We start from the raw sequence: 64,790 nt of genomic DNA, 5'->3' as shown, positions 1-64,790 counted from the left end.
TTTATGTAGTAAAAGGGTAATTGAGTTTAAAATTCAGTTGAAAAATCCTCATAATAGTGGTTCATCTACATTTTAAAGTGTAATTTTTTAATTTTGATATTATAGTGTTATTAATTAAATCCTTTTCAGAAAAATTTATATTTGTGATATCTTCTAAATGTGGAAATACAAAATATTTTATAGAAGTCATAAACATTTGATCAAAAGGAATAATTATAGAAATAAGAGATAATGAAATGTCTCAAATATAATTATTTCCCACTTGCAACAACCAATCAACCCATTATATATAAGCTGATTCAAGAAGCATATTAATATGTAGTTGCATTTCTAAAAGTGTTCCACAATCTATTAATTCTAACAGATATTGCTACAATTTCAGCTCTATGGCCATGTGGGATTATAGGCAATTTTATTCTAAAAGCCCCAAAAGTAATAATAACAATACAACTGTTGTTTTGTTTAAAATATCTCAAATGATGATCAACTATTGTAAATGCATATGTATGAACCATATTAATTTCATCCTAAATAAGTAATTGAATAGCTTTAATTTTTTTTCCAACTCACTATTATGTTTCATTTATTGGAAGTGAATTTTAAATGTTATATGAGATGTGCGACCATTGTAAAGCAAAGTGCTTGTTATACCAGTTTATACAGTTTTAATATTAATTAATATTTGATCATGTATTATTGTATTTAGCACAAAAATTCCACTAGTGCAACTCAAACCATCAATAAATATAAAGAAAATTTATTTCAGTGGAATATTCATCTATTAAATATTTGAATATAGTTAACTAGTTATTGCTAAAATTAAAAAACTTATTATTAAATATCTGTTATAATTGTATTGTCTGTAAATTAAGTTGTTTAGTGCATGGTTTTCAACAAGCATAGGCAATTGATAATTTTTATTTTTTTTCATATACTTTCATTTTGGAGTTTATATTTATTAAAGCTAATTCAAAATAAAAAATTGAGTCAAGTTTTCTAAAAGTTATTCATGGCTATTAAGTCAGGTGAAGTCCAAACTAAGGCATGTGATTTAGTCCTTAACTCAAAGTTATTTATTACAAGAGCGACTTTGGTATAGAATTATTTGAGATATCTACTAGCCCTCTAAGGGAAGTTTGAAGGTAGCTTTATTAAAATTTTATTAACATGGGTGGTTTGAATAATTTTATGGTTATAGATATAATCTGGCAAACCAGATTAATAGTGCAATGGTTAAGTGAATCAAAGACTATAGAGTTTATTCAAGTACCCGAAACATTGAAAGCATTGATGAAGGACTTCAACAAGCAAAAGTCGAAGTAGAGACATGAAAAGTATATATGGATTTCATTGTGTTGAACATAGCAAGATTTGACATGATTTTTAGGATAGATTAATTCAATTGGTTTGTGATAACTTTGCATGGAAAATATAGGAGCTTGGTGGTATTGATGAATGCTTGAGGAAAACAATCCATGGTGGAAGCCCAAGATCTAAAGGTAAAGCAATATAAGGCAATATAAGGCTAAAGACTCATGTTTAAACCTCATATCCACCAAAGGACAACTCATTAAAGGAATCATGGCAACATTTTTATGCTTATTTTAAGTGGGGAGTAAAAAAAAAGATAGAAACAGAAAAAATACCTTTAGTGATTCAATAGGTGTTAAACCAATTCTAAAATACCATATTAGAGAAGTTATTGACAGGATTACCCCCCGCACGATTGATAAAATATAAAATCGAGTTAGTCAAGAGTGCTAAGGCGGTGGTTCATCCCCCCTATCTGTTAAATGAAAAAGAACTTAAGGAGATCAAGTGCTAACTTGAGGAGTTGGTGGATAAAGGGTATATTAGATTGAACAAATCACCATATAGGGCACCAATTTTATTTATGAAAAAGAAAGATAGATCTATGCACATGTGCATAGATTATTGGTTATTCAACAAATATACAAAGAAGAATAAATACCATTTACCAAGGATTGAGGATTTATTCAATAGGTTGAGAAAGGTGAAATACTTCTCGAAATTTACCTAAGGTCAGAATATTACTAAATCATGGTAGTAGAGGAAGATGCCGAGAAAACAACCTATCAAATGAGGTATAGAAGCTTTGAGTTTTTAGTGATGCCCTTTGGGCTGTGCAATATACTAGCAAGATTCTCGATATTAATGAATCAAATTTTTGTACCCTACCTTAATCACTTCGTGGTTGTATATATTGATGACATGTTAATTTAAAGGAGTATGCCAAACACTTGACTAAAGTGTTCAAGAAACTAAGGGAATATAAATTGTATGCTAAAAAAAGTAAATGTGACTTTGCTAAAAAAGAAATAAAGTTTCTTGAGCATGTGTTAAGCAAGGATATTTTTAAAGTGGACTTTAAGAAGGTCCAAGCGATCCAAAAATAGGAATGACTATTGAATGTACACGAGTTAAAGGCATTCTTAGAGCTATGTAACTACCATCAAAAGTTTATTAAACACTATTTGAATGTAACTCTACCTTTAACGGACTAAATGGGAAAAAGAAAGATAGTATGAATAGCAAAATGCAATGTGGCATTTGTCCATTTCAAAAGGAAATTGAGGAAGACTTCTATATTGGTGTTACCAAAATTTGGTAAGGACTACAAGGTAGAAATGGACACTTCAAACTTTGCATTAAGTGCAGTTTTAAAACAAGATAACCATCTAGTGGTATTCTTCTCGAAGAAATTAGACAATACTCAGCAAAAGTGGCTTGCCTATAACAAAAAGTATTTATAATGGTCAAAGAGCTCAAGGAGTGGCAACACTACCTTAGGAAGCACTTCAAAGTTTATATAGATAATGTAGTAATAAAACACTTTTTGTCATACCCTAACTTACGAGGAAAATAGGATTGGTGGGCCAATGCTTCAGTCGAATTCGAATACGAAATTCTATATAACTTAGGAAGAGAAATATTGTAGCAAACACTCTAAGTCAAAAAGCAAGTTTAAAGTTGGTGATATCTAGTGCAACAATAACCTTTTGGGATAATGTGCGAATAGTCTGTAAAGACGATGGTCTAGCACAAAAAGTCTTGCTAAGGAACTATGAGGCGTGGGAGGCTCATCAGAGAGGCGAGCTACCTACAGAAGAGAAAATGGATTATATAAAACACAATGAACTCATTTATTATAAACAAGCAAGGGTGTATGTTCCACAAGGGGAACTAAAGAAAGTAGCCTTAGAAGAGTGTTATAATAGACTTCTTACAAGATATGGTAGAGTGCCCAAGATGATGGGCTTATTGAAAAGGAAGTATCATTAGCCAAACATGACTAAGGACATTTAAGATTATATAAAGAGATGTTTAATATTTTAGCAAATAAAAGCCATGACTAAGGCTAATGAAGGTTTGTAACAAAGTCTCCTAAATCGTGAAAATGTTTTATGATGGACTTCATCATGGGATTCCCCCTTAAGTGAGGGGTTTAATATGATATTCGTGTTGGTGGATTGATTTTCTAAAATGGCACATTTCATACCCACCACAATGGAAGTGGATGTAGAAGGTGTGGCGAAACTATTCTTTAATTAAATGGTTTGAGTGTGGGGAAGGCTAGAAAAAATTATTTCAGATTAAGATAAGATTTTCACCAATAAGTTCTAGAGAACTCTCTTAGAACAGTATTGCACTAAGCTAAAATTTAGCACAACTTATCATTCACAAAAAGGTATTGGGTATTGAGTCAAGTATGATGGCAATGACACTTCTTAATAGATGAATAAATGGACTGGGTGAATAGGCAATTAGGGGATTATTTACAGTCTTATGTCTTTAAAGACCAAACTAATTGGGTAAGTCATTTAGGACTTATGGAAATATGCTATAACAATTCACCACATTTGAGTATCGGGGTGAGTCCATACGAAATCATCAATGGGTGAGCTATTGAAGATCTCATGAAACTTGGTGTAGTTGAGTATTATAGAGAGTTACCCATAGTGAAGGTGTTCACGATGGAAAGATTCAACATTTAGAATTTAGTAAGGGATTCTTTGGAACGAGTTTAACAAAGGCAAACCAAATATGCAAAATAGAAGCGCCAAGACGTAAAGTTCTAACTTGGGGAGAAAGTGTGGTTAAACACCAAGAACCTAAGATTAATAAGTGGGATCAACTGGAAATTGACCCAATGGTAAAATATATGTATTTCTAAAAATAAATTGATTTTGAGTTCCTTAAGTGAGTTCACAAAACTTTATGTGATTAAGGCTTGAATTGGTAAGGTGGCTTACCACCTCTAACTTCCCCAAAAGCTGGGAAAGATGCATCTTGTGTTCCAGGATCGAGTCTGAGACCGAGTCCAAGATTGAGTTTGAGACCAAGTCTAAAGTCAAGTTTGAAATCAAGTCCAAGATTGAGTCTGAGACCAAGTCTGAATACTTGGGGTAAAGGCATAAAACAATTGTTTCCCAGCTGGAAAAGGTTGTAAAAGTATAGTAGGGATAGTGAAGTCTATGAACTAGTCTTGAAGGAACTCTTCAATAGTGTTTCCAAACTGACTTAAGGTTGAAATTGGGGGTTAGAGGCCTTAGTGAAAGTGAGCATGGACTCAAATGGTGCCATAGAGGCCATCCAAGGAAATGCTTAAAAATAGCTCCCACTCCTAGAAAACAAACCAATTGTGGTGCTCTTGGCTCAAGTGCAATGATGCCTCACTTGAGTACTATGTGACTCATTGGTCCTTGCTCCTTCCCAGAGGTTTGGGCTTTCCTTTCGGGATGGAAGTGGGGGAGTACAGGTATCTATACCAAGCTATTATGCCATAGTATTTCTTCCTAGTCGAAGTAAGAGATGCATCTAAGATTTGGGATTTAAAGGGTGTAAACTTTTGAATTTGGACTTTCTAAGAAGTCACCCAGCCCAGTACTATTTAAACCTAAGGACGCTTAACCCCAAATATCCCAAGACCCTTAACCGATTAGAAAAGGGGGTGCACTTTTGTTGATAGGCCATTTCCCTCTATATTTGAACCCCATGGATCGTCTTTCAAGTTGTTCTTTTTAATTGCTTACAGAGGGTCCCATGATAAAATTTTGGTGTATTAAGGGATGTTAGGAACTTGGAGGCTTGGTGTGCTTGACTGCTTATGCATATGGAGAGTGTAGTTGAATTTTAAGTCTAATGTAACTCAAGGAGGGGGATTGGGAGAGAATTTGAGAATTTGTAGATAGATGGCTGACACTCTATTGCTTGTGCAGTGAGTAGCTAAAACTAAGTAGGATCAAGTAAAAGCTAAAACAATAGGTAAGAACCTTGGCAATAGAATTTAATTAAGGCCAGGGTAGTGGTGGTCAAATAAATAATATGGCAAATTAGAAAGGAAAATTTTATGGTTTATATGACCCCTTCATTTTTTTTTCAAGAGCACTATCAAGTCAGCACTAATTCATCTAGTATTTACTTTCCTATGTTGCCATTTATAATTGTGTTATATGGTATAACTAATTTTTATTCTTTATGGCAATAGATGTATATATACATATGCACGGGATGAGGTAAACATAATTATATGTGTAAATTATCTCAAGCTTGGAGCTTCAATCATTGGGGTCAAGCTTTTGACCTCATCCTTGATATAGATTGGTTGTAGCATAATAATGCTAAGTATAAATTTGATCTCCTTTTTGTTTTATACTTTTTTATTTTTCTTCTATTCCTCTTATTTTAGTTCCATTTCATTCCTTTGTTTTTACATTTTCTTCCACCACTTTTGTTTCCCTATTACTTCCTATTTGCTTTGTTTTACTTCTTTATTCTATTTTTATATCCCCCTAATAGTTTTTGTGTTGTAGCAGTAATTTTGACATATTATTTAGGGTCAAGATTGCAACACATCATCCTTTATAACTAAGGATACTCGTCCAATCAAGGTTCATATTCAACATTAGTCACAGAAGGAGATTAGAATTTTATACACTAATGTCAAAGAGATATTGGAAAAAAGTGTCATTTGAAAGTCTCAAGATTAGAAAGTACATATCCGAGATAGTCATTTTAATAATAATTGATGTAAAATTGAATACTCCTTTTAGACTTTGTCACAAAATAAGATTCACACACCCAATTCACCAAGTTAGATTTTGTTTCTAAATACTGATATAGTGCCAATAAAGATGTTCCCAAAATTGTTTTTGGTACACTATTTAGTTTGTATAAGTTTTTGATAATGTTGTTCAGTTTAGATAATATTTTGATGACTTTTTGATGGATGATAAATGAGGTTCTTTGTGAAATGTTAAAAGTGATTACTTACTTCATCAATAATGTTTTGATTCACTTAGAAGGCATGTAGAAGGAGCACATTTATAATGTTCATAAGGTGTTAAATTAGTTGCAAAAAGTTAGTTTAAAGTGAAGTAATCAAAATGTGTGTTTAGGTCCAAGAACACAACTTATCTTAACATATACTAGTAAACATGGCAATCAGTGCTATCTAAGAGCTATATTTAGTGTAAGTGTGCTCTTGTTTGTCAAGAAGCTCATCCTCCTTTTTACCTCACTCTACATGCAATGATTTTTCTTTCTCTTTCCCCAAAAGCAATTTGATTGATGGATTGATTTAAATACACCCTTCTTTTATAATGATATATCCCAAGAGATACACCTTACCCTTCAAGATTCTAAGAAGATTTTGAGGAGTTGGCCATCCTAGCCATCAATCCAGCACTTACCTCTTCCCCCACATACTCCATGCTCACTCATTGTTTCTAGACAATACACCAATATATCACACAAGCATGTGAGCATAGCAAGTCACTACTATCTAGACATTACTATTAGTCTGAGTGTGCTCTTTTATGTCAGGAGGCTCATCCACTACCTCACTTTCTATTCAAGGATCTCTCTCTTTCCCCAAAAACAATCTAATTGATTCAAAAATACATCCCCAAGATATACCAAGAGCATGCCTTTTCATTAAGATACCCTTCAAGATTTTAAATAGATCCTTTTTCAACTTAGTCTCTAGGAGTTGGCCATTCTAGTGCCTCTATACCATTCAAAAAATCAAAGTTCATTCTAAATCAGATGAATCTATTATTAATCTTGCTAGATTATAAAGGTGGAATACAAAATTTAAGTTCACCATTTTCATATTTTAGGAAATTATTCATTTCTATATGTGATTCCATAAATTTCCCCTTTTCTCTAGTTGCACATATTAGAACTAATAAAGTATCATACATTTCAGCAGTACAAGAATCTATAAAGCCACTTCCTTTCACTAAACCTCCATCATTATTCCCAAGCACTTTGTCGAGATCATAATACTGATCATCTGAATACTCTTTTTCATTATCTCCCCTGCACCTAACATGGATCCATTGCCTAATAAAACTAATTTCTATGCAATAGAATTTAAAATTTCGACACACATCACCCTACAAAAGTAAATGTTACTCATTAAACAGAATAAATTTTACACTTACAATAGCATAAGAGGTGAAAAGCATGAATCCTAAAAATAATTTCAAAGCTGTATTCATATTTATTAGTGTGTGATATTACCGATAAGAGCATAATTATTTATCACAACTCAGTAACAATAGTGTAAATGATAGGTCCAATGCTTCTTATGGTAGCACAAGTGGCAGTGAACAACCTAGCAATAATATATATAATGGTATATTCTTTTTTATATGCAACCACAAGTTTAGGGTTCTTGAGGTAGTGGGCGCTTTTGCCCCAATGGGAGCTTGATGTAGGGAGCTTGCTAGAATCGTCCAACCGTTGATCCATTCTAGTGCTTGCTCTAGAAACCTAGAAAAATGGGCGAGAATTAGGTCAGTGATGCGAATGTGATGAATGTGGATTCTGGAAGCGCTGCAGGCGATTCTCTGGCCATCGCAGCATCAGCAGCAGCGGATGGATGCGATCGCAGCGAGTCCAAGCGATGCGAAGCTCTTCTCCAAGGTGAAGGGATTCTACGATCTGGGAAAGCAGGAGCTGGAGAAGGCTGTCCGGCACGAGGAATTTGGCTTGCCGCAGGATGCGATCTCTCACTACAAGAACGCGCGCCAGGTGTTCATAGAGGGCAGCTCTGCGCCCTCGGCTGTGGATTCTAACAGCAAGTAAGTTAGTGGAGAATTTTATAGCGAGATTTCTCTTGTTTGTCGTCAGGTATGCTAGTGAGATTGCGAGCTACAAGGGGAAAATGCGCAAGTGGCAGGAGGATTGCACCGAGAGACTGCGTGTTTTGGAGAACCGATCGAAAGTTTCTAGTCAAGTAAGATTTTTGTGTTGGAAGTTTAGAACTCTTTGTGACTAACTTTCTACGTCCTCAGCCCGTCATTCAAAGTCAGGTATTTTGTGATTATTTCTTCTCGTCTTTCGTTTTTGCGAACCTCGGAATTTTACAGCCACGGCCCAAAGAAAATGTTCGTTGTAACTCGGCGCCGGATCGTTCCAATGGAAGGACGGCTTCTATCAAAGGGATTGATCCTAAGCTTGCTGCAATCATCGAAAATGAGATTGTCGATCGCAGTCCATCTGTAAGGTGGAATGATATTGGTGAGTTTGTCGTGTTTTTTTTTTCTTGCGTGAATCTTGGTACCTGTTGCAGCTGGACTTGCAAAAGCTAAGCAAGCTTTGATGGAGATGGTCATTCTTCCTACGAAAAGGAGTGATCTTTTCACGGACCTTCGGAGACCAGCTCGAGGTCTGAAATAAAAGCCGCGATGTTTTTAGTCTGACGCGCACTTTAACTAACAGGATTGCTTCTTTTTGGTCCTCCGGGGAATGGAAAGACAATGCTAGCCAAGGCAGTGGCATCTGAGTCTACTGCGACATTCTTTAGCATCAGTGCTTCGTCATTAACTTCAAAATGGGTAAGACTTTCGATCAACAGTTTGTAAGGATCTTAAACTTAGTTTCTGCGCAGGTTGGCGAGGCGGAAAAACTCGTTCGAGCATTGTTCACGATTGCGCGCTCCAGACAACCAGCATTTATCTTCATCGACGAGGTATTGTGGTGCTGCAAACACGACTCGTTTGACTTGGAAGCTTTTCCAGATAGACAGCATTTTGTCAGCGAGATCGGCGAATGAACACGATGCTAGCCGCAGGCTCAAATCAGAATTTTTGAGCCACCTTGACGGGCTCCCCTCGAACAAGGACGATCGAATCGTTGTGATGGGTAAAGCGCGCGGTAAAACTTATAATTTGCCGCTGAGCTGAGAGTTTGTTTTGTCACAGGTGCTACCAACAGGCCAGAGGAAATAGACGATGCAGTACGGAGACGTCTCGTAAGTAAGCTAGCCACAACTTTTTTCTTAGTTCTTTGTCTTGGTTTTTCTCTGCAGGTGAAGAGAATATACGTCCCACTACCGGACTCTGATGGCCGCAGGTCACTCCTACAAAATCTTCTCAAAGGACAGGCCTTCAGCATGTCAAGTGGGAAAGTTTTACCCTTTTATTTTTTTTTCCTCGCGCTGAATCCTTCGTTTTTCACAGGCTCTGACTTGGAAAAGCTCGTGAAAGACACAGATGGTAATGTCGTTGTTTCTGGTAATGTCGTTCTTTCTTAGTGTGGGAATGGCAGGGTATTCTGGTAGCGATCTTCGTGCGCTATGCGAGGAAGCAGCGATGATACCAATTCGCGAGCTTGGTCCACTGGTGGAAACGATTCGTGCGAGCCAGGTTTGTTTCTTCTTCTTCGTCTACTTGTTGGGAGTGACACTGCGATTGTCAGGTTCGTGGCCTCAATCTGGGAGATTTTAGAGAAGCGCTCAAAGCGATCCGGCCGAGCGTGTCGAGAGAACAACTGCAGCATTTCGAGCAATGGAATCGCGACTTTGGCTCCACCTAGAGATAAAAGAAAGAAAAGGTTCTCTCATTGTAAATAGCTGCGATTACTTGAAATCCACTTTGACGCATAAAGCTATACGAAATTCTCACAAATTCCTTGCCTGTTTTTCTCGTGGTAGATCGAATTCGAGCACAGGAACAAAAAGTTGGCGCACGAAACCCCGTCTCTTACATGTTCTTTCATTAGGAACGTTCTCACGTCCTTCGGCGCTTAGTGGTGGTACTGGTAGTGGCCTTCGTGCTTGGACGTCTCTTTCGCGAGGTCTGCAACAACAAAGCAGAATAAGAGATGAAAAGAGAAAGACGCTCTCCTTACATTGTCGAGCTCAAAGAGTTCGTCCGCAAGCTCCTCCTCGGCGGCCCTCTTTTTTTCTTGCTTGATCTCTTCCTCTATATCATCAAAGTAGCTCGTCTCTCTGCGAAAGAACAAAAAAGATTACTAGAGTCCAACTTGTCTTCTCGCCATAGCCTTACCGATATGCCTCTGAAGCAAACGGCACAAACGCGTGGAAACTGTTGCCAGGAACTGCGCCAACCTGTGGATCAAAGCATACCACCGTTAACTTGACGTGATATAACCAGCCAAAGTTCATACTCTGCGGAAGCTCTTGAAGTTGATTCCGCTCACTTCAGGCCTTTCGTTTTGCGGCTGTTGGACAACCAGTCCCACGACGTATCTGACTTCGCCATACTCCTTGTCAATCGCTTCACCGTAGTCTTCCTTCTCCTTCACACTTTTTGCTGTAAATGTCGTCTTACTTCTCGCTAGTGGGGCAGTATCGCGTTCCAACGATTCCAGCTTACTTGGTTCGCCTGTTTCAAAGTAAAAATGTTAGCCAGTGCACATTCTTCGATCACGTTTCTACCGTTTCCTTCGTCCTTCATACTTTCGCTTGTGGCTGCTTTGGGCGATGAACCAACGCATTTTTGAGCTGTGGGAGATTCAGCCGATGACTCGAGTGCTGCAGGTAGCAAATAGTAGTCGGCCTTAAAACACAACATATCTTACCAACAGTCTTGCCCTTCGCCTTCGTACGCGATACTGGAGGAGATGTTTCGCGTTTGATGACCTCGGGTTGTTTTACCCGTTCCTTGATGTTCTGTAAGGTTCGAGAAGTGAGCTCTCTTTTTGAAATAGAAAAATAACGATTACTTTGGGAGGAGTCTCGGCCACGGAGTCGGAATCATCGTCAGAGTCCTGGAGATCAACAGTCGCGTCCGTAGATTGGCTTTCTGCAGGGCCTGAAAACGAAGATATATTAAACTGTACTACAGCAATGCAAGTGCATACTTTGCTGGACGTAAAAAGCAGAGATGTCTTTGCATCCACTCAAGATGCCAAGTACCAAGCTTTTTTCTCTAATTCTTTGAAGATGTTGAAAGCTTGTGAAGTCTTCCTCCGCTTCAACGAAATGAGGAACAATGAGGATTTGTTGCTGCTTTGAATTCTGATAAAAACAACATCAATAATAATACAAAACTGATTCGTCCAAGTTTAGGTACCTGAACTTTTTTCTTGGAAATAAGCTGTAATGTTCCTCCGGCAGCAGTGACAATCGATGATAAGTTTTTGTTGCAATAATACTGAGACAACACATTATTAGCATAATTCTGGCTTACTCAACGTTCGGACCTTGTGAAGAGATGTAGCTAGAAAGGCTATGCCCTCGTAAGTCGACAAACGAGAACCAGGCTGTACAACTTTCACATCTGAGCCATCACCTTCATCTAGCTCAAACTTCAGAGTAGGAGTATAGCTAAAATCAAATGCATCAAATGAGTAGTTGTTAATATGACAATGCTTCACCTGGAGCACTTTGGAATCTCTTGTACGGGTCCACCGGAGCTCGCAACATTCTACAAGAAAGCAGATAGTTCTACCGAAAGAAATCAAACATCAGAAAAGAGAAGAAAAGAAGTACCTCCAGCCATTTCAATGACACGACCGGCTTTTGTTGGCTCACTGCCATCAAAACCATTTCTGTCACGGAGGAGCCATCCTCCACAAGCAAGTGAGTGCATTCCTCGTCCCATTTTTCCACACAGCGTGCCCCTTGAATGATCACACCAGACTTCAGCTCTACTTTCTTCAAGAAAATCTTACCAAAAGCAGTGTTTGCCTTTGAGATCACATTGCGAGCCTGGGACGCTGAAACGCAGAAGAAGAAATGCTCGTACGTGGCCCTGGAAACACCGAGGCAAAATCAGCAAAAGCAAAACCAAGAAAGAACTAGAGGACCTAAAGGTACTGCTACCCGTTCCAAACGTGATCTCATCCCCATCCTTTACAGGAGCTTCCTTGCCTTGCAGCTCCAGCACAGGCCTCGCTCGTCCTCCTCCAGCCCCCTTGTTGAGAAACGTCCCAAACTTGGACAAATCCCTCACGATCGCTTCGCATTTCGTCTCGCCAGGAGGCAATGGGAGCACCACGAACTCGGCGTGGACGCGCGACACGGTCTTGTCCGTGGCGATGCACACCGCGCAATCTGCCGGCACGAGAGAAATATTTCGATCTAGCGGACCAAGAAATCGATCGATTCTACCTTTCCTGCCGATCTTGTAAGCGCCGGGCGCCGTGAAACAGTAGCTCCGAGCATCTGCCGAGAGATCTGAGAGGAGAATCGCGAGAAAATAAACTCACCGGCAGAGGCATTCTTGAGGGCGCCAAGCTTCCAAACCATGGATGGATGAATGACAGCCCTAGTGACCTGGCCTCATAGTGACGTGGCCTCATACTGACGTGGCCTCATTATGACGTGGCGTCTATGCGACGTGGCGCCTTGGTGACTGATTAAACAATCATAAGAAGGAAGGATATATATGTACACAAACCACCAAAAAGAATGGAACACAAAAATTGGTGTTTATAAGCTACTTACACTATGCGTTGTTTCTTTGCTTCCATGCTTGCTCGCTTGTTCTTCTTTGTTCTTGGTCATCCTTGTTCCCCCTCTTTGTTCTTTCCAGTGAAATTTGCTCAGTGGAAGCAAAAGCAGCCGGATCGCGTCTCGGTCGGGGTCATGCCCGAGCCTTTTCTCGTATCGATGGCTTCCAGGAGCTGGACGACTTCGCTCATGTTGGGTCTTCTATCCGGATTCGCGTCCCAACACTTTCGCATGATATTCGCTAGAGGAGGCGGGCAGCAGCCAGGGATGTTTGGTCTCAAGTCCTGAAAAGAAAAACCAAAAGAAACTCCTTAAAACTAAGAGCAAAGATCCGTAGCGATACCTGGTGCACAACCGCATATGTCATGTCTGCAAAGCTGTAGTCCGCAAAAGGCATGTCACAGCAGTAAATCTCCCACAGGCAGATTCCAAAGCTGTAGACGTCGCACTTTCGGTTGTAAGGTTTGCCATCTAACACCTGGATGGACCCGGGAATCAGTACTTAAGAGACAGTGACACAAAGTGGAGAGAAAAAAAAAAAAAGTCTTGCGTACCTCAGGAGCCATGTATCCCACCGTGCCAGTTTCGCCGGTCATGTCTTTGGGATTCTGAGCCTCGACGCGGGCCACCCCAAAGTCGGCGATTTTAACTCGCCGCTTATTGTCAAGCAGCATATTCTCCGATTTCACGTCCCTGTGAACTATCTTCTTAGAGTGAAGATAGTCAAGCCTGCAAGTGTAACTCAAAGCAAACGAACAAATGAAAAGAGTAGAAGAAAAAAAAAGAAGCGGCGAAAAGAAACAAAAAGGTACAACGAAGGACGAAAAAACTCACCCTCTGGAAAGGTCCAAGGCTAGCTGGATCACGACCTTGAGCCGGAGCTTCTTTCGACAATGCTGGATGAGGAACTGCTTCAAAGTTCCACCCGCGAGGTACTCGACGACAACGCAACAAATGTTCGAAGATATACGAACGAATCCACCGGTGGACGCGACTTGGAGATCCGGCGATCCGACGCAAGCTCCAACAAACTGCCACTTCCCAGTCAGTCATCTTCTACTGGTAAACACCCACCAAAAAATAATTCCAAGAACAAAAGCGAAGAACATTCACCTTGGTCACATTGGGATGATCCAACTTTTGCCAGACAGCCACTTCTTGTTGAAAAGAAGCACGTAAGGTGTTAACAAGAGCTTGTGACATTGCTTGTTCTTCCCCCCAGTCTAGTAGCTTCACTGGAATCAAAAACCAAAAGAAACAAGGGAAGAACAAAACAAATTAGAGGACCAATGTTATCGGATGCAGTGGAACTAAATGCGCGAGAAAGGAAAGAAATCTTTTTTACCCGCGACATCCTGGCCATTGTAGACGCCACGGTGCACAACTCCATAAGTTCCATGAGCGATGATGTCGTTGAGCTGGAGCTTGGCAATATCGATCTCCCATTCCTCCCTGACTCTGGGCCTGGATTGATTCGACTGCTCGCCGGGCTTTCCAGCGGCCGGGACCTTTATGTGCTTCTCCAGAGTAGCATCCAGGTCGAGGTCGGCGAGATTGAGCAGATCCGCGCGGACAAAACCCTTGCTCTGATCGGCTCCATGCGCCTTCGATTCCTCCATCCGAAATCCTGAAAATCCGACCTACTGGCAATTCACGTGCGAAGATCTGTGCCGGATCATCGACCCTCGCAGGAAGAACGCCAAAACCCTAAGACACTGTGCAAGAAAATATTTGGAAGGGAAATAGTAGGAGTCAATGAATTAAAGAGCTCACACAAACTCTAGCCCTAATGACGTGGCGTCCTAGTGACGTGGAGTAAACGTGGCAGACTTTAGACCCTTTTTGCTTTATTGACAGATTTGTACAGTTAATCGTGCTTAAGAAAATTGGCACGCTCGCAAAATTGTCTCTGGCAGTCCAAAAAAATTTCGAAGAGAGAATTGGCTCACCTCTTCCACTGTGAGCGTCGCTCAGTGTCTTTCATCACTCCCAGTGTGATGGATGAAAAGCTTCATCACTTCGTAGAAAGAAACTACAATGCTCACCGAGGGACCGGCTCGGGCAACGCGAGGGCCGACGCCGGAGAAGAGTCCCCTCAGCCCTTCATCCCTGGAGTTGGAACTTGCATCAATCTCTTGAACAACGACGAATTGGAATGCGAAAAACTCACCTCCAGATCGTCATCAGGACTTTGGCAGTGTTAGAATCCATTCGCTTGGAGGGGTCCTTCACAGTTGCCAGAGAAGAAGGTAAGATACCAACGAGCGAGGAAGAACCAACGTTTACCAGTATTTGCCGCCTCGTCTTGACAACGTCTAAAGGACACGTCGCTGCTGCAGCAATGCTCCCGGCCAGAAATCCACCACAAACGTTCGCGGTTAGAACGCTTAGTGCGCTATCCGAGCCAAGTCTTTGACGGACGCTCTTCCTAATCTGCGAAAGCTTGCGTCAAACAAGAAAGAAAAAAAAGAAAGTAAAGAGCTCCTTACAGGCTCTAAAATGCTCCAGCAAATCGCTGAGAAGGGCACGTCTCGAGCTAGTTGTGCTCCAACGCCCGTCCACAAGCCTCTGACCCTTTGGACTAAAGAACCGAGGTGAGAATGCAAGGAAAACCAATGGTATTGTAAAAGCACTTACGTGAGCCACCCGGTCGTTCTGAAGCTCCAGACATTGTAGCCCACATCCCCGGAGGACTCACACCTTGGCGAACCTCCTTATGAGCCTAAAACACGTAAAAACTTTCAGCTCTGCTTGTAATCGGCACAACGAAAACAAAACTCGACATGAAAAGAAAGAGCAAACCTGCATTCGCGTCCGAGCTAATTCAATGGGACCACAGACAATGCATGCCAGGGACCTCGCCACAGTACCAGCTATAAGCGGCGTGTATGGCTCAATGTGAAGAGCGTTTCTCTTGGAAACATCCTCCAGCCACTCGTGAAAGACATCATACACCGGCAAGTAGATCCCAACCTGTTCACGAGAAATGAACTTAGAGACCATCTTAGACCGGCAGAAGAGCGAACACTCACGGTAGGAACCGCAATGGCGAGTGCTGCGTCCGTGCCACGCCAGAGACGTAAGAATCCTTCCTGTTTCATTCGATTAGTCAATGCAACGTAAAAACACACTCTCGAAATCGTGCCTGTCGAACGACTTTGTAGAAAACATCCCAAGTTCCCTTGTAGCGGAAACAATCCGGGGGACACTGTGGAACTTCGGCAGGACCACCTCGTGGGCAGACGGGAGGACACTTTCCATCAAGCACCTAGAGAAAAGCTGCCATAAGCTAGGAAAAAAAGAGAGAAAAAATCGATTGCTTACCTGGTGCTGGAGAGAGTCTGTGATGTGATTTTGATACTGGACTCCTGCTGCTTGTGCCTGGAGCCTAGTCTACAAGGCAAAATCACAAGCTTAGCCATGGAAAACTTAAGAAAAGAAAAAGAGTACCTTCGCTACATCCAAAGGATTCACAATGACAGCTGACAGGAAAGCTGCGCCGGCCGCGGAGATCGTTTTCTCTTTGAAATTCACTTTGGGAGCGCTAGATTTCCCATCCTCTTCTGCTTCAATGCCGCGATTTCCCGATGAGGATTCATGCTTCCCGGCCGCGGACGAGTTCACAGTGACCGCAGGAAACCAGATATTGCTCGCGGAATGCTGGGACACCATCAGAAGTTCATCGGCTTCCTGGAAAACGAGCAAGCGACGTGAGAAATTCCGCGCAACAAGATTTCTCGCAAGAACATCGATCAGAAGCTAGGGAATGGATCAAGATTGCAAAACAAAAGAGGCGGCTACCTCTGGCGCCCGAAGAACCCTATTGGAAGAAGCAAATTTTAGGGCGTAGACGAAACTGGCCTTGAGGGTTTTGGCAACAGGGACAAATCGCCGCCATTGGATCGGAAACGTGGACGACGGTGAGAGAGCCACGTCTCCAATTCGTTGGGTTCTAGAGAATATCCTTGTAAAAGCTAATGGACGTGTCAGTAGCAGAGCCAAAGGAACGAACACCGCAAGGAATATTTACAGCATCTCTTTGGTGGATTGTTTAGTCTCTTGTGAGAGCCAATGGCCTGTGCTCTATAAAGCCAAGAGCCATGCCTTTGGCTATGGCCGCCCGAACGAAAGAGATGTTGGAAGTGAGCGTTGGAGCTTGAGAGCTATCACCCGTTCCAAAAACTATCTTGTGTTTTCCATGGATCCTCCCAGTTTGTGGGAGCGCCATCACCCTCTCGGAGGGATTGTCTGGAACGATAAAAGGCCTGGAGTTGCAAAGAGTGTGAGAAAAACACTCGCATTTCTCAATCGAAAGAGAAAAAACTCACTTCAAGCAATCGTGAAGAGCTGCCGCTCTTCTCTGCTCGTCAGGGCCACCGATCACTGAGACGATTGAATCGAACTCCTTCCAGGCAAACTGGGAGACCATCGGTTGCCTCTCTCTGAAAATCATCGCAACTTCGCGCAAAAAGGGTCTTTCCAGCTCAAGCAGTGCCTGGAAGATCAAAGTAACCTCGATCATCGTCAAGAGCAAGAGAAAAGAAAAAGAACTTTTCATACCTGCGTCTTAAAGAAGTGACCAAAACTCGAGTACTTCTTTTGCAGCTGCTTGACAGAGCACCAAGCCAGAGACGATGCGACACCATTGCTGATCCCACAGACAAGCCCGATCAAAGCCGTGGTATCGAGATTCACGAGCTCGACTCTCTCACTCCGGCCACCCCAATCCCTACTCACGTCCTTCAAAATCCTGTAGAAGCCACTCTCCTCCAAGCCGTGCTCCACGATCCCGACTATAGACTCTGTGTATTCGTTTGCGTTGATAACCTCTCCCTCGAAGACGATCGCCGGAGCTACCTTGAGCCGATACATGACCGCTGCCTTGACTGGAAGAGAGATCCAGCTACTGCTCAGCGATTCCTCTTCCTGATCCTCGTCGACCAAGAGCCACTCCCCAGCCTCAACCTCGCTAAACTTGTGAAGATCGTCCACTTCGATCTGGTACTCGCTAAACTCCGACTTGAAGCTCTCGGCCACGCCCCTCTCGACGCCCCTGGCGAAGTAGAAGATGAGGAAGTCGGGTCGAGTGACTGGATTCGCCACCGCTGCCTGGACGAGGATCTCTGCCCTGGATCGGAGCTCCGGCCATGAAACGTGCTTGGGATTTCGATCCGACACCACCATCCATGCCGGTTTCCCATCGTACATCCCCACCAGATCGACGTGAGCTCGAGACGATGGCGATCCCAGAAAGCTCTTGTTGACGCCGCAGATCCCACTCACGTAGGGGTGCTGGAGAACTTGGATCAATGCCTCGAAATGCCCGAAATTCGAGCTGCCAAGACACCCAGCGCTCTCAAATCTCGGCTATAAATTAGCAACATTACCTGTCGGGAGGGCCGGATCTCTCCTCGAGCGCTCCCAGCTTCGACAAACTCCTGCGGCAATCCGCCATGATCTTCCCCACCGACAGCGCCTCGATCGCCGCCCTTGCGGCGCCGACGCGGGCGCGCAGCAGCTCATCGCCGAGATCCATCGAGAGAAAACGCAACACACTTACTCCATTGCAAGAACCCTAAATGCCAGGGCGAGCCAACCCTAAAAACTAAATAGCATAGCTTATATTGATTAGAGAACAGTATATATAGTAGTAGTAGTTACATAGTAGGTATTTAAAAAGTGGGGCTCTTCGCGGGCTTGGGATTCTTCCTCCTCTTGCCACTCCCTTTCTCGCACTGGCTCGTCACATCGTCCTCGTTGACCACGGCATTTAGAACCTCTGACTCGGGCGACGACCGGTCAGCGCTGGTCGCCACCTCGCTGACCGAGCAGCACACCGCCGGCTTGACCGCCGGCTTGACCTCTAGGCTGACCTCGCTGACTCCTGCGGTGACCTGCTCCACTGGGTTGACCAGGCTGACCACCACCGCCATCTTCTTGTTTCGCTTCTTCTTTGGCCTAGCCATCTTGGCGGCGCCGCCGAGGCCCTTGGAGTGGCCGACGTAGTGGAGATGCTGGTTGACCGTGAGCCGCCCCGTTGACTCGCGGTTGTAGGCGCACGAGGAGCGGCCGTCGTTGACCATGGTCAGCTCCTGGTCCCGGGGGCAGCGCGGCTCCACGATCGCCCGCAGCTTGCACTGCAGCGAGCAGAAGCGCTTGCTCGGATCCATGAGCGACCGCTGGCACACGCTGCAGTGGCTCACCGCGATCACCATCTTGGGCTGGTGCGTGCGCGCCTGGATGAACACAATGTGGCTGTGGTTGATGTAGAAGAACTGGATGTCGACCAGGTTGACAAAGGGCTGGATGTCCTCGACCTTGATCGAGTTCTCGTGCGACGCCTTTCGGACTTGCAGGCACGAGTGACCCCGGTGGGCTTGCGACTCCGACTCCGCCTTGCAGACCCCCACCTTGCACTGGACGCAGAAGTACTTCCTCGCGGAATGGCGCGGGCACTGGCAGCTCACAAAGTACTCGGAATGGATGAATGCGGTGAGCCATGGAGGACCTCGCCTGTCCACATTTGACCCAGCGGCGCTGACCTGGGCCGCATTGTCAACGGGCGCGGTCAATGCCAGCCATGGAGCGCTACATTTCTCTTCCTCAACGCCGCTACCACCATCGAAGCCGCCGCCACCACCCCCATTGCTAGAGAAACCCATGGTAGAAGGCAAGGAATTGGGGAAGAAGAATGGAGGTGAAAAAGCTAGCGCTCGACGAGAGAGTTTTACCTAGGGCGAAAATAACAAGTTAATCCGGCCCGTGCTTGTCGCGGTGCTGCCGCGCGGCCTTCACCATCACACCAAGGCTTTTGGTGCTATATTTGGCACTAAATTAGCTCCAAATAAGACTGATTATTTTAAGGCCGGGAGAATCCCCAATGAGGTGGCTTGCGATCCAAGTCTATATGTGTGCGTGGCCAAATCCGACGGATACGATCCCCAGGACCTGACACGTGGCACGCCCCCGCGCGTTGACTGTATGGACGGCGAGGATGGGCTCCAGCTCACGGGGCATTTTAGGGCTCTACCCTTTTTCTCCCCTGGCGCAGGGATTTTTTGTCCGATCACACAGAGTGGCGCGCTGGCGGCCCGTGATTCTTGGAAATGCAGGAGTCGATTGAGATTGCTTTGTCGCTTCTCAATCCGGCAGTGGCGTCGCGGGAGCTGATCTAGGTGTGTGATCTCTTGCTCTCGAACGCGCTGTAGCAGCGGAGGGGTTTTGGATCATGTTTCTTCGCGGCTGAGAGGCGGTATGACGAAGGAGAGGGGGCATGTTGTTCACAGTGGAGGATGCCGGAGCCTGCAATTTGTTCCTGGATTGTCGTCGCCCTCGCCGGCGGTGTATCGAGTCCCGAGAACTCCTCTCGCGAATGGACCGTTTAGAGGATTGATCATCTGTGTCACTGGTCTGTCCAAAGGTATGCTTTTCTAGCTAGGATCTTCTCCTTGGCTGATAAAATGTGGTGATTTTTCCCTCATAGAAGTTCGAGCTCAAGTCCAAGATGCCACCGAGAGAATGGGTGGAGTGTACAGTCCGGATCTACATCCTCAGTGTACACACCTGGTCGTCCAGATATCCACCATTTTCTTTGGTTTCTCGCTTTGTTTTTTCTAGCTCTTTCCTTGACTCCTCGCACAGCTTTGTTGGACGAAAGTTTGAGCATGCTTTGAAGCACGGGGTAAAACGTGGATTGTTCGTCGTGACTTTGGCATGGTTTATCAACTCAGCTAAGCTAAATGGTATGAATTTTATTTTTTTTCTTGCGGATGTGTCAGACAGTGTCGTTGTTTTTGCAGAACGTCTGGACGAATCTTTGTACGCTGTGTCAAAGAATTCCTTTTTCAACGCCGTGATTTCTCCGGAACAGGGACTTTTCGATGGCGAACACGCTTGCTTGCCCAGCAGATTCGAAGAAAGCAAATCCGGGGACATCTCAGTGAAGTCCCTGGCGGAGTCTCCAAATGCCGAGAGCAAGCGTGGTCTTCTCTTGAGAGGCTTCACGCTTTACCTGGATCCGTGTCTTTCTGAGGACGTGCAAGCGAAGGTAACAATCACAAGGAATCAATTGTCAGTCTCTCAGATGTGACTGTCTTGGAACAGGTGGTCGCTGGAGCAAGCAAAGAAGGTGCGACTTTTGCTGACAACTGGTACAGTGGTTCCGATGTTACGCATGTTGTCTGTGAAAGGGACTCTTTTCTAACTTATACGGGGTCAACATGTAATCTAGTCACTGTGGGTACAGCTTCGGTCCATTGTTCTGCCGAGCTCTCTAATGTCTTTTTCTTTTGTCAGCCATTATGGTTGTTGAAGAGTCTCAAAGAGCATGCGCTGCAGCGCATGGTGCAACTATCGACAGATCTAGCACGGCACTTGGCTTTTGTGGCTGATCTTTTGCAAAGTAAAAGCTCGTTGCAGGTTTGTTTTGCTGTCATCTTCTCTCCAAGTTTGAGTTTTTTTTTACTGAATTTCAGTGGTGTCTGGCAGAATGAAGACGCGGTTAAGTCTCTTCAAACAGAACGTGAGGAGCTCGTTAAGAACGCGAAAGAAGGCGTAAGGAGGCGCAGAGGACAACGTAAACAGGCAGGGAAGCTTTCTAGATGGATATCTCTAATGTGTTGTGTTACGTTTTCAGCCATGTCGGACATTGCCACGCCCAATCACTGGAGCCACACTTTTAGATGGCCTGTGCTGGTCTGTTACGGATTGTCCTTCAGCAGCAAAGGTTTACGCCGAAATTTCTCCCAGTGACGAGTTCTTCGATGCTCCTGATAATGGGAACACGTCGGGATCAGAGAGTGATTTGTTTGCACGTCCTCTCACTGAAAGGTAAGCCAATGCATCCTACGTTTTAGCCCGACTTTCTTACACTGGCTTGCTTTGCAGTGAAAGGCAGGAGATAATTTATAATGCAGTCTTTTTGACTGTCATGTTTCCAGTGGACCGCTTTGCCGAGATGGGACCGTCGTCGAGATCATTTTTCTGTGAGAACGGCTTCACCAGGCAACAAATAATGGAAAACATCTATCAGTTTTACCAGGTCTGGGCTTGTATTTCGTTTTAAGACTTTTCTACTTCCTCACATTCTGGATTCAAATCGATGCAGGAGCCTTTGTCGGAACAGGAGTTGAACGTAGCAATCAACACAGATTCGAAGCACGCTGATAAGCTTCGAGCCTTGTACGCTGCCAGAGGGAGCAGTAACGACGTCATGAAGCGTCACGAGTTTATTGGAGGCAGGAGATGCTTTGATGGCCTCAAGCGGCTAAGCCGGGAAAACACCGGACAGATTTACGAGCTACTGCTGGCATCTTGATCAAAAACACCAATAACACAAACCTGTATATATCAGAAAAGGTTTTGCTGGTAAGTGGAGATAATTTTTTCTTTGCTACTATGGGGACCAGCAGCATCACCTGGCTTGGGAATCAAGAATGGTACCTTCAAGTTTGTTTTCCTATTTGATCACTAAGATGAATCTCTTTTCTACAGGCCCGAATGGAGAAGAGACACTGGAAGAGGCTGGCGGCTGCCGGGCTCTCGCTGCTGCTACTCAGAGTCGCCTACGACGCCATCCTCTTCTTTTCGCCGCTGATAATCTCCACGATGCTGTGCGTGCTGTCGTTTAGACGACTGGGCTTGCTGCTCGAGGAGTGTAGGCCGCAGCTAGTGGAAAATCCCGAGGAGTCACAGGGCAGTGGCAGTGGCCGACTGGAAAAATCTGGGGGACTAGAAAAATCTTACAGGCACTTCCAGAAACTTGCTGTTCGTCCGGTGATAGTCGAGGAGGTGGTAGTGAAAGAACGCCAGGAAGGACGAGATTCCAGTGAAGACGAGGAGACGATGGTCGTGCAGGCAGGAAGAGATTCCAGTGGAGACGAGGTCGAGCAGGCAGTCCAGAGCTCCAGTGACGAAGAGGATGATGTCACTTCCGCGATGGATGATAGTGATTTTGGGAGGAACAGCAGCAGCAGCTCCGAGATTGATCGTTACATGAGCTTGTTCGTGGAGGAGAGCGATGATCCGGAGGTGGTGGAGGAGAGAGCCAGTTCTTCCGATGGTGTTGATGGACAAGAGAGCATCCCGAGAGCGGTTTTTCTTCCAGCTCGAAGAAAGCATTTTCTGAGTGACGTGCTTTTCTTGCCGGCCTTGTTTCGAGTCACTCGCAGGTTGCTTATGCGTGCCTTCTTTGCAACCTTTTAAGAGCTCCATTTGATAAAATGGACGAATATTCATTCTGGAGTTGAAAGTATTTGGCCCATGCAGGTCTCGAACCTGCGACCTTGGCGTTATTAGCACCACGCTCTGACCAGCTGAGCTAATAGGCCTTACATTTTTAATTAGTTATTAATTTACAGTTATAAAAGAAAATTGTAAACTATCTATAGACAAAATGTTTAGCGCTTCACAATAAAAGAATTTTGACACTAATTCCACAAAAAATATAAATTTCTTCGCAAGATGCTTGACCACGACAAGATCATGTTTTGCTTACAAGTTTAAACTCAAGTTTTATTTCCGGCGTCGTTTGTACCTGGAAAATAAAAGTTGAAGTTTTCCATAAAAGTTAAACAAACCGTACCTTGCTTTGCTTTTGAACGAGCGCTTGGACACACCAGGTTTTCTCTTGGGCCTCTTGTTCGTAGCATCACGTCTGGAAGCACCAGCCTCCGGTTTAGACGATCTCACCATTTCATCCTCAGGATCCTTTTTCTTCTTCTTCCTCTTCCTGTCATCAGAGCTCTTCTTGCTAGGGGTAAATCTCCCTTCCTGTCTCGCCTTCTCCGCAGCTTTCACAGCCTTTGCACGCCTGTAGCCGATGTCCACAAGAGATGTACCGGGGTTGTTCTTGTTCTTCTTTCCTCCTCCCTGTTGAAAGAAGTCCCCCGGATCTTAGTTAGCTCTAGATATTGAAAACTCTCTCTCCCTCTCACCTTTCTATGCTGGTTTTCGTCTTCATCAGCGCCTTCCTCTGCCGTCTCTCTGGCGGCTTCTAAGCGCCGGCGCTTCTTACGTGGTAAGGCTTTCTGTCAAGATAACACATGAGATGGCACGCTCGAAAGAATAGCCACGCGTATGTTACCTCTGTTTCGGCTTTCCGCTTCTCTTTCTTTTGAAGCTCCTCGCCTTCGTCAACACTAATAGCCTTCTTTTTCAGCGCTGGCCCCTTGGCTTCCTGTTAGAGCAGATTGTTATAATGGTTCAGTAACATACGATGCCGGAGATACCTTGGCAATGCGTGTTTTGTCTTGTTGAGACTGAAACCACGTCTTTTTGGGCCGCGCAAATATTTCTGCCTCGTAGTCCATCATGTTCTGTGCCTGATAAATGAAAGACACACAAGGTAAGAGTTACAAGTCCCTAGTGCACCACCTTGTTAGCTTCCATCTCCGCTTTCCTCAAAAACTTCTCTTCCCTGAAGCCAAAAAAGTCAGTCAGGTTCAGATCCACACAAACAAACCTTTCTTGTTGAAGTATCTGAACTAGATCTTCTTCCATCTTTTCAATGCGCTCACGCCACGATGCAATGGATGTAGCAGCGACAACCCGCTTCTGGAGTTTGGATCCAGCTCTTTTAGCCTGAAGGGACAGACAATACGTTCATAAGGTGAACATGTATACTTCATATCAACATACCACAGCCTTCAAAAGCAGACGGTCTTGTTCAGTCATCAAAGTGACTGAACGGCCATGTCTCCCAGCTCGAGCAGTTCGTCCTACTCGATGAACATAACTACGTGGATTTCAATAACAAATAGAAACAGAGAGATGTGCTTACGTTTTGATTTCCTTGGGACACTCTAAGTTTATCACCGATTCAACGCCTATAATGTCGAGTCCCTGAAAACAAACTTAAGCTCGTTGCACATAGTGAAAGCCATGTAATACTTACACGAGCAGCCACATCCGTAGCAATCAAAAAGTCTACCTCCTGCTTCCTAAATGCTTCTAATGCCTGGCATAAAAGTTCCCCAAGTCATATAAAAAGCTCGTAACGAAACACAGACCTCTAGCCGTTGAGCTTGTGTTAGATTCCCATGGAGCTCAGCTGATTTTAAACCCGACAGACCAAACAGTATTTTGAGGCGATGAGCCTCCACCTTCGTGCCACTGAAAAAACAGAAAAGGTTAAGACTTTACATTGGATAGAACACTAAGAACCTGAAAATGATTGTTTTCGACTTAAGTGACCGTGAGCACAGGGAAAGTACTATAGCCTCTTTATCTCCTTCATGCCCAGCCCGGATTCTGATCACTCTGCGCAAAAAACACAACAGTCAAGATAGATTCCTTCCAAACTTAATGGACGCACTCTTCGGTGAGCGTCGAAGGACGCTCAGTTGACGGATCGGCTGACAGCCTGACTGGACTTTTCAGTGAGAGCTTGATCAATTCAGATACTTCGTCCGTCATCGTAGCCGAAAAGAGCATTGTCTGTCGTCTGGAAGGACATAGTTTCACCTATGCATAGTCCACGCAATCAGATGCAAAACACACTATGTAAATGAAACTCTACCAGCTCGTGTATTTCTTCTCGAAAACCGAGTTCTAGCAAACGATCAGCTTCGTCCAGTACCAAAATTGCAAGTTCTTCGAGGCCAACGGATTGTGTATTTCGCAAATGATCAATCATACGACCCGGGGTGGCAACTACAATGTCTGGATGTGTTCGAAGAGCTACTTCTTGTACCTACAAAACCATTGCAGAATGCAAAGCTTATAAAAACAATCTTTCATACCTTGCTTGAAAGACCACCTACGACTAGAGAGCATCTAATATCTGTGAACTGTGCCAATTTTTCAATCATGCTATGGAGCCTGTACAGAAAGAGTTTGTTAAAAGACAAATGCGTAGCTACAACTCGTACTGTACTGCCAGCTCCCTCGTTGGAGTGATGATAAGAACCCGTATAGCCGGTATACGTCGGGGTCTAAACAGAAGCCTTTCCAGGATAGGCAAAGCAAATGCCGCCGTCTGCAGATAACGTGTAAGATTACAACAATAGATTACAACTTCATCTTCAAACCTTCCCCGAACCAGTCACAGCACTGCCGCAAATGTCTCTTCCGGCAAGAGCTAGTGGGATGCAAGCTGCCTAAACAAGAAAATCAAAAACGGAAAAAATGAAAAGTGAATCACAGCATTTTACCTGAATAGGAGTGGGCTGGCGGTAGCCAAGAGCGTCGCAAGCCCGTAAAAGAGGCCGTGAGACGTTGAGTTCTATGAAAGACGATGCGTTGAAGGAAGCACCATGGTTAGAAGAAAAAAACTGCGGCTTTTTGTTGGTATTCCCGGCTTTTGCAGGCTACAAAGAAAAAAAAGTAACGAAACAAATTAAGAACAAAATAAAAATAAAAATAAAAATCTTGTTAGCATGGTTTTCCTCTTTCCCATACCTTCTCTTTTTTCGAATCGAGACTTTTCTTTCGCTGACTGTGATCAAGTTGTTCTTTCTCATCTTCGTCAGTAGAGTCTTGTCCGCGATCTTCTTCCCGCTGCTCATCGTCATTTTCCTCTTCACCGTCCTGGTCCACATCCTCTTCTTCATCATCCTGCTCTATATCATCTTCGTCAATTTCCTCGTCTAGATCATCTCCCTCCTCTTCATCAGAATCTTGAGCACCTTCATCCTCCTCTACACCGCTTTCATCGCTAATATTCCCCTCACTGGCAATGTCTCTATTTCTCTTCCGAGCAACGCTTCTGCCTTTGGCCCATGCGCGTTCCAGAAGTTCCTCCTCTGCCTCGTCGCTGTCCTGATTCCTAGCAAGCTGCTTACCCGCATTGAGGCGCTGCTTGATCTTGTGATCGATGGACGTGGTGTTGCGCTCGCGATGCTCCTGCTCGCTAGCCTTTGCGTAGCCGGAGAATTCCCAGGGCGATTGCACCACGGCCACAGCACCGCCGCCGTCCAATCCATCCCAAGTGAAACCCTTGTTCATCACTGGAAATGGGTTTAGGGCTTAGGGAGCCCTAAGAACGACATTGAATTATCCAATGCACTATATATATTCAGGTTGCTCACTTACCACGGAAGAACATGCCAATGGCGTTGGAGATGCAGGCGCCGGTAGCGTCTCCGCCTAGAAAGCTCTCAATCAGCAAGAAGAGCTAGCAAACATTCAAGCGGACTCGAGATTGGAGGTGGCGTTGGAGATACAGCTGCTACCGCGTTCGTCTCCTCCTGGAAAGATCTCATTAGAAATCCAGAGCGAGCTCGTTCGCATTTCTAGAGCTCACTCACCAGGGAAGACGCTGCCACGACTGGAGATTCCTTTGGAAATGCAGGCAGTAGTATTGCAGTCTCGGCCTGGAAAAGTTTTCGATCCAGAAGAAGAGCTTGCAAAGTTTCAAGCGGGAACGCTTGAACGGGAATGCCTGCCACAACCGGAAACGCTGCTGGAGATACAGCCGCTATCGCGTTCGTCTCCGCCTGGAAAGATCTCAGAAGCAAGAAGAACGATTTCGATCACGATCAGTCATGCAATGGATTTTCAAGCGCGATCTCTCTGTCACCGCACAAGATACGAGGCACCAGTGGCGTCTCTGTCGAGCTCGATTTCTCCTGAAAGAAAGCGCACGGTCAGTAATCCAGACCTAGCGCGTGCTGCCTCACCGCGGAAGGGGTTTTTCCCACGCACTGCCCCATTGTTTTAGGGTTTATGAGTATTTCTTTTGTGATATATAACAATGTGCTATGATTTTAAACATGACCGTCCGATCTCTGGAAAGCATCAACGGCCCTAGGGCAACATGGAGGATGGGGTAGCTCTGTGGCGCGAGCGCGAGCGGCGCAAGCTCTTCTGGACCGACGTCAATGTCATTCGCGCCTTCTTCTCGTGGCTGCGCGGCTATGGCGGCGGGATATTCCAGGACCAAGTCCATGCTCTCTATCGCCACTGTGGGATCGTAGCGCTGTATCCAAGCCTCCTGGACGAGCTCCGCTACTTCTCGCTCTCCAGATCATCGGCCAGGGGTCACACCACTCTCGACAAGGCGCGTTACGATGTTTGGGAGTCAGTGGCCACCGGGACTTTCGAGTTTTTCGGCGCTTCTTTCGTTGCTCTGGCGCTGGATCTCTGCCGCTACTCCGATGTCGAGGATGCTGCTATCCAGGTCGAGTGGTATGGAACAGATTGCTTTTGGAACAGGCGGGTACTCGATCACTTGCTGAGCCACTTCCTCTATGTAAGAACTCCTTTCTTTCTTCGATCGATCTAAACCAAGCCTTGATCGTAGGGCCGCGTGAGGCAGAATGAGCGCATTAGCGTCGACCTGGACGCAATCACTCTAGGTAAGTATTTCCAGTGATGCTTTAAAAGCGAAGCTCTCCCTTTCTCGCTTGATCCAGAGCTTTGCGAGGTTCACCGCCAGTTGAAGCTTCATCACGATTCTGCGAGCTCCCCGCAACACGAGCTCGTCGAGGTTCCCCGCCACGATGTGTTCGACGTGACGGAGCCTCTCTGCCAGCTTTTCTATACGTGGCTCTCGGTGGCAAATAGTTCCGAGCGCTCTAAAGCCATGGAGGTGCTCAAGAACGTCCTCTGCGAAACGAGGATCGGTGATGCAGATGAGCAGCCGCCGATGAAGCTGCCCTTGCCACCGCAGCTCGCGGATCAGCTGCCAGTGGATCTGGCGATGACTTTCGCTCTCAACTCGAACAAGGAGAATCTCATGAAGCCACTCTCCTCGGCCGGTCTCCAGCAACTGGAGAGCTGGCTTTCGTTGCGGATGGGGACAGTACATCAAGCGGACAGTGTATTTGCCACTGCCACAGCAAGCCTGCCAGCATCGCTCATCCGGAAGCTCATTCAAGTTACTTAGAGCACCAAATCTGGTTTCTGTCAGCTTTCACTAACACGTTTGGATCTCAGGACATAAAGGCCGCGGGGAGCGAGGGTCTACAAGTTGGTCGTCCCTTGACGAGCAGCGGCTTCGACATGCTCCTCGCCAAAATGGAGCTCAACTCGTCGATTTTGGAGCTCAACTGTGAAACAGGGGTCATGGCCCGGCTCTTCCACTCGTGGCTGCGCTGCCGCGGGGGCCAGTTCAAGCACAAGCTCATGGTGGACCAGATCAACGAGGAATACGCCCGGATGGGATGGCCGCCATGCAAGAACTCGTCGCTCCTGCAAGAGGTGCGATCAACCTTGAGCAGCAATGGGCTTTTCTCCCTCGAGCAAGCTCGCACCCGGTGCGACATATGGCTGCGGAGTGTCCCTGAGTTTCTTCGAAGGCTCAAGTACGAGAGTAGCTTCGTCAACTTTGTGGCTGCGGTGAGCATGGAAGACATAGATCCCGGCGACTCGAGCTGTATAAGCATGGAGCTTGCTGAGCAAATACGCCGCAATGCAGTCGCTGGACGATACCACCTTTTCAAGCCGCTGCTTGCCGAGGACGAATCTGCTGCGAGTCTTGTGGTTATATATCTTGTGGAGGTGAGACTTCTTACGTCTCCTTGAATGTAGCTAGTAACGTCTTGCGTTGCAGGAGCTGTGGTACTGGAAGTGTGGTGATATCTATAGTGATTTTGTAGAGTTTGGCGTGGACAGTTACGACGATTGGTTGCCAGCTTATTCCAGTGCTGACTTTCCAAGCGTGAGGCTTCCAGGTCCAACCCCACAGTACTTCAGTTCTCTAAAGTTTCTAACAGGTGTTTTATCATGCATGTAGATGCAACTAGATACAGTGTGGAGCATCACTTGGCAAAGGCGACAGTAGCACTGTGCAGGGATGTGACGGATCCAGTACTTCGAACCCTGTCGACTTGGCAGAGGTACCATGATGTAAATAGTCTTGGAACAGCGGATCCCAAGGCTTTCCAGAGCTTGGTGTACTGCTCATACCTTCACAGAAGAAGCGGCTTGGTGGAGGCTAGCCAGCAAGACCTTGAGGTGTGTACACACGCAGCAAGCGATGAGGTAGTCGCTCTTGTGACAGGAGAACGCAAGGTCGGAACATTGGTGCACAGGCTCGTTTCGGTACTATGAGCGTTGTTAAATTCCTGTTGTTTGTGTTGATACTCATTTGTGGATGATAGGACTTGGGGAGAACCATCAAACCGCACGAGATCAACGACAAGCTCGCGTCTGTGAGTTGCTTTGTCTGGCTATGTTTTAGTGTGTCTTAATTCTTGTTTGCCAATGCATAGGACTTTTGGGAGCAAGCGAGGTTGACGGAAGTGTCCAACATGCCAGATAGTTGAACGTTACACAAAACGGGATCAAAGTCTACGACGTCCTCTCTGGATCGCGTTTCAAAAGGGTGGAGTCTAGTTTCCAGGACCGACAGCACGAAACATCTCCGTGACCTGCGGTGCGAGATAAGTGACAGGATTCTCCAGAGCAGTGCCTAAAAAATTCAAATTTTAATTTGTTTTATATTTAATATATTTTAGAATGATCAATATAGAAAATAACAATATTTTCTTACATTCAACCTATGATGCCGTGAAAAACCCTAAAAAATACAGTAAGTTGTTTCTAAAGGCAAAGTATCACATAACATCTTTGGTGATTTCAAGGTTTGAAGGTACGATCTGACCATGATCGAAGGTTGGATTTGGGCCGGTTCGTCACTTTCAGTCTCCGTTACGAGTGTTCCTATCTGACACGCTTGGAAACGTCTCCTCGAGCACTGGAGTCCTCAACGTTTGTTCTTCCAGAAATCTGAAAGACTTCTCGCTGGAATCAAATTCCTCTGACCCCTGCGGCTCCACTACTGCTCGAATCGACTTCGCCAAAGACTAAGAGATCCAAGGCCAACCAGCTGTGAGTAGCCCGAGTCCAAGAGACTACACTGCGATGAGAAATCCTGTCAATCGGAGTTTGCGAGAGCTTTGACTTCCTGGCTATCATCGCGCCCAGGGCGAAGCAAAACCCAGCCCCACGACGCTGCCAAGGATACAATTCTTAGACCTCGAGGGAACTCAAGGCTAGTATCGAACTTTTTAATGAAAAAAAAAAAGTTGTAATACCTAGAAACCAAAGGTTATAACTGTGATTGATTGGTTTAAAGACTCGATCTAGGATTAATATAGAAGATTCAACTAGTTAGTTTATGAGTTCAAATTGATTAGTAAAGGTTTGAAGTTTGAAATCTTATTCTAGACAATCTAACAAATATAAAAAGAGGCTAGGCATCAATATAAAGAGTATTTAGATTTATAAGCAACTTAATGGGCTTATCAACAAGAAGCATAGATTGCTAAAGATTGATGAGTGATACTACCAATTCTTAAAGCCTTCTATGATTTAGATTTTTATTTTGCCAATTCTGATATAGAGGAAGAAGAGAATATGATGAGTCTTAGCTTTTATTTCTCTTTAGCCATGGCATTTGTCATAAAGACTATGGAAGCAATTCTTGCCGAACCTAATGTAGATTAATTTGTTTTCAATTACAGCTCAAGATAGGATTTGATGGAGACACAAACTATAAATGTAATGCATCTGAATTTGAAGTCAAACTTTAAGCTTGTTGTGCTATAAAACATGGGTCTAGTATACACTTAAATTCCCCTACAAGCATTAGCTTTCTATAATTAATTCCTATATGCAAAATAGTGTCGGACAGTGTTTGGCATAATTTTGGCATACCAATGGCCTAATTTGAGGAGGTGGGTACCCCACCAATTAAAGTAGTATGGAATTTAGGCTTAGGCTTAAATCGAATACAAAATAAGGAATGATATAGCCTAATAATTTCCAAACTAGTGTCTCAAATAGTTGCTTGTGCTTCCAACTATTATCATTACCATACATTTGGAGCCCCCTCACCCCTTTAGAGGAACTCTTGCTTTGAGCTTTCACTCCAATCCCAAGAGTTAATCTCTATAACAAATTTAAAAACTTAATGAATATGGAATGGTGAATAGATTATGAATTAGGATGTGGGAACATCATCATATGGTCTAGGACACTCTCTACATTTTGTAGATATGCCTCATTAGAAGATTTAGGAACTTGCAATAAATAACACATAAACCAAAACAAGATTAACAAATGAGGCATGATAGTGAGGGTGTTTGGCAAATATGATAAACTAAATAAACTTTGGATTGAAAGAAATGTGTTACTTTATTGATTTGCAAGATTTATTATAAAGGTTTATAAAAACTACTTTTTATTATAATTTTCATACTCTATAAGCATATATAAAATTCCTAATAGGTTCCCAAGTTGGGTAAACTTTCCACTTAACTGAATATTCTTTGATTCAACTATCACATGTTTTGCAAGATAAAAGAATTGCTTCAACCTCATACTCAAATTCACTATCATAAACTTGTGGTGCTAGACAAACTTCTATAGAGTAGTTAGAATTCTCATGATATAGGGCTAATAAACTAACATGAAACATATCATGTAAACTTGTCTCTTTTAGAAGATTTGACTAATAAAATATATCATCTATTTGCTTGAGTACCTAATAGGGACTAGCATATTTTAGTAAAAACTAAAGATCCTTTAATATTCAAATTTCATAAAGATAACCAAACTTGGTCTCCCACTTGATACAGTACATCCCAATAATGCTTATCTTTATCATATTGTTACCTATTTTGAGCTTTGCCCATTGCCTTAGTAACCTTAGACCAATCTTGGCATAATTACTCTACATAAGTTTAAGGACTCAATGATTTGTTAAGGAACTTTATGAGCATTCCCTTGTAACATCTCCTATAGAGAAAAATTAATAGCATTGTGAAATATGTTATTATTACAGATTTTTGCTTTGTTCAAATGCTCAATTTAGTTACATTGGTCTACCATGACATAGTACCATAAATAATCCTTAACCTGTGCCATTTAGTTCACCCATTTGTTTGAGAATGATAAATTGTACTAAACTTCAACTTGATAACAATTAAAACAATATACCCCAAAACTTCTCCATAAATCTCAAATTTTTATTTGAGATAATCTCTTTGGGAGGTTCATAAACTTGGTGGCTTAATGTGAGGAAGTGGGTACCCCACCAACTAGAGTAGCATGGAACTTGAGATTAGGCCTAAGTTGAATGCAAAACAAAGAGTGATATAGCTTAACATATATTCTTGCTCTAACATAATCTTTTAAATGCAAGGCTTTATTGCTTTAGGTATTTGATGATGCACCATTGTTGTCACTATTATCATCCCTATCCATGCATTGTAATGTATAGTGAGTTGTTCTTATGGCTTGAGGTGTATTCTAATAGGAAAACTAGCTTCACGTCAAGTTCTTTTATTATTACCCCTACTAGAACTTCTAAAGTTTTAGGCAAATTATCTCGATAGAAAGACCTAGATTAAAGCTAGAGAAAATCCAAGTTTTTAAAAAGCAAATAAGACCAAAAGCAACATACAAGTCTACCTCTAACTCATGTTTTCCAAGTCCAAGAATATGCAAAGTGGAAGAACTTGTATTAACAGAAGAAAATTATTCCACCACAACTGTGATAGTCACTTTTGGAAGAGGTATTGATATATGTTAATAGTTATTCTCATTGTGATCTTTGTTTTGGATATGAAATGAAGACAATAGCTAAAAACTATGGAAAAAGAGAAAACTAAGAAATCTACTAACTAAATTATCAATCTTAATGCTAAACTCAACTTCTATATCTAATAATAGCACTAGTTTTATGAGTGTCAAAGTGCAGTGAATTTGTTTTTTACCAGAGAGGGAGCATTAATTGAGTTTCATATTCATAAAGCTTCATTTAGAAGCTCAAAACAACATTCCCACTTTTAGCACCCCAAATCTATAGAATAAAAGTTGTGAGTGAGAAAATAATACATAAAAATGATAAATATAATCAAATAGCTAACATCTATCGAACTTGCTGGAGAAATTCTATCCTCTTCCAACTTTAGCAATGACATAATATCCATAACCATTGCCATGTATGGCAAGATGAGCATTTTCTTAGGATTTATATAAGGCAAAATAGCTAAATTAATTAATGGTTTGGATGTATGTTTGCCAACTATCACAAAATTAACCTTTGCTTTGATCTCCTTTTTTCATATGCTTAAGAGTATCTAGACGCTCAGTTGAGCAATAGAATTGACAGTAGTGTACCAATGTTTTTTCATTTATTTCCTATGAATAAATACAGTCCTTAATTAAAAGATGAGGCAAATAGGAATCAAACCCAACAACCTTACACAACAGAACATTACGGCATGCATGCTATAACCACAAAGCCATGAACACTGGGAAAATATAAAATATAGTTTCAGCACCTCTCATTGGATTTAGAATGCAAAAGAAAATTTAGAATCCATTTGACTGTCCACATGGACAACATCCAAGGGCTATGAGGCTAGAGATTTGGAGAATCCATGTGCAGATCCTAGGGAGTAAATATTGGCCGAATTGATACCTCACCAACATGATTGCTTACATGTATGGCAAATGTGGGAGCTTGGGCAATGCCAAGGCTTGAAATGCTAAGGTAAAAAGACCAATATTGACTAATTAGCAAAGGAAAATTAGGATGCTCTATGTATGATCCTTGGTATAACAAGCAGAGTAAAATTTTTGGAACTCAAATTATAGTTGAACAGTTGCAAACAGAGTGAGATAGAATCCATAATTAATTTCTCATAGATATTGCTAAGAAGATGAATGCAATTCAAATAAAAGAGTTTGATGATGACAAGTTAATCACAACTTTCTTCAAGGGGTTTAGTGGACCAATGCAACTTGTAAGGTTACATCATTTGAGTTCTAGCAACACTTTTGGCTAGATCATAGCCGATTTCACAGTTTTGGAGGGTTTTCTCAAGTAAGAGCTTGAATGAGAAAGAATTGGCACCCTTCCTAAAAAAGAGGAAATGATTTGTCACAATGTAGGAAACTAGGACTAACAAATGATCAGGGCAATAGTAGCAAGTTGGACAAGTTCAGAAGAAAAAGAAGAATGATTGTTGCAACACTTGCAACAAAATAACATACGAAGCAAGAGATTGTAAGTAGTTTTGATATTTCTTTTTGAGGCCTCATCTCTAACACTTTGTTATTCTTGGTGTCCCTTTTTTTTATTCACATCATCTTTTGGCTTGATTCTACTCTTAACCATGCTCTATAAAGTAAAATTGCACCTAAGAAATCTTCTGAGGTATTAACTAATAAGAACTGAATATACCTAAGAGGGAACCAGAATATCCATTAAGCATTGTTTTGATTAGTTATATTGAAAATTAAATTGGAATAGTATCAAAACAACAAATATTATATTCCACTTTCAAAGAAAAATTGAGGAAGTAGCTATAAATATGTTTCCTCAAAAGAAAATTATCAAACTCCATAGAGTGAATAATAAAATCCAAATGACCCAATAAATTTCCACTGCAAAAGGTTAAGCATTAATACTGGTCAACACATTTGTGTCATAGCACCTTCCTCTCTTGCCAAGGCAATTAGCCACCTCCTATTGGTTGAAAGCAAACATTAGAACGATTATTTGCAAAGATGTGGTTAAAGACAATTATCCCCCTATCGGATGGCTACCATTAGCTGAATTTGGCAGCCCAGAAAGTTTAGCAACTCCTCATTATAAATATTTAGAAATTTCAGATGGTAAGCTTAAGGATAAAACTTAGGAGGTTCAAGGAGATATATGGAGTGCAATCCAAAAACCAAACCCATGCCTCGTAATTGAAATAAAAGGTGCAATCTTTCATTATACACTTCAAAATTTTCAAGTGAATAGGGTTTGATGGATGGAGTTAAGCACAGAACCGTTGCTCGTGACAAGAATGCCATTAGTATTTTAGGTGTCTAGAAAGGATGCATGCATGATTGTCGTCTAACCTCTCAAGCTAGCAAAGGAAGGTGATGCTTGCAAATCTTGCAAGCACTATAGCATTTGGAGAGGACTCTAGTGTTGAGCCATACCAGCTAAACATTGTTCTCAAAAGTTGTGCTTGGTATTGGCATTGTTTTTCTTCGCTCTTCATATGCTTGTGTAGATTTGGCAATTGAGAGTGGAGCAATCTTCTTTCAATGTACGCACGCAGCTGAAGGTGTGACAGTGAAGGTCTTGTACAAAGTCATATATAAATTGGTAGATGACAAGGGAGGGTCTCTTGAAGCCCATCCAGGTAAATGGTTCTTTCCATTTGGTGGATTCTCCCATCACTCACACTTGTTGAAGCTTCGATTGGAAAACTGGATATTCAAGCGGTTTTTACAAGTGAAAGTGGTCAAATAGTAATGAGCTTGTTATTGAGTATTAGGTTTTCACTTGAGTTCTGAGCTAATGCCCAATATTATATATTGCTAATATATACAAATTGTGGATGAATAACCTTTTCCTATTGATTTTCAATTTAGACTTGACAACATAGTGTTAGGCTATGTATGGTTTGCTTGCTTTTTAAAAGCTTTCACTTGAAATCTATTTCAATTCTTTGTGTCCTTTTCTGTCAAGAATCAGGATCCACCAATAATTCACCATGCATTGCAATGCATGGACGGGATGACTGAGTATGCAAACTAGTTGTTTACTTCACTCTGCCCCTTTACAGTAAGTGTGCCTTGTCCAAATTCACTAGGAGAAGTATCAATGCCACTTCCAAGACAAGTCTGTAAGAATGGATTCCATTGATTACAAGTTTGGTTCTGCTTCTTTACTATGATCTAATACCAACTTAACACCCAGAAACTCAACACAGTTAATCTTAGGTGAGATTTTGACTCTCACTAGTAAAATAAAATAGTGTTCATGCTTGCAATTAATCTAATAATAAAATAATAAAATAGTATTCATGTTTAGGGGGCGACCCTAAGACCGTATTGTTCTTAATTGGAAGTTGAGGAGGATGGGAATCGAACCCAGCAACCCTACACAATAGAACATTACAGCGTGCATGCCATAACCACAAAGCCATGAACACTGGGAGATAATAAAATATAGTTTCAGCACCTCTTATTGGATTTGGAATGCAAAAGAAGATTTGGAATCCATCTGACTGTCCACGTGGACGAATGAGGCCAGAGATTTGGAGGATCCACGCGCGGATCCTGGAGAGCAGCTACTGGCCGAATCGATACCTCTCCAACATGATCGCTTCCGAAGCGTTTCCAGCCCAGAATCGACCAAGCCATTTCAGACTCTGGACAATTGCAGTCCGGGGGCAATCTCGACGCGATCAACTTCACGAGCTTCCTCAAGGTGGCGATGGATCCTGTCCGCGGAAACCGATAGTAAAAGACAGCGGCACTCTTGAAATCAGTCACCAGCTGCAAAAACGGGAGCTTGGACGAGCTCGCCCACAGGTAGAATTCCATCTCGCATCTGTTCAATCCCTGCCGGCTCAGCCCACTGATTTCTTCGATCCCAAGAACAGCGTCGCTTCCATGCGCAAGAACGGCCGAGCTTTTGCTCCTCACCTCCACGTCCCAGTTGATCACGCGGAAAACCTCCGGTACGACTGTGGCAAAACTTGACAGATCTCGCACACAATCTCGTCAGCTTGAGCTCGAGGGAGGTGACGATCAATGTAGAGCTCTTCTTCTTCTTGCGTGATCAGGTCCTGGCAATCTTGTTCCTTGTCGATGGAGACGCCGTTTGGATCGTTCACGTCCAGATGGTAGCGAAAGGCGAGCATGAAATTTGTGGCACAAAAGCAAGTCCACGTCGATCCTACCTCTGCAAATCTCGGACAGCTCCGACATCCAAGCCGGCTCCCTTTCGTCCTTGGGCGGCTGGATGCCTTGGATGATCGCCGCATTTTGCCACGTCTTGGCGTCGGGAAGGGATGCGTCAGGGAGCGAAGAAATTGCGTCAGAATAGATGCAGCTGAGCTCCTGGACCAGGAGTTGAGAGAGGGGGGATGGAAAACGTTGCCTTCGTCTGGGTGCAACCGGATGGAGAGCTCCGAGGGATTCAAGCCACCCAAACATCCAGAGATGGCAGCTTTCCGCTGCACAGAGGAAGACGAATACCCGAGTCTCTCTCACCTCGCCCCCGGAAGTCCATAGCCACGCGAAACCCTAGCCGCACTAAAATCTAACGGTTTGGATGGTATATTCTAAGATATCCTTTAATCCAACGGCTGTGATGTAGTTACGACTATAATAAAATGCGTTTAAAAGTTCATTCTCATTCACTATTTCTAGCTTGTTGGCTAGTGTCTTTCTTGTTCAAATGGTGAGGAAGGCTTGCATATGCTGGCAGGGTCATCAAGAATTCAATGGCACAACATTGTGTGTGATTGTTTGGTATATATGATCGAATTGGTAAGGTCAATGGCATGTTTGTGCTGTTTGTGTGCTGGAGCAAATCAAATATATATCTTCCCTTCCACAAAATTTGATTGCATGACTACAGTGGAGATGCACCTAAGTTAATACTTTTTAATGATCTGTTTGATCAATCTACAAGGGACTTTTCCCTTTTCCTTCTATAGATATAGCTCACTATAATTTTTTAAACATGTACACTGCAAGTTATAGTTTTAGATTTCTATGGTGTAATGTCACCCAGCTCTCAGTAAGCTCCTCCCTCTAGCTCACCAAGACATTTTGCACTCCTTCTCCAGCCAATAATAAAAAAATAAAATAATAATATTTTCCTTTCACTTTTAGATTCCTACAGTGTAATGTCATGCCCAGCTCTCAATAAGCTCCTCTCTCTAGCTCACCAAGACATTTTGCGCTCTTTCTCCAGCCAATAAAAATAAAATAAAATAATAAAATAATAATAATAAAAAAGGAAAATAATAAAATAGCATCCATGTTCAGGAGGCAACTCTAAGACTGTACTGTCCCTACTTGAAAGGATGAGGCGGATTGGGAATTGAACCTAGCAACCCTATATAGTAGAAGAACTTATGCTATAACGACAAAACCTTGAACACTGGGAGATAATAAAATATAGTTTCAATGCCTCTTATTAGATTTGGAATGCAAAGGAAGATTTGGAGTCCATTTGACTATTTATGTGGCACGTTTTAAATGTATGGTAGTGATAGTAGTTTGAAGCACAAGTGACCATCTGAAACACTAAGGTTTTTACCCTAAAACCCTAAACCCTAAACCCCAAAGAAATCAAACCCATCAAGATAGATTACTGTAAATAGGTAGTTAAAGTGGGGTAGCTACTGTTGACTGGTCACATAACCCTCCTCTCTGTTGATGTTCTTTATTCTGTTGAAAGGGCATGATCGTGTAAATAAAAAGATTTCACTATGCACACAAAGTGTCGAAGCTAGTCTGCCTATACTGGCCCAAACTCAAAGATCAATAATTGAACAATATTAAAATCATAAACAATGATATCTTAGAGTTTTAATTATCAGTGAATAAAGCTTAGATTAGAACACAAAAGTAATCCAAGTAAGTTATCATCCAATAAACCAATATAATAGTATAGAAACCACCTACAATCGTTCCTTAGGTATGGATTTGGTTACCTTTCTGTACCGTAATAATGTGAGCTTGCTCTTGGGCTCATAAGAGGGATTGAGTTGTTCCATTTGCACGAGTTTGCACTTGGGCTCATAAGTGAGGCACATTAGCAACTCAAAGTTACACTTTGAGTTGGCAGGATTAATGTTAGCTTATTAGTGGTTCCATAAGTTGTTCCAATGGTTCTATGAGTTGTTCTATGTACCATGGGGGAAAGTAAACCTTCCTTAGGTTTGCTATGAGTGGCAAATATCTGGTTTGTAGTTGTTTAGCATGGCACTAGTGGATCCTTCTTAGGCATGATTATAAATGAACCAATCAAGGTTACAGGGATTAGTCTATTGGTCCATTGGAAATGATAGTTTTACAAGTGGCAAGTTATGGGATGGATAGCGGTGAAGCACTAAACCATTTTATTTAGGCTTGTTATTGAAGATTTGGGTTACAATGCTTAATTCTTTTCTAGGGAACCTTGTTATTGCTCCTTGAGTAGCTTGGTGTTAGATTAGTTTTGAGTTTGGTCAGATAGAGAATGGCATGAGTTTGTTCGTGTTGTGAATAAAAATTAGTGGTGTTGGGTGTTGTAAATCTCTATCGGTGGAATGTGGCATTTATGTTATATTTTATCGAATCGAGTTGACATTTGATATTCACATAAACCTTAAAAGTAATGACATTAGCAGTTCTTGTGGTGTTGCTCAATTAATGATCAAGTCTTTGTGATTTCTATATCATATCCATGTGATAGTGAGCAATGTGTTTATGAAGTTGCTTGGTTAAACGATGATCAATCCCAAAGTGGTTGATAGTGAAGCTAGTCTACTTGCATATAGTAGCATTGAAGTAGCTTTGACTAAATTTTCAATGGTGTTCAAGGCTTAAGCATACTATGGGTCATGAGAATTTGTGTTGAGATGAAACTATATGAAATTGTTAGCAGGAGGAAGTTGGTTAAGTTTTGAAAGTTTATATTCCTAGATTGAGAGTCATTCTTTCTCTAGGATGGAAAATTTTCCACAAATTTTCTTAGACTTTTCCAATAACTGATCTATTGATCACTTTGCCTGAAAACCATTCCATTTTCGTAAGTCAGTACAAACTAGTGAAAGGGTTAGAGTTGACTTTGGTTGGCTTAGACCTTAGTAAGTAGTTTGTATGATGCAGCTTGAAAGAAATGATGACTTTTGGGGCTAAGGCAATTGAGTTGGATAGAGTCTGGAGTTGGTATAGAAAAGTGGCCGTTGCACTTTTCTAAGAAGGGTGACCCTTATGCCTTTCTTCTATAGCGTTTTATTTAGTGGCAGGTTGCACCTTGCATTTTGTTACACTCTATGAGAGTAGTGAGCTCTTATTGATCTTGACTTGGTCTTGGTAGCTTTGCACCTTGGCTGAGGATGGTGATGTCCAACTTAGTTATTGAGTTTAAGATGTTGGTACCCGTATTATAGCTTTATCTAAGAAGAGGTTGTGTACCAATATGAGTGCATCTCATGGTCTTCACTTTAGTTTTGATTGAGTGTTGATCATGTATAGCTAGCCTCTTCAAGGCATGCTCAGAGCTATTGGCTAAACGTGTTGATGAGCTTATTGCGGTTGAGTTAGATTCAAGTTGTCATTTAGTTTGTGATTGTCCATAAACTTTTATCTCATGCCTGGGGTATTATGTTCATATTGGCCAAGTATATAACTCAATAACATGAGTTTAGTGTTTGGATCTTGTGAAGGTAAGTTGAAAGAATGATTATTGGTTGCTTGGCAACTAGTGATTGCTTGTAGACTTTGTCGAGAATTGTTAGACACTTGTTGCGCTCGATGAAGATTTAGCATTGATGGGCTTGCTTTACCAGATGGTGTTGCGGAGGATCGTGTCATTAGACTTGCATGGTTTTTCCATGTTGGCATGTTGATTCCTTTGTCGATATCATTTAGTTATGTTTGGTCTATAGTATTGGATTTTATTGAGTTTTGGATGTGGTGAATCACTCTTTGATGATGTGTTATTTGAAACTGAGTATTGTTGAAGGATTAGTCTTAGATACTAACTAAGGTATTATAAACAACCAAAGGGAACGACTCAAGAGACGGTCTATGGGGTTCAAATATAGAGGGAAAGTGCCCATGAATAAGAGTGTACCCCCTTTTTCAATCAATTAATGGTTTTGGGATATTTGGGGTTAAACGTCCTTGGGTTTGAATAGTATTGGGTTGGGTGACCTCTCCGGAAGTCTAAACTCAGGAGCTTACAGGTATCTTCATGTTTAGTTAGCTTGGTTGCTAAAGAGCTTTGAGTGGTGATTCACTCTTGCTTTCTATTTTTCTGTAGGATTAATATTGAGTTTCATTAGTCTCAATGCAAAGTGTTAATGTTTGGGCTATAGCTTTGTGTTATTGGCATTTGGTGCATTTTCTAATTAGCAACTGTATTGACGTTTAAATGAGCTGAGTGGCAAATTGAGTTAATTGTGTTTTAGACGAGATTGTTTAATAAAGGTTGAGCTTTAGCTTTTCCTTGAAAAGTGATATAGTCGTGGACTATACTAACTTTATGAGAGGATGAATTAGTGATCGATATTGAATATTTGAGTCTTTATTGGATTTCAATTGGGATATATCGATCATTGATGATTCTTCTTCTGCTTGTTGTGAAGTGAGTTATGTGTTGCTATAGATGGATTTATGGAGGATCGATTAGATGATCACTTGTTGAACATAGCTTTGTTATGGTTAACTTTTGGATTGATGTAAACATGCTTTTCATTAGCTTCACATTATGAAGTTTAGCTTATGGATGTGTTGAGAAAGATGTTGTGGGTTGTACCATGATTTCTTCTTTAGTATTGAAATTAGTTCATGTGCGACTCATGATCATTGTTATACAAGACTTGGCTATAAACTTCTTTGAGTTTTTGGTTCTTTGAGTTTTCATGCTTGTGGTTCATTTGTTTGAAGTTGTTGGGGAAAGCATTTTTTTAGCTCATTAGCTTCAATGTTGAAGTTAGTATTTACATCTGGCAATCATTGGTAATGATTGACTATAATTTAGGATAGTTGATTATTCTTGTCAAAAAGTTTTGCTTGGTTATTGTTGATCTAGAATGATTTGCTATTCTTCGGGATGGTGGATTCCTTCTTCGACAGTGATCATGCATCTTTTCAATGATAAGATGATTGATAATCTTTTATGATAGTTATTTTCTTTGATGGCTTTTGGCTTTTCGCATTACCACATGTTCTTTGTGGTTTGCTCTGGATTGATCTTTTAGGTTTGAAATATCGGTAGGATGTTGCTAACACTTGCTGAGCAACTCTGGTTCTTTGGTATTATTGACTAGGATCTATTCAAATTAGTTAGTGTGATGGTTGGCATGAATGAGGGTTTGTTTTCTTTGCAATATTCATTCTACTCTGTTGACTATTATTACCATTACTTCTGATAGGTTGGATGTTATCTCCTTCGGATGATACATTTGTAAACATTTTTCTTACCAGTCGATGATACTTTGTATTCTTTGCATTATCTTTTGTAAGTTATTTGGCATTTTGTCTATAATCTTTGATAGTTATGTTTTGTCATTGAGTGTCCTTGATGATACACTAGTTATTGAATTTTGTTAGATGGTGAAATCTTTAGTCATGGGGTAGCTACAGTCGGCTGGTCACATAACCTGCCTCTTTGTCAATGTTCCTTATTCTGTTGAAAGGGCTTGACCGTGTAAACAACTCTAACTACCTGTTTACAGTAGTCTATTTAAACCTTACTAATGGGTTTAGTTTCTTTGCTCAAGAGGGTTGGGGCCTCTAGCTTCTCTCTCTATGTCCTTGTAGGCAGAGGCGTATCACACTTTTGTAAGTTTGGTGACACCCAGAGCAGCAAGGGTGGCTAACTCTGTTGGTCATTTCCTTGTTGGTGACGGGCAGAAGGTGTCTGAGCTAGTAGCGCATTTGCGTTAGTCAAAGAGGTTACTTTCACTCATTTAAGTTGGTGCATTTCTCACATAGTGTGATCACCATGAATTTTTTCTAGAGTTGTTTCCTTGCCAGTGGTCTAGACTCAAGTATGCATCGATGAGGATATCAATTCTTCCCTAGGGGGGGAGAGTGTCGCGAATGTGAATTCGGATATCGAAAGTTACTTGTCGGCTAGTCCTTTCGGATATTCTTTCCTTACTGCCACGATGGCAGGAGGTCAATAATTCTAGACCCATTATTAGTTCCCACTTGAGCTAGTTGAAAAACTGGTTATTGACTGTGCACTTAAATCGGATAAATATAAGGTAGGAACCCTATGTGTTTGTTACTGAGAATATTCGGCCCAGTTTGAGAAACTCCTTTTATTGGCTTGCACTTACTACTATCAAGAACCCCTGCAATATTGAAATTAGTCCCTCAATATTCACTAAATGATAACTTACTGTGTCTGCCAAACACCCTCATTATCATGCCCTTTGTGTTAATTTCATTTTGGTCCCAAATACTATTTATGGAAAGTGTTTAAATTTACTCATTTGGCATATTTACGGAATGTAAAGATTGTCCTGAATATAATGGTGTTTGTCCCGTGTCCAAATTTGCAATCTAAGGACATTTCATATTTAATGAGTTTTGAGCTTGTCCTAGAGACTAACTCCTGATACTAAGGGAAGCTTGGGGTGAAATCCTAAAGCATGTGTTCCTCAAGGGGGGGGGGCGGGGGAATGTAAGGGGTTCTAAATGTATAGTAGGGATAGTGGGTAGGTTGGGTATGGCCAACTAATTTGAGGTATAGTCTAGTTCCCACTTATGTGTTTATCCTTGTTTTACATCTGGCTTGGGTCTAAACCCAAATTCCATTCCATGCTAGCTGGTGGAGTACCCATGTCTTCGCGTTAGGCCACCGGTATGCCAAAATAGCGCCAAACTTTGTTTGGCTCCGTTTTGCATACTGGTCCTGGCATTGAGATGCTAGTTGCTCTAGAACTAATCCAAGTTGCTCCATGCTCCTGTCCTTTTGCTCCTTGGGTTATATGCTCGGGAGTCATTCTGTGCTCTAATGCCATTGCTCTTTGGCTCCATGCTTGGGGGTTTGGCACTGTTCCTTCATTCAGTGGCCCAAGGCCCTAAAACTCGGATTCCACACCATTATCCTTTGGACACATGGCAAGTGACATGTGGCTTATGAAGGGTTTAAGTTCCACTTTGTGGTGTTATTCTATGGTAAATCACCATAGGATAAAGGCTAAAAACCACATGTGCTACACAAATAGGGGTGAGTTTAACTATTTGACACACCTAGGTGTTACATGCTCTTCTAATTGTGGGAAAGATTGTTGATTGTGATTTCAAGATCACATTAACAAAGAGGATGTGCACAATCATAGACATGAAAAAAAATGGAATAACTTGTAGGAGAAGACATGCTAGTCTTTATCAACTTAATGCCAAGATGGTGTAGCCAGTGAAAGCTCTCCTCGCTGGGATAAAGAACTCTAAACATGGCACAGAAGACTTAACCACATAAACCTACAAAACATTAAAGAACTAGTGGCAAAAGAAATGGTAAAAAGTTTGAATATCACCTTATCATGTGCAATGAATTTTGCAAATTGTGTGCAATCAGTAAATTCCACCAACTCCCTTGTCTATAAACAACCATGAATTGTGCTAAAGAAATTCTAGCACCAACTCATTCGATTTTTTTAGGAATATGCCCACATTTTCTAGAGACAAGAAGTTATACTTCGTGACCTTCATAAACGACTTCTCATAAATCATAGCAATGACTCCTCAACTCAAGTCAGAAGCCTTCAAGAAATTCAAGGAATACAAGTGGAGTTGTGGACAGGAAAGAAAATCAAAATGCTAAAAAGTGATGGAGGCAAAGAGTATACATCCAAAGAATTCCTCAACTGTGATGGTTGTTTATAAAAATTGTAATTCCTCAAAATATAATAGCAATTCTCAATCCTATTATATAATAGCAGAATGGTGTAGTAGTGCAAATGAATCACACATTCCAAGAGGCAACACAAAATCTTTTGCAAGACTTCAGCTTACCAAACTCATTATAGTGTGAAATCATCGCAATAGTGTAATTGCCAATTTAAAACAGTTGTATCAGAGAAGACTCCATATGAAGTGTGGTATGGTGTAAAACCAAACATGAGCCATCTATGTGTTTTTGAAAGCATTTGCTATGTGCATGTGTTGAAAAAGCACAAAGCACTAGCCAACTTGAGCACTAGCCAAAAGTGTGTCCTTGTTGGATATGTAGACACAATGAAAGGCTATAAGCTCTTTAACCTCGAGACTCAAAAAATGATCATGAGTAGGGACATCATCTTTGATGAGTTTAGGATGTACACAACAAAAGATCTTTAATCATTGCCACAGTTTTCTCTAATAGAAGTAGCTAAGGACAACTAAAAAGACGAATTTTCAATTAGAGCATATGGAATAACGAAAGGAGCTAGTGATGCGTAGAGAAGTGGCAATTATGACAATCTAGGTGGCAATGAGGATAATACAATGAGCATGGATGGCACTAAAGTTGATTCTAATGGAAGTGAGGACTTACCCTATAGAGCAAAAGACTTGCCACTCAATACAAGAGGTATTGGGATTGGTGGGAGTGTTCAGAACACAAACCCAGTGGGAAGCAAGGTTGCAATAGTAGACTAAGGTTATGACTGCATTATTGGCAAGACTAGAGTTGAAATTAGTGATGGCATTTTGAGATGTTTCGATTCAGCACAAACTTATAGATGTTGGTATCAATATAGAGAGTACTTAAATCTATAAGCAACTAAGTGAGCTTCTTGACAAGAAGCAAAGGTTGCTAAAGATTGATGAGCGATACCACCAATTCCTAAAGCCTTCTATGATTTAGATTTTTATTTTACTAACTCTGATATAGAGGAAGAAGAAAACATGATGACTCCTAGCTTCTACTTCTCTTTAGCCATAGCATTCTCCCTCGGAGCTCTCCATCCGGTTGCACCCAGACGAAGGCGACGTTTTCCATCTCCTCTCTCTCAACTCCTGGTCCAGGAGCTCAGCTGCATCTATTCTGACACAATTGCTTCGCTCCCTGACGCATCCCTTCCCGACGCCAAGACGCGGCAAAATTGCCAAGATTGCCAGGACCTGATCACGCAAGAAGAAGAAGAGCTCTACATTGATCGTCACGTCCCTCGAGCTCAAGCTGACGAGATTGTGTGTGAGATCTGTCAAGTTTTGCCACAGTCGTACCGGAGGTTTTCTGCGTGATCAACTGGGACGTGGAGGTGAGGAGCAAAAGCTCGGCCGTTCTTGCACATGGAAGCGACGCTGTTCTTGGGATCGAAGTCGTCAGTGGGCTGAGCCGGCAGGGATTGAACAGATGCGAGATGGAATTCTACCTGTGGGCAAGCTCGTCCAAGCTCCCGTTTTTGCAGCTGGTGACTGATTTCAAGAGTGCCGCTGTCTTTTACTATCGGTTTCCGCGGACAGGATCCATCGCCACCTTGAGGAAGCTCGTGAAGTTGATCGCGTCGAGATTGCCCCCAGACTGCAATTGTCCAGAGTCTGAAATGGCTTGGTCGATTCTGGGCTGGAAACGCTTCGGAAGCGATCATGTTGGAGAGGTATCGATTCGGCCAGTAGCTGCTCTCCAGGATCCGCACGTGGATCCTCCAAATCTCTGGCCTCGCAGCCCCTGGATGTCGTCCACGTGGACAGTCGGAAAATCTTCCTTTGCATTCAAATCCAATGACAGGTGGTGAAACTATATTTTATTATCTCCCAGTGTTCATGGCTTTGTGGTTATAGCATGCATGCTGTAATGTTCTATTGTGTAGGGTTGCTGGGTTCGATTCCCATCCGCCTCAACTTCCAATTAAGAACAATACGGTCTTAGGGTCGCCCCCTAAACATGAATACTATTTTATTATTTTATTATTAGATTAATTGCAAGCATGAACACTATTTTATTTTACTAGTGAGAGTCAAAATCTCACCTAAGATTAACTGTGTTGAGTTTCTGGGTGTTAAGTTGGTACTAGATCATAGTAAAGAAGTAGAACCAAACTTGTAATCAATGGAATCCATTCTTACAGACTTGTCTTGGAAGTGGCATTGATACTTCTCCTAGTGAATTTGGACAAGGCACACTTACTGTAAAGGGGCAGAGTGAAGTAAACAACTGGTTTGCATACTCAGTCATCCCGTCCATGCATTGCAATGCATGGTGAATTATTGGTGGATCCTGATTCTTGACAGAAAAGGACACAAAGAATTGAAATAGATTCAACAGGTCCGAGATCAGGGGCAGCAAATAACGATTCCGAACAATCACCTTGTTCAAACCTCGGTAGTTGATGACTAACTGCAAACTCCCATCCTTCTTCTTGACAAAGTAGACAAGTGCTCCAGCCAGAGACTGCAAATGCTAAATGTACCCCGATGCAAGGTTCTCGTCCACATACTCTTTAAGGGCCTTAAGCTCGGACGCAGATAACCCGTAGATAAGCCCCTATGGAGGTGACACTCCTTCCTATAAATCAATGGGACAGTTGTAAGGCCAATGAATAGGTAGTACACTAGCTTTTATCTTGTCAAACACATCCCTAAAATCATGATACTTCTCAGGAAGATTGACAGGAGAAATATGCAAAGCAAAAAGGAAAACATGTTCTTTGTGAAGGAGTTCATTCAAAGTAATTGTGGAGATAGGAGGAGGCGTACAACTAAATGGAATGATGGGACAAGGATACTGTCTAGTGTAAGATTGAAAAGAGGGAAAAGAAGATTGAGGGATAGGGAGCAAAGACGGTGAAAACTTCATAGAATTGGGAATAGAACCCTAATTTGAGCTTAGGGAACTTTTTCTGATTTGGACTCGATGAATAACAGGGGAAGATGTGGGAGATGGTGACGTGGGAGAGACGACCTATAATTCCTTCCAATAGATTTAAGGCTGGTGCAATTGGAACCAAGGAAGGCCAAGGACCACAAAGGAGGACTTGTTGTTGATGATGTTGAAGGTAATATCAGTGACGGTGGACCCGATGTGTACTCGAATGGGCAATGGTTCCCTAAGTCTAGAAGATGGAGACAAAAAATGCCCGTTGATGCCTTCAACCCTCAGATCCTGTATGGTAGGAGAAACAGGAACGTGATGTCGGGTAGCAAAGTTCATGTCCATGAAGTTGAAAGTTGCACCCGAGTCCAATAGCGCCAGAGCCTTGAGTCCTGATTGTCCAGTGAAAGAAAGGAGACAAGGGATGCAGAAGTTGCAAGAATTGGTGTTGGCTTTGATGAAAGGTCGTGAGGAGTTTGATAAAGAAGAAAAGTGATTTTTATTTGAGGAGTCCAAACAGACAGCTCCTACTCTGTTTGGACAGGGTCGTTTCCCGATGGCAACAAAGGTGGACGTTGAGGCAAAGTGAACTCCAGTAGTCGGGGAGGCTTCTTGGGACAGATAGCCGCTTTGTGATTAAGATCAGCATAGTAGAGGCAAAGATTCTAAGATACTTAATATTGCTTCTCAGCAGGACTCAGCTTCCCTTTGATGAGTCGGGGAGTACCAAAAATATCCATTGGGACCGGAGCAGTAGGTTCAAGAGTATGCCCTAAAGACTCAAGCTGGGATTCCTTAGTCTGGGACGAGAAAACGGCGGTGCGGCGACTTTCCTGATGACATTCAAAGAGATGATTGTCACATCGAATAGTTTTGTTGATGGCGTCCGATAGGTCCGTGAGATCCTCCATGGTGAGCAACAAATCCTTGATACTGTTGTTGAGGCCGAAACGAAATTAATCAATTAGGGGCTGCTCATCCCACTAAGTGTCCAAGGCAAGGAGTTAGAACTCCGCAGCATAGATCGACGCAGGATGAGACCCTTGAGAGAGACATCTCATCTTTGTGGTGGCAGCCCAAACTCAATCTATCTCGCCAAAACATGTCTTTGAACAACTGAAGATCCATCAGCTCCAGAACCACAACCCCTTTCATGCTCTTCTCCAGGAGAGAAGAAAACCATGACAAAGTTGCACCTTTGAGCAATGTCCCGATTGCGCTGATGTGAGACTCGGGAGTGGGGTACCGCTGATGTTGAAGTGCAAAGATCAGCTCCATCTAGTTTAGGAATTCGCGAAGTTCCAAACGCTTGCTTGAGAACTTCGCTGGGAAACTCACCTTCAGTTCAAGAATGTAAGCGACTAGATTTTCCATTCTACTTTAGTCACTTAACCACACCTCCGACCACTTGGAGGAGTCTCATTCACAACCTCCATCAGTCCAATTCAGGACTTGGGACTTGCTAGCCCCAAGAATGGCATCCATGCCACTCCACACCTGCACCTGGTCCAAGTGCTCCACGTGTCCGGTCCTGAGACCGACACCCAAAGGTACCACTGACGTCTCGGCCCGTTACGCTAAGGCAATGCCCATTCACCTTTGCTGCACTAGTGGTTCAACACCACTTGCATCACCACCTCGTCTCTCCAAGACTGGGCCATGTGTCCACGAGTGGTCATCCTAGATCCACTCCTTAGCATCCTTAGGATGCCCACAGACCTGGGGAATTGCCTTCCCCAAAGTCCCTTTGTCAGTTCCTACCAAGTCCCTTTCTGCCCCTGGCCGTGTTTGCCAACACTGCCACTGGATCGAGGCCCACAGGCCCGACCACTAAGTCCCACGGTCGTCTGGGACTTCCTCACCACATGACTGTGTCCTTGGTCACTACCCCAGAGGACTGCTCCTCTTCCTTTCCACAGTCTGGGCCTTTGGGACAACATTTCGGAACACTGTGGCCTTACGCGAGCCACCTGGGTACTCTCCCCACCTATCGCCTTTAGGTGCTCTAGCCATGGGCTTAGAGCGAGGTTCCATTGAGCCACGCTTGGTATCCAAGTAGGTAGTGCCATCCACACTTGGACTGGGAGCATCGGCCAGTCAATCTCCCGGGGGAACTAGAGCCGGCTCTTGAACACTTCACCAAGCTACCCCGCTTGTCGGTCCGTATTCACTCTAGTCTTGGACTTCCCAGTGGTCAGTTCATCACCCAACACTGGGTCTGGCCTTCCTGGGCCAAACTGGCCTTTCCTGGCCAAACTGGCTCCACTGCAGTCCTCCCCCTACTATACTTTTGGAGCTCACCAAACCCCCCAGGGTCTGGGAGACGAACGCTTTGGGCTTTCACCCTCTCAGGCTCCGGACTCGGACTCGGACTCGGACTCGGACTCGGACTCGGACTCGGACTCGGATTCGGACTCGGACTCGGGCTCGGGCTCGGTCTTGGCCTCGGCCTCGGTCTCGGTCTCGGTCCTGATCTCGGTCTCGGTCTCGGTCTCGGTCCCGGTCTCGGTTCCGGTCTCGGTCTCGGTCCTGATCTCGGTCTCGGTCTCGGTCTCGGTCCCGGTCTCGGTTCCGGTCTCGGTCTCGACTTCGGACTCCATCTCGGACTCCATCTCGGACTCCATCTCGGACTCCATCTCGGGTCCATCTCGGGTCCATCTCGGACTCCATCTCGGACTCCACCTCGGGTCCATCTCGGACTCCATCTCGGACTCCATTTCGGGTCCATCTCGGGTCCACCTCGGACTCCATCTCGGACTCCATCTCGGACTCCATCTCGGGTCTATCTCAGACTCCATCTCGGACTCCATTTCGGGTCCATCTCGGGTCCACCTCGGACTCCATCTCGGACTCCATCTCGGACTCCATCTCGGGTCCATCTCGGACTCCACTTTGGACTCCAACTCGGGTCCATCTCGGGTCCACCTCGGACTCCATCTCGGACTCCATCTCGGACTCCATCTCGGGTCCATCTCGGACACTCCCACGTGTCATGTGTTGGTCCTTTTGGGTCCCTTTTTGGAGCCTTGCCTTTTGCTCGCTTCGTGCTCGTTCCTCGAGCACTTCGTTGGGAGTTCCACTCCCGCTCTTGACTTTTCAAGTCGGAGCTTTTGGTCCAAACGTGTTACGCTCGTTTGGCTCTCGCTTCGGCCACTACCATGTGGCGCCCTTCCGGCTCCACTTTGGGGCCTAGGGATTTTGTGTCTCACAAAGAACTCTACTTAATCCTTGAGCCGAAAGTGAAGCAAGCTCCTGTTGCATGTGAAGAAGGGCTGCCTTCAACTTGGTATTCTTAGACTGGATTTTTGCAAGGACTTTGGCGAAGGAATCAGGATGGCTTGGAGACTTTATTGGCAAAGAAGAAAGAAAAGGGGGAAAAAGGCAAAGGCAATCAAACAACCAAAACGAGCTAAAGCAAAAGCAAAAACCACAATCTAAATCAAATTGTCAAGACCCTCAACAAGATCAGGATTGGAAAATACAGAAGACAAATAGAAAAGCTAGAGGAGATGGAGAAGAGGCCTTAGATTGGCATTGATTCAGATTGTGGAGAAATGGAACAAGGCTCATGTATATATATTATAGGTTGATGAAGCTCCACCACTCTTGGATCGAGGACAACCTAAATATAGCTGAGGTCAAGAAGGTGTCACATCATCATCAAGAATGTGGTTTGAGAATCAGGAATCATACGGGAAATCAGAAAGCTAGGAATAGGGAAGTGTCTTGAGAGTTAGGAATGTAATCTGCGGGTCAAGAATTTGGCGAGAGTAAGGAATGTGGCAAGAATTGGGGGATTCCTGACAGTATCCAGGAGGAAGCTCTAATTGGAAAAACAGATGTTTGAGCAATTTTCACAAGTGGAAATGGTCGAGCAGAAACGAGCTCGTCATTGAGTATTAAGTTTTCACTTGAGTTCTAAGCTAATGCCCAATTTTATATATAGAAAGAACAATATTTACAATAACAATAATTGCCTATATATACAAATTGTGGATGAATAACCTTTTCCTATTGACTTTCAATTTAGACTTGACAACATACTGGTAGGCTATGTATGGTTTGCTTGCTTTTTAAAAGCTTTCACTTGAAATCTATTTCAATTCTTTGTGTCCTTTTCTGTCAAGAATCAGGATCCACCAATAATTCACCATGCATTGCAATGCATGGACAGGATGACTGAGTATGCAAACCAGTTGTTTACTTCACTCTGCCCCTTTACAGTAAGTGTGCCTTGTCCAAATTCACTAGGAGAAGTATCAATGCCACTTCCAAGACAAGTCTGTAAGAATGGATTCCATTGATTACAAGTTTGGTTCTACTTTTTTACTATAATCTAGTACCAACTTAACACCCAGAAACTCAACACAGTTAATCTTAGGTGAGATTTTGACTCTCACTAGTAAAATAAAATAGTGTTCATGCTTGCAATTAATCTAATAATAAAATAATAAAATAGTATTCATGTTTAGGGGGCGACCCTAAGACCGTATTGTTCTTAATTGGAAGTTGAGGCGGATGGGAATCGAACCCAGCAACCCTACACAATAGAACATTACAGCATGCATGCTATAACCACAAAGCCATGAACACTGGGAGATAATAAAATATAGTTTCACCACCTGTCATTGGATTTGAATGCAAAGGAAGATTTTCCGACTGTCCACGTGGACGACATCCAGGGGCTGCGAGGCCAGAGATTTGGAGGATCCACGCGCGGATCCTGGAGAGCAGCTACTGGCCGAATCGATACCTCTCCAACATGATCGCTTCCGAAGCGTTTCCAGCCCAGAATCGACCAAGCCATTTCAGACTCTGGACAATTGCAGTCCGGGGGCAATCTCGACGCGATCAACTTCACGAGCTTCCTCAAGGTGGCGATGGATCCTGTCCGCGGAAACCGATAGTAAAAGACAGCGGCACTCTTGAAATCAGTCACCAGCTGCAAAAACGGGAGCTTGGACGAGCTCGCCCACAGGTAGAATTCCATCTCGCATCTGTTCAATCCCTGCCGGCTCAGCCCACTGACGACTTCGATCCCAAGAACAGCGTCGCTTCCATGCGCAAGAACGGCCGAGCTTTTGCTCCTCACCTCCACGTCCCAGTTGATCACGCGGAAAACCTCCGGTACGACTGTGGCAAAACTTGACAGATCTCGCACACAATCTCGTCAGCTTGAGCTCGAGGGAGGTGACGATCAATGTAGAGCTCTTCTTCTTCTTGCGTGATCAGGTCCTGGCAATCTTGTTCCTTGTCGATGGAGACGCCGTTTGGATCGTTCACGTCCAGATGGTAGCGAAAGGCGAGCATGAAATTTGTGGCACAAAAGCAAGTCCACGTCGATCCTACCTCTGCAAATCTCGGACAGCTCCGACATCCAAGCCGGCTCCCTTTCGTCCTTGGGCGGCTGGATGCCTTGGATGATCGCCGCATTTTGCCACGTCTTGGCGTCGGGAAGGGATGCGTCAGGGAGCGAAGAAATTGCGTCAGAATAGATGCAGCTGAGCTCCTGGACCAGGAGTTGAGAGAGGGGGGATGGAAAACGTTGCCTTCGTCTGGGTGCAACCGGATGGAGAGCTCCGAGGGATTCAAGCCACCCAAACATCCAGAGATGGCAGCTTTCCGCTGCACAGAGGAAGACGAATACCCGAGTCTCTCTCACCTCGCCCCCGGAAGTCCATAGCCACGCGAAACCCTAGCCGCACTAAAATCTAACGGTTTGGATGGTATATTCTAAGATATCCTTTAATCCAACGGCTGTGATGTAGTTACGACTATAATAAAATGCGTTTAAAAGTTCATTCTCATTCACTATTTCTAGCTTGTTGGCTAGTGTCTTTCTTGTTCAAATGGTGAGGAAGGCTTGCATATGCTGGCAGGGTCATCAAGAATTCAATGGCACAACATTGTGTGTGATTGTTTGGTATATATGATCGAATTGGTAAGGTCAATGGCATGTTTGTGCTGTTTGTGTGCTGGAGCAAATCAAATATATATCTTCCCTTCCACAAAATTTGATTGCATGACTACAGTGGAGATGCACCTAAGTTAATACTTTTTAATGATCTGTTTGATCAATCTACAAGGGACTTTTCCTTTTTCCTTCTACAAATATAGCTCACTATAGTCTTTTAAACATATACATTGCAAGTTACACTTTTAGATTTCTATGGTGTAATGTCACCCAGCTCTCAGTAAGCTCCTCCCTCTAGCTCACCAAGACATTTTGCACTCTTTCTCTAGCCAATAATAAAAAAATAAAATAATAATAGTTTCCTTTCACTTTTAGATTCCTACAGTGTAATGTCATGCCCAGCTCTCAATAAGCTCCTCTCTCTAGCTCACCAAGACATTTTGTGCTCTTTCTCCAGCCAATAATAACAAATAAAGTAATAATAATAAGAAAGGAAAAGAATAAAATAGCATCCATGTTCAAGAGGCAACTCTAAGACCGTACTGTCCCTACCTGAAAGGATGAGGCGGATTGGGAATTGAACCTAGCAACCCTATATAGTAGAAGAATATATATTATAACCACAAAACCATGAACACTGGGAGATAATAAAATATAGTTTCAGCACCTCTCATTGGATTTGGAATGAAAAGGAAGATTTGGAGTCCATTTGACTATCTATGTGGTATGTTTTAAATATATGGTAGTGATAATAGTTCGAAGCACAAGCGACCATTTGAAACACTAGTTTGGAACCTATTACGCTATATCACTCCTTATTCTGTGTTCAATTTAGGCCTAAGCCTAAGTTCCATACTGTTTTAATTGGTGGGGTACCCACATCCTCACATTAGGACATTGGTATGCTAAAATTATGCCATATACCATTTAACATTATTTTGCATATAGGAGTTAAATACAAATAGCTAATGTTTGTAGGGGAAGTTGAGTGTGTATTAGACCCTTGTTTTATAGCACAACAAGCTTAGAGTCCTATCTTGAGCCGCAAGCGAAAACAAGTTAATTTGCATTACGTCCGGCAAGAGTTGCTTCCATGGTCTTTAGGACAAATGCTATGGCTAAAGAGAAGTAGAAGCTAGGAGTCATCATGTTTTCTTCTTCCTCTATATCAGAGTTAGTAAAATAAAAATCTAAATCATAGAAGGCTTTAGGAATTGGTGGTATCGCTCATCAATCTTTAGCAACCTTTACTTCTTATCAAGAAGCTCACTTAGTTGCTTATAGATTTAAGTATTCTCTATATTGATGCCAACATCTATGAGTCTGTGTTGAACTGAAACATCTCAAAATGCCATCACTAATTTCAACTTGCCAATAATGCAGTCATAACCTTAGTCTACTATTGCAACCTTGCTTCCCACTGGGTTTGTGTTCTGAGCACTCCCATCAGTCCCAACACCTCTTGTATTGAGTGGCAAGTCTTTTGCTCTATAGGGTAAGTCCTCACTTCCATTAGGATCAACTTTAGTGCTATCCATGCTCATTGTATTATCCTCATTGCCACCTAGATTGTCATAATTGCCACTTCTCTACGCATCACTAGCTCCTTTCGTTATTCCATATGCTCTAATTGAAAATTCGTCTTTTTAGTTGTCCTTAGCTACTTCTATTAGAGAAAACTGTGGCAATGATTAAAGATCTTTTGTTGTGTACATCCTAAACTCATCAAAGATGATGTCCCTACTCATGATCATTTTTTGAGTCTCGAGGTTAAAGAGCTTATAGCCTTTCATTGTGTCTACATATCCAACAAGGACACACTTTTGGCTAGTGCTCAAGTTGGCTAGTGCTTTGTGCTTTTTCAACACATGCACATAGCAAATGCTTTCAAAAACACATAGATGGCTCATGTTTGGTTTTACACCATACCACACTTCATATGGAGTCTTCTCTGATACAGCTGTTTTAAATTGGCAATTATTATTGCAATGACTTTACACTATAATGAGTTCAGTAAGCTGAAGTTTTGCAAAAGATTTTGTGTTGCCTCTTGGAATGTGTGATTCATTTGCACTACTACACCATTCTGCTATTATATAATAGGATTGAGAATTGCCATTATATTTTGAAGAATTACAATTTTTATAAACAACCATCACAGTTGAGGAATTCTTTGGATGTATACTCCTTGCCTCCATCACTTTTTAGCATTTTGATTTTCTTTCCTGTCCACAACTCCACTTGTATTCCTTGAATTTCTTGAAGGCTTCTGACTTGAGTTGAGGAGTCACTGCTATGATTTATGAGAAGTCATTTATGAAGGTCACGAAGTATAACTTCTTGTCTCTAGAAAATGTGGGCATATTCCTAAAAAATCGAATGAATTGGTGCTAGAATTTCTTTAGCACAATTGATGGTTGTTTATGGACAAGGGAGTTGGTGGAATTTACTGATTGCATACAATTTGCAAAAATTCATTGCACATGATGAGGTGATACTTAAACTTTTTACCATTTCTTTTGCCACTAGTTCGGTTAAGTCTTCTGTGCCATGTTTAGAGTTCTTTATCCCAGCGAGGAGAGCTTTCACTGGCTACACCATCTTGGCATTAAGTTGATAAAGACTAGCATATCTTCTCCCCCATTTTTTTTCATGTCTATGATTGTGCACATCTTCTTTGTTAATGTGATCTTAAAATCACAATCAACAATCTTTCCCACAATTAGAAGGGCATGTAACACTTAGGTGTGTCAAACAGTTAAACTCACCCCTATTTATGTAGCACATGTGGTTTTTAACCTTTATCCTATGGTGATTTACCATAGAATAACACTACAAAGCGGAACCTAAACCCTTTATAAGCCATATGTCACTTGCCATATGTCCAAAGGATAGTAGTGTGGAATCCAAGTTTTAGAGCCTTGGGCCACTGAATGAAGGAACGGTGCCAAACCCCCAAGCATAGAGCCAAAGAACAATGGCACTAGAGCACGGAATGACTCCTAAGCATATAGCCTAAGGAGCGAAGGGACAGGAGCATGGAGCAACTTGGATTAGTTCTAGAGCAACTAGTATCCCAATGCCAAGACCAGTATGCAAAACGGAGCTAAACAGAGTTTCGCACTATTTTGGCATACTGGTGGCCTAACGCGAGGACATGGGTACTTCACCAACTAGCATGAAATGGAACTTGGGCTTAGACCCAAACTAGATGTAAAATAAGGACAGACACGTAAGTGGGAGTTAGACTATGCCTCAAATTAGTCGGCCATACCCAACCTACCCACTATCCCTACTATACATTTAGAACCCCCTACATTCCCCCGTCCCCCTTTGAGGAACACATGCTTTAGGCTTTCACCCCAAGCTTCCCTTAGTATTAGGAGTTAGTCTCTAGGACAAGCTTGAAACTCATTAAATATGAAATGTCTTTAGATTGCAAATTTGGATACGGGACGAACACCATTATATTCAGGATAATCTTTACATTCCGTAAATATGCCAAATGAGTAAATTTAAACACTTTCCATAAATAGTATTTGGGATCAAAATGAAACTAACACAAAGGGCATGATAGTGAGGGTGTTTGGCAGACATAGTAAGTTATCATTTAGTGAATATTGAGGGACTAATTTCAATATCACAGGGATTCTTGATAGTAGTAAGTACAAGCCAATAAAAGGAGTTTCTCAAACTAGGCCAAATATTCTCAGTAACAAACACATAGGGTTCCTACCTTATGTTTATCCAATTTAAGTGTATGGTCAATAACCAGTTTTTCAACTAGCTCAAGTGGGAACTAATAACAGGTCTAGCAATATTAACCTCCTGCCGTCGTGGCAGTAAGGAAAGAATATCTGAAAGTACTAGCCGACAGATAACTTTCAATATCCGAATTCACATTCGCGACACTCTCCCCCCCTAGGGAAGAATTGATATCCTCATTGATGCATACTCGAGTCTAGACCACTGGCAAGGAAACAACTCTAGAAAAAATTCATGGTGATCACACTATGTGAGAAATGCACCAACTTAAATGAGTGAAAGTAACCTCTTTGACTAATGCAAATGCGCTACTAGCTCAGATACCTTCCGGCCGTCACTAACAAGGAAATGACCAATAGAGTTAGCCACCCTTGCTGCTATAGGTGTCACCAAACTTACAAAAGTGTGATACGCCTCTGCCTACAGGGACATAGAGAGAGAAGCTAGAGGCCCCAACCCTCTTGAGCAAAGAAACCAAACCCGTTAGTAAGGTTTAAATAGACTACTATAAACAGGTAGTTAGAGTTGTTTACACGGTCAAGCCCTTTCAACAGAATAAGGAACATCGACAAAGAGGCGGGTTATGTGACCAGCCGACTGTAGCTACCCCATGACTAAAGATTTCACCATCCAACAAAATTCAATAGCTAGTGTATCATCAAGGACACTCAATGACAAAACATAACTATCAAAGATTGTAGACAGAATGCTAAATAACTTACAAAAGATAATGCAAAGAATACAAAGTATCATTGACTGGTAAGAAAAATGTTTACAAATGTATCATCCGAAAGAGATAACATCCAACCTATCAGAAGTGATAGTAATAATAGTCAACAAAATAGAATGAATATTGCAAAGAAAACAAACCCTCATTCATGCCAACTATCACACTAACTAATTTGAATAGATCCTAGTCAATAATACCAAAGAACCAGAGTTGCTCAGCAAGTGTTAGCAACATCCTACCGATGTTTCAAACCTAAAAGACCAATCCAGAGCAAACCACAAAGAACATGTGGTAATGCGAAAAGCCAAAAGCCATCAAAGAAAATAACTATCATAAAAGATTATCAATCATCTTATCATTGAAAAGATGCATGATCACTGTCGAAGAAGGAATCTACCATCCCGAAGAATAGCAAATCATTCTAAATCAACAATAACCAAGCAAAACTTTTTGACAAGAATAATCAACTATCCTAAATTATAGTCAATCATTACCAATGATTGCCAGATGCAAATACTAATTTCAACATTGAAGCTAATGAGCTAAAAAAATGTTTTCCCGAACAACTTCAAACAAATGGACCACAAGCATGAAAACTCAAAGAACCAAAAACTCAAAGAAGTTTATAGCCAAGTCTTGTATAACAATGATCATGAGTCTCATATGAACTAATTTCAATGCTAAAGAAGAAATCATGGTACAACCCACAATATCCTTCTCAACACATCCATAAGCTAAACTTCATAATGTGAAGCTAATGAAAAGCATGTTTGCATCAATCCAAAAGTTAACCATAACAAAGCTATGCTCAACAAGTGATTATCTAATCGATCCTCCATAAATCCATCTATAGCAGCATGTAACTCACTTCACAACAAGCAAAAGAAGAATCATCAATGATCGATATATCCCAATAGAAATCAAATAAAGACTCAAATATTCAATATCGATCACTAACTCATCCTTTCGTAAAGCTAGTATAGTCCACGACTATATCACTTTTCAAGGAAAAGCTAAAGCTCAACCTTTACTAAACAATCTCGTCTAAAACACAACTAACTCAATTTGCCACTCAGCTTATTTGAATGTCAATACAATTTTTAATTAGCAAATGCACCAAATGCCAAAAACACAAAGCTACAGCCCAAACATTAACACTTTGCATTGAGACTAATGAAACTCAATATCAATCCTACAGAAAAATAGAAAGCAAGAGTGAATCACCACTCAAAGCTCTTTAGCAACCAAACTAACCAAACACGAAGATATCTGTAAGCTTCTGAGTTTGGACTTTCCGAGAGGTCACCCAACCCAATACTATTCAAACCCAAGGATGTTTAACCCCAAATATCCCAAGACTATTAACTGATTGAAAAAGGGGGTGCACTCTTATTCATGGGCACTTTCCTTCTATATTTGAACCCTAGGACCGTCTCTTGAATCGTTCCCTTTGGTTGTTTATAATACCTTAGTTAGTATTTGAGACTAATCCTTCAAAAATACTCAATTTCAGATAACACATCATCAAAGAGTGATTCACCACATCCAAGACTCAATAAAATCCAATACTATAGACCAAACATAACTAAATGATATTGACAAAGGAATCGACATGCCAATATAGAAAAACCATGCAAGCCTAATGACATGATCCTCCGCAACACCATCCGGTAAAGCAAGCCCATCACTGCTAAATCTTCATCGAGCACAGCAAGTGTCTAATAATTCTCGACAAAGTTTACAAGCAATCACTAGTTGCCAAGCAACCAACAATCATTCTTTCAACTTACCTTCACAAGATCCAAACGCTAAACTCATGTCATTGAGTTATATACTTGGCCAATATGAACATAATACCCCAGGCATGTGATGTAGTTACGACTATAATAAAATGCGTTTAAAAGTTCATTCTCATTCACTATTTCTAGCTTGTTGTCTAGCGTCTTTCTTGTTCAAATGGTGAGGAAGGCTTGTATATGCTGGCAGGGTCATCGAGAATTCAATGGCACAACATTGTGTGTGATTGCTTGGTATATATGATCGAATTGGTAAGGTCAATGGCATGTTTGTGCTGTTTGTGTGCTGGAGCAAATCAAATATATATCTTCCCTTCCACAAAATTTGATTGCATGACTACAGTGGAGATGCACCTAAGTTAATACTTTTTAATGATCTGTTTGATCAATCTACAAGGGACTTTTCCTTTTTCCTTCTATAGATATAGCTCACTATAATCTTTTAAACATGTACACTGCAAGTTATAGTTTTAGATTTCTATGGTGTAATGTCACCTAGCTCTCAGTAAGCTCCTCCCTCTAGCTCACCAAGACATTTTGCACTCCTTCTCCAGCCAATAATAAAAAAATAAAATAATAATATTTTCCTTTCACTTTTAGAATTCTATAGTTGTTTTTTTTGATCCCAGCCCATCCATGAGAAAACCTTAATTGTTTTCTATCATTCTGAGAAGAAATGATATGTAGTCTAAGTGTATGGCTACAATGCCATATACTAATATTAATATAATGGGATTTTGATAGCTGTTGGATTGATTTTAATTTGAACCATTTACTTCTATGTATAATCTAGGGGTTTTGGACTAATTGATATATACATTTCTTTATTCCATTTCCATATTCACACATACACACACATATATATAAACACTGTATATATATAATTTTATTAGTGTAAATGAGATGTATACATATGTATATGTATGTGTATATATATGTATGTATGTATTTATGTATATATATTATATACATATATCATCCATAAGCCTTTACATCTCATTTACACTAATAAAATTATATGTATACAGTGTCTAAATATCATATATAGAAGTATAATTTCCAAGACCTAAGCAACAGATGGTGGAAGGGTGTTTAAGATTAACAATTCATTTAGTGTTTTAGTAAGAAATTCCTAGTTAACCATTTTTTTCTCATCATAAAATTCTTTTATATTTCATCAACAAGCTATGTATATCTGTTGGACTGATTATATGGTTTTTACGATTCCACGACAGAGTAATGTTGTATCTTCAAGATAAATAATTTCTTTTTTTTTAACGAGTTATAGTGGGGTGGAATTGTATCTATAAAAAAATAAATTTATATATTTTCCAACTAAATAGTAGACACGAAAATTGCAAATAAACATTTGGGAATTTATCTACTTTAGTATTAAATAACTCTTCTATAGTAATGCAAATTAAGTAATCAACATATTTATAGAATGTGTAGTTGTATTGGAGATCTCTTGTTTGGGAAGAGTTTAATATTCTTTAAACAAGAAGATTTATATTGCTTCTTTTGCCATTAATTAATTTCACAAAGATATTTTCTCCAATTTAGTCTTTATTGCTCACTACAATCTGATTGTTGATCAAATGAATGTGAAGGTAAACTTTCTAAATGACAATTTCCGTTTGTTCTTTCACTCAACTCGGCAGCAATGTCTCCAGATGGGTCACTACCAGCTTTGGATTTAAGATGGGAATTTAATGCGAGCGAGAGAAAGAGAGAGGAGTTTTTCACGAACCATGAAGGCTTGATCCTCAAGAACAATGATCTAGACGAACACCAATTTGCCCCAAAACGCGAATTTTTCGTTACCTGGAGCGCGTGACTGATTTGAGGAGCTCACGGGGCCAACGCTCCCAAATTCCTCATGCCGCAACCAAATCTTGATCACCCTCTCGATCGCGCAGCTCCCAATCGCATCCAGGGAGACCTCCACGGCACGCTTGCTCAGCAGTGGATCCCCAGCCTGGAGAACCTGTTGGGCGAAGCAGTTGGCCGCTGGATTGTGGCCCAGCGATTGCGAATGTCCCCCAGGGATGGAGGGAATGGATTGCTGCGCCGCCGTGTGGAAGCTCCGGAAGGGCGAGATCTCCACCACATTGGGCATTGCCAATTGGACGGCGCCATGGGAGGAAGATCGTGAAAAAAGAAGAAGAAAAAACCCAAGTACCCAGCAAAGTGGACTTTCGACAGGATGTGCTTTCACAGCCTTGTGTCCTGGAGGCGATATGTCAAGAACACGTTTCAAAGCAAAGCTATGTTCGAATGGATCAGTGAATGCCTCGACTTTACTCCTGCTCTGAATGCTTGCGCCACCTTCAGCCGACGAAGAAAAGAAGGAAATTTCATGGATAGAGCATTGTATTTATTTATTCAAATTCTTGCATTGATAAATGCTAGAATACTTCAAGAAAGACAGCAAGTATCTTATCGAGCACACAAAATCTAATAATGTACATATCATCACATTATTTACACCACTTGGCTGCTAACTCAGTTTTTAATCGACATATGTCGATTAAAAAGCGGAGCGGTCAACTCTGCTTCATTGCACTCATACACACAGCTTAGAATTTAGACTACACTCCTTCCAAAGGCAGCTTTATTGACTTTGAAAGAGGAGGAAAATGGAGCTCCTCCTTATCAAAGATCAAGGCTTCAAAACTTGTTCTTCTCTTGATTTTCTTTTGTTAGAGACCGCTAGAAGCTACGAGCAGGCGGCAGTGGTGCCATTTGGATTGACGAAGCGGCATCCATCTGGTAAGTTGCAGCAATTGTAACACGCACCGTCGAGTTCTTTGTTGCCGCACACTACTTTCAAGTCGAGGTTGCAAAACAGCGGACACACTTTGCTACTTCCTGCAAGAAGAATCTAAACTTGAGGCTCGTCTTGGAATGAAAATCCTGAAAAAGAAGCCCTTGCTTACCGGCATTTTCAACTCGCAGGGAGTGTCCCGAGCACGCTGAAACAAGCAGAGCAAAGATCAGCAGAATGGGCAAAGGAACTAAACAAACGAGGAAAACACAGAAGGATGCATACCCACTGAAACCACCAAGAGGAAAACGATCAAAGAGGCCGTCTGGAGTCCCATCTTCTGGAGAAGCATGATCAAAGGCACCGCTTAAATAAGTACTCGCCGTTCACTTCACACGTGGCACCGAGGAAACACATTTCGCATGATCCACCATGGAAAATGCGCTCGTTCAATCAGCTTATCTGAATTTCCTTCTCGAGACGTTAAATGAACTACCAAAACTGCTTTTAAGATTCACGTATCTTTGTGTTGCAGGTCGCTTTGAGTTTGATCATCCTGGATAACGCCAAACTCACGGCCAACAAGCCGGAGCAGCACTTGGAGAGACTCCCGGATTTTGTCGTCTCTAAAATGATTTCTTCCCAGGATTAGATGCTGCAAAGAAAAAACAGAAGTAAATCCTTACCTTGAAGTTACCAGATCACAAAGAGGTGAATAGAGTAACAGCAAGTGAGCACGCTCAGAAGCTCCTTGCTCGGAGCCATTGGAAACAGATAAAGAGTCTCTAATGGTGGACAGCTTTCGCTTTTGTGTTGTTCCCGCCAGCTGATTCCTAGATGGCTTGAGAGTAGTCGCGGTCAGTGGATGAAGTACTAATCTCGAGAGTTCCTCGAGCACGCAGTACATCTCCTCTTTTCGCACGCTTGGTAACAAAGCCCCTTCTAAATCACACAATCAGTATCAAAAAGAACTTCATACCAGGTAAATGAAAATCAACTTACCATTAAGTTTCTCGTCGAACGAAAACTGGCGGATGATTACGTTGCATCGTCCCATCAAAACTGGAAGAGCCATCCTACTCACAGCGATCCTTGAAGGATTCACTAGACCTTCATCGCCACAGCTGCACAACAAAAAAAGGGGGGAAAAACCATCGTCGGCCAATCCAAGTATAATAGCTACAATACCTGCATATGTGAAAGAGCTTTTGAAGACACAACAAGGAAAACCTCCCGCAATTGTGAGGCAGAAGAGCAGCACTCTCCAGAGATAATGCACACGTTCGAGCAGCGCAGCGATCAATGAGATCGATGAATCTCGAGATGACATCTTCCGGAGCATCTTCGCAACACGCAAAAACTTTCTCAGACAAAACGTCGAGCATGCAAGCCTCTAAGCTTTCGTCCGCTTTCAGAGCTTCTGCCGCAGGTTCGCCAGAGGGAAGCACAACTGCTCGACCGCAGGTGCCTACTAAAAAGTTCTCGTATGTCTCGATCAACTCCTTCCATACGTGAGCTCTGACAGTACTTATCCTGTCCTTTCCAGAGGCCTCGGGGCTGAACTCGTCCTGTAGGATCCGATTGTAAGCTTTGACGGCTGTTCTCCATATACCGGCGTCTGGAAAGTCTCGCCTCATTGCCATACACCTGAAAATATATTAGCAAACTACACTGTTGAAAACAGACGAGGACGTACCTTCCAAGCCCCCCAATAATGTCAGGAAGAACAAGTTCCTTACTATCAGATGGCATAAGTTTGTACAGATCGACGAGGATATCCGCAACTTTTTCTGAAAATCCTTGTGAGATGTTTTCTTGCTGCCCGTTCGTTGTGCTACACTTGGAGCTAGGAAGCTTGCTGAGAGCG

General features: G+C 42.4%; 9 protein-coding genes, 1 long non-coding RNA gene and 1 other non-coding gene across 12 annotated transcripts in view; 4 read left to right on the top strand and 7 right to left on the bottom strand.

The window, feature by feature from the left end:
* The first annotated feature begins 7,697 nt into the window (after positions 1-7,697).
* LOC9634154 (spastin) lies at positions 7,698-9,938 on the top strand. The gene is made up of 13 exons (XM_002979485.2): positions 7,698-8,111; positions 8,161-8,266; positions 8,325-8,342; positions 8,400-8,550; positions 8,603-8,698; positions 8,752-8,867; positions 8,921-9,001; positions 9,051-9,174; positions 9,234-9,283; positions 9,341-9,431; positions 9,492-9,527; positions 9,580-9,677; positions 9,730-9,938. The coding sequence occupies exons 1-13, from the start codon at positions 7,846-7,848 to the stop codon at positions 9,844-9,846; spliced, it is 1,350 nt and encodes a 449-aa protein (XP_002979531.1). The 5' UTR covers positions 7,698-7,845; the 3' UTR covers positions 9,847-9,938.
* Positions 9,852-12,532, bottom strand: LOC9634153 (nijmegen breakage syndrome 1 protein). The gene is made up of 16 exons (XM_024684548.1): positions 12,487-12,532; positions 12,389-12,442; positions 12,085-12,331; positions 11,950-12,029; positions 11,768-11,898; positions 11,653-11,702; positions 11,479-11,602; positions 11,349-11,429; positions 11,137-11,293; positions 10,999-11,087; positions 10,855-10,945; positions 10,712-10,807; positions 10,441-10,658; positions 10,320-10,381; positions 10,162-10,261; positions 9,852-10,109 (listed from the first exon to the last, which is right to left on the bottom strand). The coding sequence occupies exons 1-16, from the start codon at positions 12,524-12,526 to the stop codon at positions 10,041-10,043; spliced, it is 1,689 nt and encodes a 562-aa protein (XP_024540316.1). The 5' UTR covers positions 12,527-12,532; the 3' UTR covers positions 9,852-10,040.
* Positions 12,533-12,629: 97 nt separating this feature from the next.
* LOC9634152 (serine/threonine-protein kinase STY13) lies at positions 12,630-14,505 on the bottom strand. Its single transcript, XM_002979375.2, has 6 exons — positions 14,076-14,505; positions 13,844-13,965; positions 13,565-13,761; positions 13,285-13,459; positions 13,074-13,208; positions 12,630-13,014 (listed from the first exon to the last, which is right to left on the bottom strand). Exons 1-6 carry the CDS (start codon positions 14,347-14,349, stop codon positions 12,823-12,825), a joined length of 1,095 nt encoding a protein of 364 aa, XP_002979421.1. The 5' UTR covers positions 14,350-14,505; the 3' UTR covers positions 12,630-12,822.
* A 43-nt stretch (positions 14,506-14,548) lies between these two features.
* Positions 14,549-16,659, bottom strand: LOC9634151 (mitochondrial carrier protein MTM1). Its single transcript, XM_024684556.1, has 10 exons — positions 16,532-16,659; positions 16,181-16,420; positions 16,055-16,123; positions 15,876-15,998; positions 15,763-15,822; positions 15,533-15,703; positions 15,368-15,452; positions 15,220-15,311; positions 14,901-15,163; positions 14,549-14,839 (listed from the first exon to the last, which is right to left on the bottom strand). Exons 2-10 carry the CDS (start codon positions 16,400-16,402, stop codon positions 14,701-14,703), a joined length of 1,224 nt encoding a protein of 407 aa, XP_024540324.1. The 5' UTR covers positions 16,403-16,420; positions 16,532-16,659; the 3' UTR covers positions 14,549-14,700.
* A 91-nt stretch (positions 16,660-16,750) lies between these two features.
* LOC9634150 lies at positions 16,751-18,316 on the bottom strand. Its single transcript, XM_002979373.2, has 4 exons — positions 18,118-18,316; positions 17,291-18,065; positions 17,059-17,225; positions 16,751-16,995 (listed from the first exon to the last, which is right to left on the bottom strand). Exons 1-4 carry the CDS (start codon positions 18,264-18,266, stop codon positions 16,782-16,784), a joined length of 1,305 nt encoding a protein of 434 aa, XP_002979419.2. The 5' UTR covers positions 18,267-18,316; the 3' UTR covers positions 16,751-16,781.
* Positions 18,317-19,767: 1,451 nt separating this feature from the next.
* LOC9634765 lies at positions 19,768-22,339 on the top strand. Of its 2 annotated transcripts, none has more exons than XM_024684508.1 (11): positions 19,768-20,150; positions 20,214-20,305; positions 20,370-20,472; positions 20,530-20,777; positions 20,834-20,965; positions 21,026-21,148; positions 21,218-21,313; positions 21,366-21,559; positions 21,617-21,770; positions 21,837-22,167; positions 22,223-22,339. In XM_024684508.1, the coding sequence occupies exons 1-10, from the start codon at positions 19,985-19,987 to the stop codon at positions 22,044-22,046; spliced, it is 1,518 nt and encodes a 505-aa protein (XP_024540276.1). In that variant the 5' UTR covers positions 19,768-19,984; the 3' UTR covers positions 22,047-22,167; positions 22,223-22,339. The 2 variants fall into 2 exon arrangements, with proteins under 2 accessions (XP_024540276.1, XP_024540277.1); XM_024684509.1 differs by having other exon boundaries at positions 21,837-22,096; positions 22,223-22,280.
* A 645-nt stretch (positions 22,340-22,984) lies between these two features.
* TRNAI-AAU lies at positions 22,985-23,058 on the bottom strand. The gene has a single exon. It is a non-coding gene; the product is annotated as a tRNA-Ile (tRNA).
* Positions 23,059-23,126: 68 nt separating this feature from the next.
* LOC9634764 (DEAD-box ATP-dependent RNA helicase 28) lies at positions 23,127-26,694 on the bottom strand. Its single transcript, XM_024684506.1, has 19 exons — positions 26,129-26,694; positions 25,882-26,037; positions 25,759-25,827; positions 25,600-25,706; positions 25,471-25,549; positions 25,248-25,421; positions 25,044-25,192; positions 24,893-24,988; positions 24,739-24,841; positions 24,624-24,686; positions 24,510-24,571; positions 24,368-24,464; positions 24,192-24,310; positions 24,104-24,146; positions 23,959-24,051; positions 23,814-23,906; positions 23,665-23,757; positions 23,313-23,599; positions 23,127-23,264 (listed from the first exon to the last, which is right to left on the bottom strand). Exons 1-19 carry the CDS (start codon positions 26,672-26,674, stop codon positions 23,243-23,245), a joined length of 2,451 nt encoding a protein of 816 aa, XP_024540274.1. The 5' UTR covers positions 26,675-26,694; the 3' UTR covers positions 23,127-23,242.
* A 2,911-nt stretch (positions 26,695-29,605) lies between these two features.
* On the top strand, positions 29,606-30,095 carry LOC9634148. Its single transcript, XR_002993477.1, has 3 exons — positions 29,606-29,713; positions 29,773-29,823; positions 29,884-30,095. It is a non-coding gene; the product is annotated as an uncharacterized LOC9634148 (long non-coding RNA).
* A 6,420-nt stretch (positions 30,096-36,515) lies between these two features.
* LOC112349694 lies at positions 36,516-53,170 on the top strand. Its single transcript, XM_024684587.1, has 2 exons — positions 36,516-36,717; positions 52,644-53,170. The coding sequence occupies exons 1-2, from the start codon at positions 36,668-36,670 to the stop codon at positions 53,098-53,100; spliced, it is 507 nt and encodes a 168-aa protein (XP_024540355.1). The 5' UTR covers positions 36,516-36,667; the 3' UTR covers positions 53,101-53,170.
* A 9,578-nt stretch (positions 53,171-62,748) lies between these two features.
* LOC9634763 (protein MON2 homolog) overlaps positions 62,749-64,790 on the bottom strand; it is a 7,877-nt gene continuing 5,835 nt past the window's right edge. The window contains exons 36-42 of the mRNA XM_024684570.1: positions 64,620-64,790; positions 64,112-64,570; positions 63,926-64,047; positions 63,610-63,865; positions 63,209-63,549; positions 63,096-63,131; positions 62,749-63,027 (exon numbers count right to left, since the gene is read on the bottom strand). The exon at positions 64,620-64,790 is cut by the window's right edge and continues 188 nt beyond it. Coding sequence (XP_024540338.1) covers positions 63,438-63,549; positions 63,610-63,865; positions 63,926-64,047; positions 64,112-64,570; positions 64,620-64,790 — 1,120 coding nt within the window. The 3' untranslated portion in view covers positions 62,749-63,027; positions 63,096-63,131; positions 63,209-63,437. The remainder of the gene's footprint in view (positions 63,028-63,095; positions 63,132-63,208; positions 63,550-63,609; positions 63,866-63,925; positions 64,048-64,111; positions 64,571-64,619) is intronic.

This window comes from Selaginella moellendorffii, unplaced genomic scaffold, assembly GCF_000143415.4.
Source record: "Selaginella moellendorffii unplaced genomic scaffold, v1.0 SELMOscaffold_41, whole genome shotgun sequence".
Taxonomy (NCBI): domain Eukaryota; kingdom Viridiplantae; phylum Streptophyta; class Lycopodiopsida; order Selaginellales; family Selaginellaceae; genus Selaginella; species Selaginella moellendorffii.
The sequence above is the reverse complement of the archived record's forward strand: the minus strand, read 5'-3'. Positions and strand labels throughout refer to the sequence as shown.

What these genes read in the sequence shown, in the direction of transcription:
- LOC112349694 (XM_024684587.1), top strand. Translation starts at nt 36,668, where the DNA reads ATGCAAAAGAAGATTTGGAATCCATCTGACTGTCCACGTGGACGAATG. An exon ending in TGTCCACGTGGACGAATGAG is followed by an intron (nt 36,718 to 52,643) that starts GCCAGAGATTTG and finishes AGGGGCTGCGAG; the next exon opens with GCCAGAGATTTGGAGGATCC.
- LOC9634151 (XM_024684556.1), bottom strand. Translation starts at nt 16,402, where the DNA reads ATGGTGTCCCAGCATTCCGCGAGCAATATCTGGTTTCCTGCGGTCACT. An exon ending in TCGCCATTGCGGTTCCTACC is followed by an intron (nt 15,704 to 15,762) that starts GTGAGTGTTCGC and finishes TCTCGTGAACAG; the next exon opens with GTTGGGATCTACTTGCCGGT. An exon ending in TAGCTCGGACGCGAATGCAG is followed by an intron (nt 15,453 to 15,532) that starts GTTTGCTCTTTC and finishes TACGTGTTTTAG; the next exon opens with GCTCATAAGGAGGTTCGCCA.
- LOC9634153 (XM_024684548.1), bottom strand. Translation starts at nt 12,526, where the DNA reads ATGGTTTGGAAGCTTGGCGCCCTCAAGAATGCCTCTGCCG. An exon ending in TGCTTTTTACGTCCAGCAAA is followed by an intron (nt 11,088 to 11,136) that starts GTATGCACTTGC and finishes CTTCGTTTTCAG; the next exon opens with GCCCTGCAGAAAGCCAATCT. An exon ending in TGGCCGAGACTCCTCCCAAA is followed by an intron (nt 10,946 to 10,998) that starts GTAATCGTTATT and finishes CGAACCTTACAG; the next exon opens with AACATCAAGGAACGGGTAAA.
- LOC9634764 (XM_024684506.1), bottom strand. Translation starts at nt 26,674, where the DNA reads ATGAACAAGGGTTTCACTTGGGATGGATTGGACGGCGGCGGTGCTGTG. An exon ending in CACAAGCTCAACGGCTAGAG is followed by an intron (nt 24,687 to 24,738) that starts GTCTGTGTTTCG and finishes CTTTTATGCCAG; the next exon opens with GCATTAGAAGCATTTAGGAA. An exon ending in ACAAAACACGCATTGCCAAG is followed by an intron (nt 23,907 to 23,958) that starts GTATCTCCGGCA and finishes CTGCTCTAACAG; the next exon opens with GAAGCCAAGGGGCCAGCGCT.
- LOC9634152 (XM_002979375.2), bottom strand. Translation starts at nt 14,349, where the DNA reads ATGGAGGAATCGAAGGCGCATGGAGCCGATCAGAGCAAGGGTTTTGTC. An exon ending in CAATGGCCAGGATGTCGCGG is followed by an intron (nt 13,966 to 14,075) that starts GTAAAAAAGATT and finishes TTTTGATTCCAG; the next exon opens with TGAAGCTACTAGACTGGGGG. An exon ending in GCCTTGGACCTTTCCAGAGG is followed by an intron (nt 13,460 to 13,564) that starts GTGAGTTTTTTC and finishes TTACACTTGCAG; the next exon opens with GCTTGACTATCTTCACTCTA.
- LOC9634765 (XM_024684508.1), top strand. Translation starts at nt 19,985, where the DNA reads ATGACGAAGGAGAGGGGGCATGTTGTTCACAGTGGAGGATGCCGGAGC. An exon ending in TGTCACTGGTCTGTCCAAAG is followed by an intron (nt 20,151 to 20,213) that starts GTATGCTTTTCT and finishes TTTCCCTCATAG; the next exon opens with AAGTTCGAGCTCAAGTCCAA. An exon ending in GCACGTCCTCTCACTGAAAG is followed by an intron (nt 21,560 to 21,616) that starts GTAAGCCAATGC and finishes CTTGCTTTGCAG; the next exon opens with TGAAAGGCAGGAGATAATTT.
- LOC9634154 (XM_002979485.2), top strand. Translation starts at nt 7,846, where the DNA reads ATGTGGATTCTGGAAGCGCTGCAGGCGATTCTCTGGCCATCGCAGCAT. An exon ending in CCTTCGGAGACCAGCTCGAG is followed by an intron (nt 8,699 to 8,751) that starts GTCTGAAATAAA and finishes TTTAACTAACAG; the next exon opens with GATTGCTTCTTTTTGGTCCT. An exon ending in AAACGATTCGTGCGAGCCAG is followed by an intron (nt 9,678 to 9,729) that starts GTTTGTTTCTTC and finishes TGCGATTGTCAG; the next exon opens with GTTCGTGGCCTCAATCTGGG.
- LOC9634150 (XM_002979373.2), bottom strand. Translation starts at nt 18,266, where the DNA reads ATGGATCTCGGCGATGAGCTGCTGCGCGCCCGCGTCGGCGCCGCAAGG. An exon ending in AGATCCGGCCCTCCCGACAG is followed by an intron (nt 18,066 to 18,117) that starts GTAATGTTGCTA and finishes GTGTCTTGGCAG; the next exon opens with CTCGAATTTCGGGCATTTCG. An exon ending in GTCACTTCTTTAAGACGCAG is followed by an intron (nt 17,226 to 17,290) that starts GTATGAAAAGTT and finishes TTGATCTTCCAG; the next exon opens with GCACTGCTTGAGCTGGAAAG.